The sequence below is a fragment of the Strongylocentrotus purpuratus genome, unplaced genomic scaffold, assembly GCF_000002235.5.
Source record: "Strongylocentrotus purpuratus isolate Spur 01 unplaced genomic scaffold, Spur_5.0 spur5_scaffold_1, whole genome shotgun sequence".
Classification (NCBI taxonomy): domain Eukaryota; kingdom Metazoa; phylum Echinodermata; class Echinoidea; order Camarodonta; family Strongylocentrotidae; genus Strongylocentrotus; species Strongylocentrotus purpuratus.
In genome coordinates this window covers 42,000,479-42,072,567 of record NW_022145594.1, presented here as the reverse complement: position 1 = coordinate 42,072,567, position 72,089 = coordinate 42,000,479, and the positions used below count along the sequence as shown (strand labels likewise).

The 72,089-nt window shown below is 38.0% G+C and overlaps 1 protein-coding gene across 1 annotated transcript; it reads left to right on the top strand.

Moving 5' to 3' along the window:
* The first annotated feature begins 38,230 nt into the window (after window positions 1-38,230).
* Window positions 38,231-70,311, top strand: LOC115921133 (roundabout homolog 2-like). Its single transcript, XM_030978252.1, has 3 exons — window positions 38,231-40,963; window positions 60,226-60,362; window positions 70,078-70,311. The coding sequence occupies exons 1-3, from the start codon at window positions 40,855-40,857 to the stop codon at window positions 70,279-70,281; spliced, it is 450 nt and encodes a 149-aa protein (XP_030834112.1). The 5' UTR covers window positions 38,231-40,854; the 3' UTR covers window positions 70,282-70,311.
* Window positions 70,312-72,089: the final 1,778 nt, after the last annotated feature.

Here is a 72,089-nt window from a genome sequence, read left to right as displayed (position 1 = left end):
GGACAAAATATATTTTATGACGACAGAATAAAATGCAAATATAAGACATGTAGCACATCCCCTGGTTATCAGATGCTAAGATCTACGAGCCGAGACGCTTAAGAGACGATCGGGGTCGTGACTCAGCCCCTCAGCCCGTAGAAGTAGCGCAATCTATGTCTTCAATCACGATTTAGCGCTAGGGATTAAAAAACTACGACCCAGGAAGAGGGCGTTTGGGAAATTCTCCCGGGTTTTAAGGGGTGGATGTTGCAACCCATTTCTAGCACTCTATCTATCTTTAGATATGATGTGTACTTTATAGAGCGCTACATTGCGTCTTCTAATTGTGTAGAACATAATTTTGAACATTTATTATATTTGTTGGAACATTTGGTTTGACGCAGCAAGGGTCTCATGTACAAGTACAAGTTGCTTCTTGGAGGTCCTGGGGGAAATGAGATGCTCAATCACTATTGAATATCAGAAAAAACTTTGGGCATCATATCTGGCACTTCATATACAAGTCGTTCGTAAAGTCATGCGTAACTTTACAAACAGCTTTATGAAACACCCCCAGGCTTAAAGGGATCCGGTAACTTTGTCTCAGATTTTGAAAACACATTCTGGATTTAGCTCATGATGCAATGATAATTATAAACCTTTAGGTCAGTCAGGAACCCCGTGACTTTTACAAGCCGATCGCCTGTCTGATTATCAAGATATTTATGATTGGAATTACAAATTTTGAAAACCGTTCGCCTGACGGTTTTCATAACACTACAGTCTATTGGGGAAAACGAGTATGGTAAAACCGGTCACTCAAAGGTTTTTACTTTTTTGAGGCACTTCTTGATCATTTTGAAGCGCAATTTTTGTAGGGCTTTAATATTACATCATATCACAGACACTGATAACACGTAGGGCCGTGTATCTCAGATTTAACATTGTTAAACGATCCCTTTAATATGTATTCTGTGTTCATGATTTGTAATTTTGTTTTGAAGCCAAATAAACTGAATTGAAAACTGAATTGAGCACACTTCAAAATGGCTTATTAGAGCAACAGTATATTTGTGATTTGCCTAGGAATACTTTCTATGTACCAAAGAACCACATGGGAAAACAGACTTTATTTAGGACGAATATGAAAATGTATTTGTTTCAAGTGTAAATGCAAATATTTACCTATTTATCTGTCCAACACCCGTGAATGACGCTGATCTGCAAAATGCAGAGATATACCCTTTAACATATACAAATTTGAAAAACATTAATTGAATACAACATTACAAGATCTCACATAATCCTAACATAATTTAACCTGTTGGAGACATTTGAGTTGAGTTGAACACGCATTTTTCTCTAGACTTAAAGGCCCACTGCACTACTTGTAGCTACTTGCGCCCTCTATATAACAAACAATGCCTAATCGGTGACCATTGGTCCCCCATGATCCTCTTTTTCTTATGTTAACTGAGAGCTGAGTTATTGAGATAACCACCTGTTCAGTGACCTTGCAGGCCGGTGTAATCCCTCTTGTAAACTATGGCAGATAAGCTTTAAGAAGTGTGGGTGTACTGAACAACCGGATAAGTATTGTTCTCTTTGACATTCTAGTATTCATATTACCTCGATCATACCATCCACTCTTTTTTTAAAGAAACATTGGTCCAAGCGACACCTTTTTTTGCACTGTGCTTGGGAGATTCCAACCCCTGTTGAACTTCAAACACAAGAGGGCAGTCATCTAGTTAACCCCATTAGGACGGTGGAATAATTCATTGGGCATTAACACCCTCTCTCCACAGCAGAGTTTAGGTCATTATGAACTAATGGCAAAAATCATTGTAAACTAATAAAACTTTGTAGCAGAGTTGGATTAATGAAATTCTCTCCCCTGACACGATTAGGGTACAAATAAAAATCATACTTTATCCCCTACCAAAAACTTGCATACCCAAATGATAATAATAAAGAGAGAAAGAAAATGCTTGAAGACAAAGCATTGTTTATTTTGAATAAATTGTCATGCAACATTAATCTTTTGATTTCTGACTAACAGAAATGATATGGTGTAGCATCTTTTGTTTGTTGTTAAGTGTGAGAATACAAGACCTATTTTAAATGTTACCTCATCATCAGTCAAAATAATTATCAATTTGCACTTCTCAAACATAGTATGTACATGGTTGGATATGATTTAGAATGATTTAGAAACATTTAAACGCATTTTAGGTTGGACCAAGAGAGCAGACACTTAGTGCAATTTTGCATCAAAATAATATAAATTAGTAGATAAACACCAACGTTAATGTACTAAAACTCTTACATTTGATGCATGAAACAATTGAAGTTCTATTTTTGTACTTTTGGCATGTATCTACACAACATTTCAGAAGACAGTTCTTCACAATCGAAAACTGGACAGATTTTTTAAAATGTGAGATCATAGCTCTAGTTAAGCTGCAAAAGAATGTGGTGTAACAGTTTGTATTAACGCTAAAATACTCTCTCTTTTTCTGTTCAATTCAAGGGACTTCTCCTTAAATGTCTTTTTTTGTCTCTGGGTCATTTTATTTTCTCTCTGGTTTGTGATACATTAGGCGCCTGTTTGTATTTTCAATTTACAATTGAAAACTGGGCAGATTTTAAAAATGTGAGATAGTAACTTTAAGCTTTTAGAATGGGTTGCAACAGTTTGTATTAATGCTAAAATACACTCTTTTTCTGTTCAATTCAAGGGACTTCTCCTTAAATGTATTTTTTTGTCTCTGGGTCATTTTATTTTCTCTCTGGTTTGTGATACATTAGGCGCCTGTTTGTATTTTCAATTTACAATTGAAAAACTGGGCAGATTTTTAAAATGTGAGATAGTAACTCTAAGCTGGAAAAGAATGTGGTGTAACAGTTTGTATTAACGCTAAAATACTCTCTCTTTTTTCTGATGAATTCAAGGGATTTCTCCTTAAATGTCTCTTTTTGTCTCCGGGTCGTTTTTATTTTCTCTCTGGGTTGTGATACATTAGGCGCCTGTTTGTATTCTCACCTGGTCCTATCAATACCTTATCCTGCATTCTAACACAGATGTAACAAGAGCCCGGTAGCGTGTGTTTCTTTCTGTCTCCGCCCGAGGATCTTTCTCAGATGCTAAAACCACGCATGGAGCCATTAGAGAGGAAAGTGAAAAGAGAGCCTGAAAGAGAGATAGGACGAGGAAGGAAGGAGGAAAGAAGAGAGAGTGAGGGTGAGAGAGGGAGAGAGAGAGATAGGGAGAGAGAAATAGAGAGAGAGAGAGAGGGAGAGAGAGAGAGATATAGGGAGAGAGAAATAGAGAGAGAGAGAGAGAAAGAGAGAGAGAGAGAGATAGAGGGAGGGGGGGGGGGGGAGAGAAAAACAAGAGGGAAAGCAGGTAAACACGAGGAATAAAATGTTGAAAGGTAGAAAAGAGAGGGAGAGGATGAGTGGAAGACAGAGAGATAGAAAGATTAATAGGACAAAAAGAAAGATAGAGAGGGGGACAGATAGAGAGAAAAAGAGAGGGAAAGGAGAGAGAAAGAAAGAAGGAGCGAAAAGAAGGGGAGAGATGCACACACACACACAGGAGAGAGAGAGAGAGAGAGATGGGGAGGGACCAGTGAGAGAGGTATAGAAGAGTTAGGATAAGAGGGTTAGAGATAGAGAGAAAGAGGTTAGAGGAAGAGAGAGAGAGAGAGAGAGAGAGAGAGAGAGAGAGAGAGAGAGAGAAAGAGGTTAGTGAAAGAGAGAGAGAGAGAGAGGAGAGAGAGAGGAGAGAGAAATGAGTCTGGAAGCGGCCCAATTTGCTTTGTTACTTTGATAAATACCACCAAATACGAAGGGGGGTGAGAACCTAATAGTCAAAATGGCCGATGGATGTTTGCGTTAAAAGCTGTTGTGATTAAACATCCAAGGAGTGGCAGTGAAATCGAGGATAGTTAACTGGAGGGGGGGGGGGGGGGGGGTCACTCACTCAAGTATTCCACTATTTTGGCAATACTGTCCTGCCTGTAGAATTTGTGTTGAGGAGACCGTCGCTGCTCGAGAGCATTTCAAAACAAAACCGACGGATCGTGCTTACAGGGGCAGTCGATCAGGGAGATGGAATTTGATTTTGAACCTGGGATTGTTTCTGGTAATGCGGGTATTATGAGAAGTTACATCGGAGCTGAATAGTACGTGCAACAGCTGTTCAAATCTTGATCATCAAAAGAAGAGTCAATGGATAATTCTGAGAAAGCCCCCGTCCCCACAAAATAAAACAGTAGAGAACATTTTTGTTTGTAATTCAAATGTTAATGTGAATGATAAACATACAAATAGATGTGTAGCTCTGTAATTCATCAGTTGCTTAGGGCTAACATGAATTTAGATACATATCAATTTTTTTTAAATGTGGGGTCCACCCCTCCCCCTTATACAAAATTGGTCCTTCTACAGTTTTCATTCAAATGCTAAATGATGCATTGTGTTTGAACATTGAACATGAATATTAAAATGCCATTGTCAGAATGTGAGAATCAATGGCTGTGATTACAAGTTTCTGTTTGGAGAAAGGAATAGTATTTACTTTTTAAGATTGTAAAATATATATATTCAGTCTAGTAGGGTAAGGAAGGATAGGAAGAAGAAAGGATTATAGTAATTATTTGTTCCTCTTTACACATTTGAGCGATGTATTTAAAAATTTGAGCACACATTCCAACATTTCACATAGTCGGTTGATCAGACAGAAAGACAGAAAGGGAAAGGAAAGTCCTAAAATTAAACCCCAGAATAGATACGGCATAGCTTTCCTTGTGACAACACTCCATGACCCGAATTAGGGAGCGTGTGTACAGTTGACACAGTGGGTGAGACGATGAAAGAGTGCCTGGTTAGTATTTGGGTCAGAGGGGCACAACGACACCCGTTAGCTCCAGGGCGGGGCTGGTCCAATTCATTGGGGGCTACTTGCCCCCATTCATTCTAGACCAAGTTACCTGGTTTGAGGCCAGCTTGCAAGGATTTAGAAAATGAATAATCCTGTGATTTAAAGTTTCTGGACTTGTTAATTATTCAAGCGAATCATTGAATTTGGGATTTGAAATTGTAAATCAAAACCATTGCTTTGATTTAACATTATAAAATGGATAATTGTTCAAGCAAATCATTGGATCTTGAAGTTTGTGAAATTGAGGATTTCGATATTAAAATTGTAAATCAAAATAACTCATTGATTAAAAGTTTAGAATATTTGAGGACAGTTCAAGATAAATGCCCCATCTGTTTGAAATCAAATCAAAAGTTTTTTTTCATTTGGTTGTATTAGCCTCCTTCCTCCATCTGTATACATGTAAATGTGACTTTCATTTCAAGTTGTATTTATTTATTAAGAAGAAATGAATCGTATTCTGAATTTTAAGTTGATAACTGCACTAGACCATCTTCCTGCTCAAATATACAACTAGAAATTACACCTTTGATATTAATATTAATATTAGTTGATGTTCATATTACTATTTTCATGTTACCTAGTAGACATGCATAATGAAAATATAATTTCCTTGGCTTTAATCAACATCGTTATGAAAAATTGTCAAAATAAAGTGAAAATATCTTGAACGTTATCTTCATCATCTTTGGAAAATAACTACACTAGAATTTTAAGTTTCTGGGTAAATGATAAATATCATTGTGACAAGTAAAGAAAAAGAAAGAAAAATTAATTTTAAACGTTGGGTTTTAATTTGCCACAAGGGTACACACGACTTTCATTCCTATTCCATTATAGGCCTGTCCTCATCAGCTCAAGTTTGCCAAATAATCCACTATTTTCAGACTCAGATATTATACCGAAGCTCGAAACTGCGTCTTTAACAGACAGATACGCTCATCACAAACTCGCTCAGACGGCCTCAAATTAGCCTGCTATATATCCCAAATAGTGGGATATTTTTGGAAACAAGACCAACATTTGTTGGGTTATTTTCTCGACCAAATATCCTGCTAATTGCAACTGCGGGCTGATGAAGGCACAAATTAGCTGGATAATTTGCGATCGGGATAGTTAAAAAATAGCAGGTTATTTGGCAAACTTGAGCTGATGAAGACGGGCCTAATTTGGGTATTTGAGGATCACTGTCTTCCCGAAGGACATCTATCACCACAGACCTATGGAGGCTTCCTTTATATCTAACAGGAACATAGACCATCCCATTTAGGACTAGAATTGATACTATATTGAACCACTTTAGGTCTTTTTGTGGTCTTATTGCTACACTCTGATTCACAGCTTACGAATCCCTTGATCCCATTTCCTTACACATAGACCTAAGAGTTCCTTGGATCGACAGCCGAAGTCCTAAAACTTTTCGTAATGTTGCGATAGGAAGATATTTTTTCTTTCTCCGAACCAAGGCCCCATGACAGTTTCGGAAAGGTGACTTAAACGGATTCAGCTTGGTGATGTCTGTTCTTTCACGGGATTCCGGTATGCATTTTAGCAAGTGGGCTGGAACGGGAATGGGTTTGGCTCACAAAGTTCCACATTAAATTTAAGGGAGATAATTGAAAAGGAAGTTTGGTGGTCGGAGCTTTGTACGTTTTCTGGAACTTTGGGGTTTCCTATTTTTGTCCGAAGCGGTGATTCAGAAGAAGAATGTTTTCTTTAATCGGCAAGGGAATAAACAGCTCCTCCCATGTAGATGAGAGAGACAGAGAGAGGGGGGAGAAGAAGGGGAGGGAAAGAGAAAAAGAAAAAGAGAGGAGGGAGGAAGAGAGAGGGGGAGGGGGAGGAATAAACAGCCCCTCCCATGTAGATGAGAGAGAGACAGAGAGGAAGAGAGAGAGAGGGGAGAGAGAGAGAGGAGGAGAAGAGGGGAGGAAGAGAGAAAGAGAGAGATAGACAGAGGGAGAGAGAGACAGAGGGAGGAGGGGGAGGAATAAATCTTTAGAATAAAATCACTATTGCCATATTCCATACATGTAATCGTCTTTAATCTCATTTGTAATATTGAGTATGAACGTGCCTGTAAGTAGCCCCCGCTGTCCACTTAAACATTTAATGAGGAAATTAGCCCAGCGGGAGGCCCGCCCGCCTTGCATGTATAGGCCCTCTGTGTTTAGAGAAGTCCCGATTGACCCCCTTGGGCTAGTCTTTTGTTGTCCTGCCCAGCCTCCTTAGTCCAGCTTGATTGACCACTAGACTGAAAATGAAGGAGTGGAGGGGGAGAGAGGGGCAGAGGCGGGGCAGAGGAGAGGCAGGGTGGGGGGGGGGGGGGGGGGGGAGGTAGGGAGTGAGGGAGGAAGAAGAGGGGGGGGGGAGAATAGAGAGAGAGAGAGAGAGAGAGAGAGATACAGAGAGAGAGGAAGAGAGAGGAGAATAGAGAGAGAGGGGAAGAGAAAGAGAGAGGAAGAGAGAAAGAGAGAGGAAGAGAGAGAGAGAGAGAGAGGGAGAGATTACAAGGAGAGGAGAGATGAGACGGAAGGGGAGGGGGTGGAGAGAAGGAGATTGAGAGGGATATTAGAGAGTGATGGAAATCAAAATTTGATGTCTTATTTCTATCTAGGTTCTCCATATTTCTTACAGACACCATGAAAAGAACAACAATTTAATTCTACTTTCCCTTAGCTGCAGAACTAACATTTCCCTTGCGATAGGTTTACACTATCATATCATCTAAGTGGCAAAGAGCGTCCTTTCATCAGGCTTACCCTCTTTTAATAATGACTAATTATGTTTCAACACTGGGACGCCAGCTTTGCACCTCGTCAAGATGACACCGAGCAAACAAAAAGCGTGTCATTATAAGTGTGTAAACATTGCTCAGGTTTGTCAGCATGGAAAGTGTGATGTAATGAATATTGTGTCATTAGGTAGTCTGGACATTCAAACCCCTTTCACAAGTGACAATTATCAGGGATAAGCAATTGATGTTATTAGTACAAATGTTCGGAACTTGCAATTACAGAAAGAATGGTAGAGCTGGATGTTAGTTTGATTTCTTTTTAATTCTAAGAAATCTTAAATTGAATTTGAAAAAATCATTAGGCCCAAAAAGACAAGGATATTTTCCTCTTTATCATCAACACCATGCGTGATAATATTAGTAGGCCCCTACTGTTATTTTATTTTGAATAAAAGCAAATAATAAATTGTTTTAGAGTGTATTTCATTAAGAGGAATGCGATTCACTTAGAGTCAAATTAGTTATTTTGATCTGATGGTTTGTTTTACCTGACTGCTAACGAAACATGTGTATGCGCGTAAGTAAGCAACCAGGGGACCTACGGCCTTCAGTCCTGTCTGAGGGACTGTTATCCTTACAGCCTATGTAGACCAAATATTGCCAATTTCACCTGCCATTACTTTCAAAATTAAAATGTTTGGTCTGAGCTCCAAGACTATCCTCCCACTTATCATACAGCGCAAACAGTTTGGTAATATTTCTCTTTGCTCTCCAAAATGAGATGTTGGTTAGTGGATGGTGATTCATTTAAATGCAAACAGATGCAAACAGACAACAATGTTGCATAATAATTTGGCGAAGGCTACTTGTCTCAGCTGAAAAGGGCAAACAATGGACGTGGCGTAGCCAATATGTCGTCCCGTAAGCGGGCTTTTATTGTACAATATTTCTCCTTTCCTTTTAGTATGCTTAGAGGGCATGCGCTAGTGGATGTAAAATTTGCCACTTTGACAAGATTGTTTGGATGGTGTGTGCAATGGGTTTTTTGGTCGAGAAAGAGAATAGTTTTCCTGAGGCGGTGAAAATTGGAGCCATTAGGATACATAGCTGGAAGGGGGGTACTTGTTTTAAAGTAGATATTGATGGTTTTGTCTCCAACTCCACTTCCAATACATACATCGCTCTATTTAAATCTTTTATACTTTTATAGTTTGTTTGTCTCTTGGTCTGTTCATACCCTCTGAATCTTGCTCTATATATTCTTTTGTCTCATTTGTTTTTTTGTCTCAATTTTGTTCTCTACAGTGATGCTAATGTCAGTTAATTTATACATGGAGATGTAATCTTTCTTTTTGTGTAGTTGAAGTATGTCTATCTATCTGTCTGTCTGTTCATATAGCCCATTGATTCTTGGTATGCATTTTTGTTCTCGCACTTCAATAAATTCAGTAAATTTATACAGAAGATGATGGGCACATTGCCGTTATTCTTTATAAACACTCTCGTTTCCAGGCTCATGTCTTCTTCTTTTATACATTGTACTTGACTATTTTAAGAAGTTCTAGAATTATTTTCTTCACTGTCTTTTCATTTTCTTCCCTATAAGCTTCCCCTCCCTTTTTTGTATTCTTCTCTTTTTTAGCACCTCTGTTTATTTCTGTTTATTGTCCACTCTCACTCCCTTTCCTTTCACATCCATCTTTAACTGTCTTAATATACCTGCCTGTTATACCAAGGAGTTATTACACTCAATATGTCTTTTCTCCCTATGCCTCCTTTATGTTTATCTCTTCTACATTGTATTACCCCCTTCCCCTTACATGTTTTTCCTCTCTCATGTATTATATCTTAAGCACTTAAATGATTAAAAAGCATTGTCCTGGCCAGCCGTAAGGCACCTCCCCAAATCTTAGCGTCCTTTGTTCATTTTCTACTCCTACTCATTCATCTTTCTATTTCAAAAACTCCTCCAAGCCCCCCCCCCCCCTCCCCCATCCCAATTTCTGACAGCTTACTGCATGGGTGGCCAAAGCAGATACTAAAAATACCCCAAATTAACATTTAAAATGACACCCTAACGCTGTAGCATTAACGGGGAAGCTTGTCATGAATTGTGTTCTTGCTTGTATATCACCCAATTTCCTTTGTGTTTTGCCTAATTCTGTACGAGCAGACTGGGCCATTTTTATTCATCACTCACTACTGTCTTGTCATGATTGGTAGCAGACTTGAAAACTATTTCACTTTTTCTACTTTTTAAAGTACGATTTATTATAGGCCTCCATACTTTCATCGGACTCAATTCCTCCAAAATTCATTCAAATTTAAATTTGTACCCAAAAAGGGTTAAAGGAAAAACACCGATACATTCATTGTTTTAACAAAATCCCCAAAAGGGTTAGAGGAAAAACACAAATACATTCATTGTTTTAACAAAATATCAATTTCTTGAACTATATATTATAAGATTATTTATAGTTTTGAATTGATAATTATTTTTGTGTTATGTCTTGTACTTGTTTTATGCTTTATCTTGGTGATGCTGGAAACCTTCTGTTGTAGCAGTATGGTTGTATGTATTTTCAAGCCATGGTACTTAAATATTTTGAACTCCCATGAATGAAGTATCAAACTTGTCCCAAGCGATACAAAGGATCCCTGACACCCGTGCTCTATAGAGGTCTGTTACAGGGGTAATACCTGCACCCATTGTGTACCCCCATTAAGCACCCCTCACCCCTGTTTACCCTCCTTTCAAGCCCCCTGCACCGATAGTCCCCATGCAGAGGGCTTACGGAAAGACTTGCCTCTGGGTTAGCTTATGAGGGGAGATGGGAGGGGGGAGGGGGGGGGGAGGTAAGGGGTTGTGTGGGATGGAGAGAAATGGTATGGGAGGGGTAGAAAGAGGGAGGGAGAGGAGTTGGGATGGACGGGAGGGGTATAGAGGAGGGAGGGGGTATGGAGGAGGGAGATGGAGAGAGAAGAAAGAGATGGCAGAAGAGGGGAGGGGAGGGAAGATAGAAGAATGAGGAATAGGAAAGAGGGATGGGGAGGGGAAAAAATTAGATTAAATATTAGGAGCAGAAAGGAGATATGAGGGACAAAGTTTGAAAAAATGTTAAATTTCTTATTTCACCACAGAAGGTTGTGACCTTTTCCCCATTAAAATTAAGTGAACAATTTTCTGCCTGTTACTCTTAGCAGACAATATTCCCAGGTTGAATTAATAATCAAGATATCGAAGATTCTGATCTTGGAATAAACTTATTGTCCCTTCATAGTTCTTACACGACACGGAGTAGATAAAATCAATGATGCAAAGATGGGCAAGGGGGAGATGCAACAAACCACTTGTTTTCTTCGTAACCGAAACTTTCCAACTGTTTAGGGGTCTTAATGCTTTGTGTTCCTACTTAGAGCCAGACGGGGGTGTGATTCGGACCCCTAGGGGGTATAGGAAAGGTGAGTATGCCACCATTGAGACTCCTAACATGCCCCCTCGCTTACCCCCTTCTTTAATGAGCTTAAAAACTGGGGTTCGTTGAAAGGGTGTGTTATTGGTTCACAGAGTTTCAAAACAACACGAGGCGAAGCGACCGTGTTGGGTATACATACAGGAGTGATATGTACTGATCAACGTGCATTGATCAAGCTGTCCACACTAATAGAATAATATGATGAACTAGATAAAAACAGTGAGAAATGAAATTACAGTGAAACCTGTATAAAGACCGCTCAAGTGGACAAGTAAAGTGGTCGTTATAAGCAGGTGGTCTTTATATACAGGTTGCCACTAAAGCAGGTTTGACTGTACATCTATCGTTAACTTCTTCATCCATTCAACATACTTTTCACCAAGTTATGAAATAAATAAAGCATTTTCATCCACATTTCCACACCTGAAAGCTTAAGAAATGCCCTAAAACATGGTCGAAAGAGGGGTTGAAATTTGTTATCCTCCAGCCTGCGCCGTTACTCAATGTAACCTTTAAGACTGCTATATAAGATTGGAAGCAGATGTTTTTCACATCATCTTGAAGCTCCTCCGGAGTTTAGACTTAATGAGTCTATATTGAATCATATCTTGATGATGAGCGAGCTAATGAATTCCATGGGCTCAGGAAAGCTTGTTTACCAAGTGCAGTAATTTGGACAAATTGAGGACACCTATTAATTAGGAGCGTGGCACCTCGACGGGTGCTGGTGGTTGCGGAAATGAGGTGAGAGATAGAGTGATGAATAGATAGATAGATAGATAGTGAGAGAGAGAGAGATAGATAGAGATAGATAGGAAGATATATATATATGGAGAGAGAGAGAGAGAGAGAGAGAGAGAGAGAGAGAGAGAGAAGAGAGAGAGAGAGAGAGAGAAAAAAAAAGATAGACAGATAGAGAGAGAGGAAGAGAGAGTGAGGGAGAGATATATATATTGATAGATAGATAGATAGATAGAGAGGAAGAGAGAGAGAGAGAGGTAGATATATAGAGAGTGGTAGATATATATATATATAATAGAGAGAGAGAGAGAGAGAGAGAGAGAGAAAGAGAGAGAGAGAGTGAGGGAGGGAGGGGATGGTAAAAGATCAGATGGATACAAAAAATTAGCAGTTGATAGAGGCAGGGGGGATAGTTTGCAAGAGGAATAGATAAAATGTAATGAAGCAGAGAGAGAGAGAGAGAGAGAGAGATGATCATCTTCAGAAACAGTTTTGGAAATACAAATAGAGAAAGAAATATATTGCCAGGGGTTTGATATCATAAAGGCTTCTTTTGTCTTTCAACTTCCAGACGGAAGTATTTTCTTTCAAGTATATCGGTCGGATAGTCACCTTTCGGCTCGAGTGCTCCCATCCCGATCCTCCTTCTCCTCAACTCTTGTGTTTTCATTCTTAAAGAAATAACACCACCTCAAGCCCTGTCAGGAATCAAACATTATGCAGGAATTATTCAACATTTGTAAGAAAGTCGGGGGCTCAATGAACCACCGATGAAAAGGTCATGTAGTGCCATGGACCCTCCCCCTATTCCCCTAAGCCCTCCCTTCCCATTCAGCCGCTCCTGTAATGCTGAGTGTTTTTGGTGGTAAACTTGTTTCATTGATGTGGTTACAATTGACAGTACGACAGCAGGAAGTCCCACTTGTGTTTTTTTCGCTCCCATCCTCTCTCTCTCTCCCTCTCTCTCTCTCTCGCTCTCTCTCTCTCTCTCTGTCTGTCTGTCTGTCTGTCCGCCTCCGTTTGTGTGTCTTTCTGTCTCTCTTTCCTCCCTCACCCCTCTCTTTCTTCTTGCTTTTTCTTTCTTTCTCACTTTCTTTCTCCTGTCTCTCCCTACCCCCCTCTCTCCCTATCCCCTCATCTCCTCCCTCCTCCCCCCATCATCTCTGTACCCTCTTAGGGATTTTGTTTTCATCTTTGCTGTAGAAGCATCTCATAGACAAAAAAGTTCAAAAATATTTACCCCATAGCAGTATCTCATGGTGTTGGTAAAGCAGTACACAAGAATTCTGAAAATCCCATTCATTTTACGATAGCTTGTATTTCTTGAAACTCTCACATTAACACTTAATACTTCACACTTTCCAGTTATCTTCTGAAGACAGAGATATGTTAAGCCACAGGTGATTCCATTTTCAGTTTCAAATCAAAAACTTTCTAAAGAGAACATGAGAAACTTAAAGTTTAATGAGATTTTAAAGTAATGGACAGAGTCTTGATAGTCCCTTTCCTCGTGTGTATCTACCTTAGATGGAGACTTGTTGGTCTGAATTCTGCATTGGTACAACTATTGCAGATCGGAAACAAGTCCTTCTTCTTCTGAAGTATCAATTTAACTGGGTTCATGCTGATTTTCTCTTGTGTTATCTATGTTAGATGAAGACTGATTGGCCAGAAATGTCTCTACTTTCAGTTTAAAACAAAACAAGTCATTAAAACCAGTTTAAAGGAAAGAAAATCTTTCTCTTCTTTTCTGTCCACTGTGGCAGTATAATTCTATAAGTCTTATAAAGACTTACGATTGACCCAAATCAATCGTAAGTCCTCTAATCAATTGCAAGTCTCCTATCCCATATGTACATAAGTTGCGATTGATATCAACTCTTTATAAGATGGGGGCCAGGTCATACTTGTGTCATATCTTCATTCTTCCTTTCTAAGGGATATTGATTAGATGAAGATAAGGTCTGTATGTCTTTTTGTCTCTCAAGAAACAATATGGCTTCAATAGGGGATGTATTGATTCCAGTTGGATTAAAGTTGTTTCTTGTTTCTTGTACTTTTCTTTGGGATGGTTGACCTATTTCAAGCTTGGTCAGTGTTATGATAACACAGTATAAACACCCTCTTTAGCAAGATGGTGATGATGTGATGCGGTCAAAGCCAGCTGGACATTGCCTTTGACTGGTCAAGCAGTAGGTGTGTTCCTATTTGTAAATAAAATTGATTTAGGCTTGGCATATAACAATCTCTGGTATCTTTTAGTTTGCTAGATGATATGACCTCTACCTCTACATATGTAAATGCTTTTCTTATTGAGAAAATGTATTTACGAATGAATGTTGATTTGACATTTGCTCTGGAGACTTTTGCTGTTGGCTTCTGAGGTAGCGATTGGAATGAAGGTCTCAGGATGGTTTAGAACTAGGTTTGGTGTCGGTCAAGATTTTAAGTTCGTAATTCTATTAGTGTAAGAACTTCACTGCAAGGTAGTTGTCGCTGAATTTTTGAAAAGCGCAGTTCACATTTTTGAAACTTACTGTCTGCTTTCATATCTTTGAAATTTATTATATTCCTGTAAATCAATATGTCTTCTGTTATTAGATATTTGTGAGAAGTGCAAATGCATCCAATATGCAGTGTAATGTTCAAATGATATCGAAGTACATTAGTTGTATTTTTGTGAGTGTGAACATGGGTTTCCTGTGTTGTAACCTTGGGCATTTCTCTGGTTGTAAATGGCAAGGTGGACAGACAGACAGACAGACAGACACGTAAATATTCTTCACTTTGATTGGACTGGTCAGCATCAGGTTATTGAATGGTCAGAATTCTTGACCTTTGGATTGGGTGGTCAGTCTGTTGTAAAGTTTCAGTTCATATTGTCCGATGAGTCGGGTTAAAAAACCATGTACCTGCTAATCGTATTTAATCACTATGCATTTAAGTGGACTTTTCATGATCAAAGGGGATTGAACATATCATAATGGAATAAAAGTGTTTGAGTTGCTAAATTAAAATCTCATCTAAAATGTTTGAAAGAGAAATAGAATAAAATATAAAAAAAGAATTATCAGATGAATTATTAGACAAAAACCTTTGTATCTGAGAAATATGAATTTCTTCCTGAAAATATTTCTATTTGTATTCACAAACATTGTGAAACATTGTTTTTATTGTTTTAACTTTAATTATCTAAAATGTACTTTTTAAAGGGGAGGGTATTGACTTGAATTTCTGAATATTTGAAGTTGAATAGAAGCCGAAGGAGGCCTTTTTTTGGTAACTGTTAAAAATCAGTAGCAATGTATTTGTTGTCAAAAATACAGCTCGTTGTTAGACTATTGGGCCTACACGGTACTAAAAAATCCCCCTTTTTTCTGTGAAATTTGCAAGTAAACTTTTCTTCCCACAATCGGCTTTCATCCACTACCCTCACTTCACCCCCAACTGTTATATGCAAAGCTGTGCTATTGTAATAGACATGACCTTTTGTACCCTGCCTCTTTGAGTGTAATTACCACTTAAGTGCTATTAAAACCCCCTTACCTGTCTATTATCTATCGCATGTATTACACTTCACTAACTTCTGTTGCAGTCAAAGCTAGTATGCAGAGGAGATCTAGCCCAGGATACATGTACCGAATTCTCTGCTAGGAGTCTTTTTTAAAGTCTTTTTTTAATTCAAAAGGGACTTTAGTAGATTTCATATAGAATTTAAGTTGTATTTGTAATCTACTTGATTGAGAAAAAAATATTCAAAGTGCAAAAGTGTTTGTTTTTAAATTGATCCTATTGTTACATAGTGACTGTTTCATCAGAAAGGGGCCCAGATGGGTTTCTAGAAAGTGCCACTCTTATCCACAGTAGATATTTCGTAGTATTGTTTTCTTTTTATCTTTATATTGTCAAGGTTACACGCCTTTCATCCCATGGATTGTAATCAGCACGGACAATTGGTTACTATTCATTATATAATTGCACTGTGCATTGTTGGAAAACCACCATGGTAATTTTCATTACCAATAACAGACAAAACCTCTGCTTTGTCATGACCAGGCCTATCATTTATCATTTCATCAGCTTACCATAAGAGCCAGAAGGACGTTCATTCCATGTTAAATTATGTTGTATTAATGTCTCTCTCGCTCTGATAAATTGGTATGGAGTAGCCGTACAAGAGCAAGCTCTGTCACAATGTATAAGCTAAAAAAATTGTGTTCAGGTATTTTCGTGGATGAAGACAAAGATACAGTTGTGATGATGGTAGGGTCACAGATATTTTGCATGTTGTTAAATTCATGACCCTGCAACAATTTGTGAAACTCATGAAAATATAGACCCATACAGCATCTGACAAGTCCTTCTGTAAATTTCATTTTAAGAAAATTCAAAAACATAAATTTTGAGAGTAGTGCTGAAGATATGAAATTCTGCATTTGCACTTATAGGCAGCCTGAAGTTTTGAAATCAAAGCTACATGCATTTAATGAATGGCATCACCATTATTACTTAAAAATCTAGAATGCAACAAAAAAAATAACAAAATTAATTTGTTGCCTTTTTAACCGTAATCAGAGCATGTACATTAGAGTATGTTAATGGAAACCATAGCAACAGTAATCACGTTCAAACCATGTATATACTTATTATAAAATTATAATCTGTATTATTTTTCAATTCAATTAATCTCTCTTTTGGTCTCTGACCTTGCCTCCTCCATTTTCATTAGACTGCAATCCCTCAAATTCATCCCTTCACCTCCTCTCCTACAAATTAATTAGCTTGAACTTAATTGACTGAGTTAATCGTTAGAACAGCCGCAGATATTTTTGAATATGATGTGCTAAGATGCAGAAGGCCGTTGACTCTATGTAGAGTACTGGTTTTAATGCCATTATGGCTCTCACTGGGTGATGAGATGTTTTTCCTAGTTTTAGGCCCTGCAGAAAAAGTTAACTTGAACAGCAAGCTGAGAACATGATCTTGTATTCTAATAATGTTATGTCTGTTGTATTTTCCTATGTATATTTATCTACTACTCCACTCCCCTCCCACTCCCTCTTCCGCTATCTCCCCTTCTCTCTCTCTCTCTTTCTCTTTCCCTCCCTCTCTTTCTCTTTCCCTCCCCCTCTTTCTCTTTCCCTCTCCCTCTCTCTCTCTCTTTCTTCCTATTTCTCTCTCCGTATTTCTCTCTCTCTCTCCCCCCTCTCTCTCTCTCTCCTCTCTCTCTCTCTCTCTCCATATTTCTCTCTCCCTCCCTCTTCCTGTCTCTTCCCCATACCATGGAGTCTGTTGTAACATATTTTCTTTCTTTACCCTTCCCTTCTCTCTACATTTTTATACCTCTTTTTCCTTTCATCTCTCGATCACTCTCTCTCTCTCTCTCCCCCTCTGTCTCTGTTTCTCTCTCTGTCTATCTCTGTGTGTCTCTGTTTCTCTCTGTGTCTCTCTCTCTTTCTATTTTTCTCTCTCTTCCACTTCCACATTCCTTTGTCCATCTATTAACTCCCTCGGTCTCTCTCCTCTCATGCTCACTCTCCTTCTCAGCCTCTCCCTCATTTTTACATTTGTTGTCTTTCAATCCTCTCTTCAATTGATTATTTTATGTATCTGTCCAAGCAGAAATTCATCTGCAGTTCCATTTTAGATAAAAATCTTTTAAAGAGAGACGAAATAAAAGAACTTTTTAAAATTGTATATTTCATCAATTTTGCCAGATTTTGCCTAAACAATAAGAAATCCATTATGCTTAGTTGCACTGCTAGAGGTATTCATCCCTAATTTCTTTCTTCTCAGATTGTTTCAACAAAGAAAACTAAAATAGAGCCTGTTGCATAGCTTTCAAAATTCATCAAATATACCAAGGAAATCAATGATTGTGATAAAAAATATATATATCAATTCATCCGATTACAGAGAGTACTTTTATGTATTGTTTTCATCCGCCCATACATTATGTATTGGATTCCTTGCAAATGATATGATATAAAACTATGCCATTGTGAAGTATTCAATAGCCCATGATTTTCTGTTCCTCTTTGGGTATAATATAAACCTATATTATATAGTATCTTTTACAGAAATCGATACATAGAAAGCACTGAAACTTTTTTAAAGAGTTGTGTGTTCATTTTCATTATGTTTGTGTATATGCACTTTCAAGAAAATAGAAGTTTTATTTACCTTCATAAATGGATGCACATCTTAGCTGAACTGCTATGTTTTTACCTAAAAAGATGACTGTCGATCAGTGTTGCATACATTTCAATTAGCATTAGTTTTCTATGAATAACAAACATATATTATAATTATTATACCTTGAAAGGTATTGAAAAGTATTGAAGAGTAAAAAAGCGCAACTTATACATTTCCAATGGCATGTAGTAAGTTTCAGTGTACCGGTAGCTGGGATTCTTCTCTTGAAATATCTCATATCGTCTGTTTAGAGCAAGAAGAAGGGAAGTTATCTTTATATTAAAGTATGATTTAATAAATTTATTTTGCTTTCTAAAATGTATTGAAAGATTGCGCAACTTTGAATATACACAATGTCATCCCACATAGTAAATTTCATTTTAGTTGAGATCCCTTTCTTGAAATAACTTATGTAAACCTTGAAATTGATATAAGTTTGTGTCTGCTGAGGTAAATGAAGTGACATTTGACTGTTGAGAGCCAGTAGGGTGTTAACTCTTCTTAGAAGTACATGTATTAATGCCCTTCTGTCACTCAGAGTTTGCTGCAATGTTCTTAGATTGAATCCAGGGTAGGGTCATACATATTTTCATATCTTTTTTTCCAATTTACAAAGCATCAATTTCATCCTCGACATCCATCCTGACATAACACGAAAAAAAATATGTCGCCAGAAAACATGATTGTTTGCCGGACGTCACAACCGATCATATCTTCTCCTCAAACTCAACTCAAGAGTGGAAAATAGGGTGAAGAAAATGTGAAGACATGAAGTGAGTGATGATGGGAGGAGCGTTGATGCTCCGTGGAGCATCAACATTACTGAGCATTACTGAGCACCGTGGCTCGATGAGGAGAGACATTCGCGTATCCCTAAATTGCACGCTAGTTTCCCGGCCGGACGCTGTGCGATTACATCACGGGAAGTTTCACTGCGTGACAAGCGTACATTGATTTAGATGTCATAAGCAATACAGGTATTAAATATGGTTCTTTGGAGGATGGATAAAAGTGGGGGAATGCATTGATTTGTTATGGATTTGGTCAGATTTGTTAAGTCCCAGATAGTGGATATCATGTCTTGTTTTGGAAAAGGTTTAAACACTCTTTTACATTACTTATTGCTCATTAACATGCAAGGGAACAAATAGATAAATAAATGAATATATAAATAGATAAATACAAAAGTATATAAATAATGAATAAATATGGCATGTATATTACCACAGTGAGTCAGTAATTAGATAAAGGTCTTTGTTATGTGTATACGAAAGATGATAAAAATTCACATATACTGCTAATCATTTAGAAAAGTACATGTATATTAAATTACTGTGCACAAAGTAATTGTGGTTTTCATCTTGCTCATTTACTGAAGTAGAGATTCAGATATTTTCTCGACTATGCCTTATTCATTTTTAATTGCTAATACATGTATGAACCTACAAAATTTATATTGTAGTTGAGAGAAGGATTGCCAACACCACAAGAATGACCACATATTAAAAAAGGACCCTGAATTGGATTGTGGTTTTCATCATTTTACCTAGCACACAATATGATATGCATGTGCATGTATATAGATGCCCAAATTATTCTCTTTACCAAAATTGCTAATACGAACTTACAAAATTAACATTCAAATTGGAAGAAAGAATGCCGACATCGCCAGAATGACCAAACACAGATCTTTATCTGTAAAATAAAAAGTAGAAATAAACTTAAACAAGCTGTTAGTAAAGAAATGTAATTGTATCTGATAATGGATATATTAAAGTAAGATGGAAAGGACAGTTTATTTGAAATACTAAAGACCATAAAGAAGAAAGAAAGGTATGAATCTAGTCAAATTTGAGGTTTTGGACATAATACAAGGTACCCATACAATTTAATTGAAAATTTCCTATTTTAAACAAGGCATATGCTTTGAGGCAAACCTCAAAATGTCCAATAATTTGTCCAGCAAAACTGGACATGGTCGGCAGAAGAATAAACAAGATCAGGCATTTCTTGCTCTGATTTTCTTAATATCTAAAAATAGAGCACTTTAATGAACTCTTTGTCCTTACATCACATAATTTACCCATAAAGTACGCGATTGTGTGGTTTAAGGATCCAGAATGGGGTCAACAACATGGAATATTTCCCCCTCTCCTCTCCTATTCATTTCCGATTTACACGATGAAATCTGGCAAAGTTTTTTGCTTGCGGCCTCCAGGCAATATTAGGAAAAAGTGACCCGGGATCGACCCTCTACCATTACAGCTAGTGGCTACAGACGGAAATCAAATTATGTCTAAATGAAACGAAGAGCCGATATTGGTATTGCCAGCTAATTGTACTATTTCCCCCTCTGAGCGGCTTACCAATGCCGGCTGGCTGGCTGGCTAGTCAGGGAGGCAGGCGCAAGAAAGAGTGACCGCTCACTTGGAACACACTCCACCGATAATTGTTAGGGATATGCCCTAGCCTAATGATGCAAGAATCAGACAGGGGAGTTTTCAGTGGATTTCTCTCTCAGGGTTTTGTTCAAAGCGGTTGCTGCGACAAATAAGGATGCATTTCATTAGCCTGAAGAATGAGTGGTCTAGGGACACCTTCCGTTATGATTTGAATGATTAATAACTCAATGTATGGGTAAGGGCCAGTATGATACATGAATGTTCTGAACCAAGAGGGGGGCTGGATTAATCGTACAGTGGATTATGGGGTTCTGGGTTCTGGGTTCAGTTTCATGAGAGGAAAAGTTCCAGCCCATAGGCTACAAGAAGTTGGTGGGTTCAGTAATAAAAAGGTTCAGAAAATAGCACAAGTGTTGACAGAAGAACCAGTATACATACACGTAGATATTAATGAACCATCGCATGGTTTGAGAAGGAATAGATATGTAAAGCATTGGATGCAGATTTGTGTGTGGCTTGTATTGGAGGAAAAATTCAGAACTGTGTTTGTACCACATTCTCAATGAATATTATTTTTTGTGGTAGGTATAAAAAACTAGTGTTAAATGTTCCACGAAATGTGAGTCCTTGCTAAAGAGAGAGAGAGGAGAGAGAGAGAGAAAGAGAGAGAGAGAGCGAAAGAAAGAAAGAGGGAGAGAGAGAGAGCCTAGAGAGAGAGCCTAGAGAGAGAGAAAGAAAGAAAGAGAGAAAGGGGGAGAGATCGAGAGAGTAAGTCGGGGTGTTGGGGAATGGACTTGTAGTATGCTTTGTAGAGGGGAATAGGCTCTGGTTTTGGCGTGGCTTTGCTGGAAGAAAAAAGTCCAAACCGGGGTTGCGAAATGCTTTCCATCACGGTCCCCTGGGTCCGAAACATAGGATGGGAGATGACTGAAGATGAAGATAAAGAGTATGTCATCTGCTAAGAGACAGAAGGATGTTACCTCATTCATTCTAACACAGTGCTAACACCCTTTTGGCGTTCAACGGAACATGTGAACGAAGACATGACGAGGCAAGAATTTTTAGTAACCATCCCCGTCTTTTTTGTGTTGTGTGACTCATAATACAAGATGATTTCCGCTTGTTAATTACGCCTGGTTAGTGCGCGCCGCCCCTAATTGCTCATCGCCACGGCGATACCACTATACCAGTCCAACCCACCTCATGATTAAAAGTGGTCCAAGAAAGGAACTCTGCAGAAGAAGGATGCCAGAAACCCACCATTCCTCCCCGTTTCTGCACAGCCTTACCACTCGCCATTAATTGAAGGCATAAATTTGCATGTCATTTTGGCACGCCTGGCGCTAACGCCCAGCGTGGGGTCCGTAATCTAGTGCTAGGCAAATCTTGAGACCATATTTTGGCCAATGTTTAGGTAAGAAATCATGCTTAATCAACCATTCTACGATCCATGGCTATAAACCTCATGAAAAGACGAAGAAGAAAGACCATCTGAATGGGATATGGGGGCATACAATTGCAATATTAATGTGGTTGCACTGCATTCACGCTATATATGTACCTAAAAGCATTCAACATTGCAATTGGATGTGGTTTTTGCATATTAGCATACAGGTGGACTTATATATGTATATATGTAGAGTGTTTCCTCCCCTGAAACCGTCTCTATTACATTTCTTAATATTTCATTATTCTTCTTATTCTTCTTAATCTTATCATTTTACACATGTACACTGATTTCCAGCATATAAGTTTGATTATTTTGTTCTAAATGGCTCAGGATTCAGTGATTATATATAGAGCTATGTGTTTTTCCTTGTGTCCTTCATTTCTCTATCTCTCTTGTGTCTTCCACAATCTTTCTTTTTCTTTCATCTTCTCTACTTTACTTCATCTCTATCTTTATCTTACTATCTTCCCTTTCTCATAATATCCTTTTCTCTCTCTTTCACTTGCTATCTCCTAATTTTTCTTTCTTTCTCTTCTCTCTCTTGCTTTCCCTTGTTTTATTCACTATACTCCCCCTTTTACATGTCTGTTCCCCATCTATCTATCGGTCAAAATCTTTCTCTTTTTCTCTGTATTAACATTTTTGTATCCATATCCATGATACCCTATTTGCCATCTGCTTTGTTTTTCCACATCATTTCATTATGACAATAGAATATCATAGCAATCTTTTCTAAATTCATCCTACTTCTTTTCCATTGAAATTATAGCCCGAGTGTGATTCCCTGTAGAAAGATTAAACTAAGATTCCTAGAAATTTGCTGATAAAATTTTGAGTGCTATATAATTCTTTCATGAGATAGGGATGCTGGGTGTTAGGATGTGGGCGAAAGTAGGAGAAGAGGAAAATGAAAGGGAGAAGACAGTGAGTAGAAAAAAGGGTTTAAATTTAGTGAATTTTTTTAAAACTGGAAAATAATTTGGGAGAACAAGAAAAAGAAAGGTTATCTGAGGTGTACGGGACATACAAGTAAAATGCAAGAAATAGTTATATTACAATGCATACAAAGTACAGATAAAAGTGCTACAGAGATTATAAAGAGAGAGGTAGAGAGAAGGATAGATATAGAGTTACCAAGAGAGAAAAGGACTAAGAAAGAGAGATAGACGTAGAAAGAAAGTAGAAAGTAGTGAGAGAGAAAGAGAAAGAGAGAGAGGGAGGGAGGGAGAGAGAGAGAGAGAGAGAGAGAGGGGGGGGGGGAATAGATAGATAGAGAGACAGACAGACAGAGAGGGGGAGAGAGAGAGAGAGAGAGAGAGGGGGGATAGATAGAAAGAGAGAGAGAGACAGAGAGGGGGAGAGAGAGAGAATACAGATAAAGGACTGAGAGATAAAGAAATCAGAAATAGTAGAAGGTAATTGTATGTACAATTTTAAGAAGTAGAAGAACTAAATAGGAAGAAAGATTAAATACCATAAAACAATTAACAAATGAATACAGAAAAGACAAAAGGATGTAACAACGGAGAAACATGAAGAGCCTGAAAGAGTGAACGAGAGGTCATCGCGACTCGGCCAAACGATGTCAAGGGGGATGTACGGAGGAGCGGTGTCACAGCGCATTGTCTGCGCTCGAGTGGGAAGTGCCAGCCCGGTTGTGATTCACGATTATTAAGAGGAATCGTCGAGTGTCTCGTCATCTTCACACTCATAGGTGTGTGTACTCTTCTTGTAAACACTCATGTCTTTTATGATAATATTTTCAGCACAGAATCACAAATTTGAATTTATTTAAACACAATTGCAAAGACTTTTGAGAATTCAAGCTGAGGAAATTTCAGTATCCTTGTCCATCACATTTTGATGGCTTTTAGGCTATATTTCTGTATCTCATTTTAGGGCATATAGTTACTACTTTAAATGTACAATTGTACATCTGTTTTTATACTGTTTCCTTCTTCTTTAAGGTGAAACTAACATTGAAACAGAAACGCTTGTCACCAAAATTGCCCCATTACCAGTATTGAACATGCTCTTCAACAAATGTTACGCTGGAGATCTTGGCATATAGATTCGGCATCCATGTTGGTTCTCCCAAAGGACCCTCAAACCACGGACCTACTACCATGGAGTCCTTGCTCAATGTAGATGTTGATCTCTGTCCCAGTGGGTAGGTCTGTGGTAGTAGTGCCTGCTTCTTCACTGGATACAGATTCCTCTCTGTTATTGTAACACAGATGTTCAATGGGGCAGGGGAATAAGGCCAAGGAGGGGTATTTGCACTTTGGTCAGAATTTGCCACTGAAAGGGAGAGCCAGCTTTGTGCTTCATATGGGATCACAGAATTGCAAAAAATTATAATAAAATAATAAATAAATTGAAGAAATCAAAGGTCCATTGAAAATTTTAAAAAAATGAAGAAATCATTGTAGAATAAGACCCCAAAATGGGAAGCTGTTTAATAATAAGAACAAATTGAACAGAAGTCAAACTGATAGAATAAGATTAGTTAAGAAATATTTTCACTAGCATTATTATTTTGAAGGGAATTATTTATGCCTCCAAAATAAGGCAATGAGGCATCTTGTCTAGAAACAAAATAGTTTGGACAATAAAAGTTGACTTTCAATTTGTTTCTACCCTCATCATTGTCCCTTCCTCCCATGTCACCTCTCCACCCTTCCCCTTCCTCTCTCCACCCCTCTCCACCCTCATCCCTTTGCACAATCTCATGCAGAAATCCTGTGCATTACCCCTGCCTGGGGCTGTGCAGAGCAAATTTCATCTAAACGCTGGAGGGTGAACGAAGGGGAGAGGGAGAGAAGCGTGGCCTGTGTATATGCATGGACCTACTTCGTAGATAGTAGGTCCATGATTTATGACAGGAGGTATGCTTAAAAGAGGGATTAGATAGAGCTGATGTCTTCTTCTGTCAAAAAGTTGCTTGACATTTCAAAACCAACAAATTTTCATTACTGTCATCTTTCAATCAAATGCTCTGTCAGGCATGATTTCATTGTTTAATCTTGTTCAAATTATCGTCAACTTTGCTTAGGATGTGTTAGATGATTTGAGGTTGCTTGCACTATGCAAATATCACGATTTTTGCTGAATAGAACGTTGGAAATCATATGCTTGACTTCACAAAGTGTCTCTGACATACTTTTTGACATGTCACAGTGGCAACGTCTCTGTGATAATACCACCTATCCATAGTGGCCTTTTATGTTATATTGTTTTCTTCAAGAGATAGGTGTTACAGAACCTGTCTAGAAAGGCCACCTGCCTACAGTCACCCCCAGGCTGTTTCCCTTGGGTGGCCTTTGTGGACAGAATGCTTCAGGGGGAGATGTAGTAAGAAGGATAAAGAGAGAGAGAGAGAAAGAAAGTGAGAAAGCAGAAGAGAGAGAGAGAGAGAGAGAGATGGAGAGAGAGAGAAAGAGAGATGAAGAGAGAGAGAGAGGGAGAAAGAGAGATGGAGAGTGAGAGAGAGTAACAGCAAAAGATAGAGAGATGTAATCATATGCACAGGCAGAGACAGAGAGAATGAAGAGTTAAAGTGATTCACAAATGAAGAGAGCGGGGTACAAAAGCAATGGATGCGCTACTATTCGGAGAGGACAGAAAGAGAGGGTTGAAACTCTGCTTTTGAAGGAAAATGGAAAAAGGAGATAAACTTGTGAAGAATCCCCCTGTTCAAGGTCACCCGGTCGTGTGATGACCATCACATGTGCATTGGAATGTAAACTACAACCGCCATGTGACTCATACAATAATTGACACAATCTGAGCAGAATCGTCAGATTTGTGGTTTAAAAGACCTTTTCAAAAAAATTGAAAATTCAAATTTCAAAGTGTAATCAAATTAGATATTTATTATAAAGTATGATTAAGGTAGTATAATTGATGATGTAACACTTTTGATATATTCATTTCATTCACAATTTTTGTTGTATTTAAAAAAAAAACATATCCCAACCAGGATTTTATGATTTTGTTCTTTAAGTAGTAATTATATAATTCATCCTGATAAAACAATTTTTCAAAACTTATTTTTCAAGATATTTGATTTAATTCATGAATTCCTTTTAGGTTTCAAGAAGAAAAATTAATTTGTCTCTTTTCCCAAAAATAAATTAATTTGTCTCTTTTCCCAAAAATATAAGATTCAATATCAAACAGTTCAGAATGAATAAAGCATGGAAAGATAATATAATAGACAATTATATTTTAACAAACTTAGAAGTAAATTTTACAGATAAGTAATGCAAATATTTTAATGATGTAAAAGTATTTATTTACTTGTACTCTGTAAAATTGTAATATGATAGTCAATGATTTTGATGATAAAGTGTTCAGTTTATAGGGGAAAGTAAAGAGCAAGTATGCAATAATTGGGTGAAATAGGATGATGATAATTTGCACTTTTTAATCAGCCAAGTGTGATCGGATCTGATGAGGCACATGTGATGAAACATGATCAATTTCTTGGGCAAGCCTTTTCAAATTCCACGGACTTAGGTATGAGTAATTATTTTGAAATTAAGGTGCACCACGAGGTGTCGGAACACGCTTGTCATCGTTTAAATCTCCTCACTCTCGCGTCTTACTCTCCTCCTCGATTCAACATCGACACATTTCTTGTCAATGTTGTCGGCTGGAAGTGCTGCGAGGTCTCGCCGGGCACCGTGACGCATAGCTGTCGTCGTTATCTATTTATAGATGGCCAGTCGGCGTGAGGTATTTCCTCGTACTGGAGCCAGCTGACCATTGCTAAACATGTGAGGTCATCAGAATAGTGAGAAATGAGAAAGAAAGAGAGAGAGAGAGAGAGAGAGAGATGAAGTGGGGTATATGCCAGCAAGCGCTTGGTCATTTGAGAGATTCTTGGATTTATTCATCTGTGTTAGATATTAACATGTTATTTTGCTCACTCTCCCCTCCTCTCTCTCTCTCTCTCTCTCTCTCTCACTGTCTTTGGATCTACTGTCCAAAGAAAACTCTTTGTAGCTTCAGAGATTTGCTAGCTTAAAGATGTAAATGAATAGCATTTTAAAATTGAAAACTCTCTTGATGGTGAATTTAAAAAGGAGAAAGAGTGGAAGTTGGGTTTATACTGTGATGTTATGAATCTCTCGTTAACTTCTGTTAGATGTTAACCTCTTTTCTCTCTCTCTCTTTGTCCTGGAGTCTCTTATTTAGATAAATGTCCTATATCCATTGATTTCATTTCCAATTCTAGTTTCTAGCTATGCTTACACTGATAGAGAAATATTTTTTCATAAATAAAGGAAAAAATGTCATTTGATTCCATTGACCTATTGATAAATGCGGTGAATTCTTTGTATAATGTATTCTTTCAATCACTTTACTCCAAATTCTTTGAGATCTTACAATAACACTTTTCCTTCTAATTAAGAGAGCAATAAAGTAAAATGTTAAGGAGATATTTGGCCAAAAGTAAAAAAAAATTGTTATCACTAAATGTGGAAGAAATATAAGGAATCTAACTATCCAAATTGTCTTTGTCTGAATATGGTAAATTTGGTTTTCTGCTTCTTCTAATGAATGTAACTTAACTTTCTTACAAATTAACATATTTGAGAGAGAAGGGGAAAATAATACACTTAACTTGGACTGGTTTGGTATGAAGATCTCTCAAGTCTGTTCATTCACCCACAAGCATAAGAATGGTTTTCAGACATAGTCAGAAAACAGCTGCTTTCTAGCTCTACTTTAAGATGCACAAAACATTGACTTTGCCATGGGATAATAATTAAGAACGAGGAATAATGGACTAAACCATTCACCATCCCGCATCTCTGGTCTACTCATCGCTGGAAGATGATGAGGTGCGTCCGAGATGGAGCGTTGCTTCTGACAAAGTCATAAGCAGCTGATAATTTGTGAATGAGAGTGAATTAGCACCCGCGTCCCATCATAACCCCTCTCCATTGCATGGGAATTCAGACCTCCAACGAGAAAGAGAAAAAAACTTGGGGTGGAAAGCGAAAGCAAGTCACGGCTCGCGTCGTGTTTATACACGCACCCCACGCAGAAACAATACCTCGTGAATCATCCAGAGAGAAACAGCTGCTTTTGATGCGGTTGCAACGACGCGAGAACATCTTCTGCAGACACCACCTTGTCACAAGCACTAGACAAACTTGTCAGCACGTGGGACTAAGCTGGCAGATAACTGGTTAGAGCAGATATAGATTTGGTTGAGAATTTGGTGAAGATTTATATGGCCTGTCGGTATAAAACACCAAGGAAATCACTCCAAGAGCCAAGAGGATGAGGCCCCCAGACTAATCTTGACTAGAAGATTGGTCTTTTGAAGATCTGGTATACCTTGAAGTGATAGACCATTACCCCTTTGGTTCTATAAGAATTGGTTGTGTAATTAAATTAGATGATAAGATTCATTTTGGCATCAATCTCACTTTAGCATATGATACAACAAATTGATGAATATTTTGTAATAAACTAACCCTATTTCCCATTGGAACCAAGTAATGTTAAGCTTTTGGAAATGAGAGAATTTTGTATCTAATCAGATTACATTTTTGCACTTTCTTTTTTTATATTTCCTCAAAGATGTATAACATTTATGTATAGTAAAGGCATTCAATATTTAGGCCCAGAAGTTGTCTTATGAAGTTTTATCCTGTGGAAAGTAACGACTGAGCAATTTTTCAAAGAATTAGCGAATTACAGCTCAGAGTATGATTCTAGAAGTTTCTATGTGATGCACTTCATAAGAGGTGTTGTGGTCCAGTGGGTAAGTCTCTGAACTGTAAACCACGGGGTATGGGGGTTCAAATCCCTGTCGCAGCACTAATGTATTTTGGCAAGACATTAATCTACACTTGCCACACTCTACCCAGGTGATGTAAATGGGTGCCTGGCAGGAATATTCCTTGAAATGCTCAAGCGCTGTAATGGCAGCCTGGCTAAACCCAGGGTAGTACTAATGGAGCGCCAGGAGTGCCAACGTGCGAGACATGAGCGCTATAAAAGAACTCACTATTATTATTATTTATGACTGAGTGACAGAGACAAAGAAGGTTAACCCATCGCATGCTAGACCCCAATGTTCCCTATATTAAGCCTATGGTAAAGAAAGAACTCAGTAATCCTAGGGTTTACGTTTAAATAGTACTTACTACCCCCAGGGGATAAAAATGTCATATTAATCTGTGAACATTGGTGTCTCAGAAAACCTTTGTTTCCACTGGTGATATTTGTGAACTACATTTATGTTCTCTTGTAAACTGTGTGGCAGAGATAGAAAAGGTTAGAACTTGTGCGGTAGTTACTACCCCCAAGCTAAAGATAAAAAATGTAATATTATTCTAGAACAGTGGTCTCTCAAAATACCCACCTTTCCCCTGGTGGTATTAATGAACGGTGTTCTTGGATACCAAGCCTCCTAAGCGCTCAGGTGACTGAGGAGGGTTTAATCAACCCTAAAAGATTTATGTTTCTTCCGCGGTGGCAGATGACGATGGCTTGATGAAACCATCTTGGGGGATCACCCCAACAAAGAATCACAAACTGGAGAAACCAGTCGGTGTTATTAATCACTTACTCACAAAACCTCATAGTACATTGGATCCTATCCCTTCCTTCATGGAGAGACACGTAATACCGTCCACCCCCAAAATCATAAAAACTAACCAAAAGACAGCAAAAATTTGAAGGACATCGCGATGAGACACATGGATCGCTCCTCGTCCACGCTCACACACGCACTGGCCGTGACTCACTGCCCACCAATGACAACTCAGACAAATGTTTGCATAAATTAGCATGAATTAGCATGTGATGAATGTTGAGTAGTTGTCACAGGTATACCCCTTTTTCACCTTTGATTGATTTATCCGGCGTTGAGAGCTGTGATTGTGGTTGGTAGGTGGTTTGGGGATTGAAATGGGATTGATTATTCAATGTCTGGAGGATAAAGGAGTAGCTTTCATTTCTTATTTTCTTTTTTAAACTGGAGAAATCCGCATTTTATTCATCCCTAAAGCAAACCAGTGGCGAGCGGTACTGTTTTACACCCCGTCCTACATAATCTGGAGTGTAGAAAAAGCTGAAAGTATTTAAGAGAGTAAGAACTCTGGTATTGAGTAGTTTAGCCACAAAATCAATCTCAGAATGATATCGGTTTCGGATTTGTTGGCAAGGAGGAGGGAGCAGTGCCCCCAACGGAGGGGAGGGGGAGGGGTTCAAAGGATTGCCATGAGCTCTGATTTAATCCTTTCATTACCAAAGGCAATTGTTTTATTTCTAAAGGCAATACCATGTAAGGCTTGTAGTATGATAAGGGTTAAAGACACATTTATTTAATTTTTAATAGCATTATATTGAACAAGGTATGTATTACTAGTATTGATATTAGCGATAAACTCGCATTTGTTGTTATGCCTCCGCCCAACCGTAGGTAGTGACGGAAGCATTATTCTTAACATGTAATTAGCAAAATAAATTGTTTTGCTTTGGGGTCAGATTCAACCAACATGTGCTATTAGCTTGATCCTTTACCATCATATTTTTTTCCTTTTAGTAGATATTACTTTCTATCATTTTGATGTTGGTAAATAAATCAAATCAAATCAAATCAATTTGAATTAGAAAATTTCTTGATCATCCATACACTCACTATACTCACAAAATATCTTAGTTGTAAGTGCTAAATCTTGAATTTCAGTGGCAAAGATTTGTTTGCATGAACAGGAATCCATTATAGTACATCAGATTAATGATATTCATGTTGAACATCGAAATGGCATGACCGAGTTTGATTATTACTTTTGAGGCAGAATCGTAAATCTAAACCTCTAAACACCCATTTACATGTAAATGTATGCATTCTTATAATCACATTCAATGGACAGAAGGTTCAGCATTACAAAGCACAAAACAACTTGAGAACTGTCCCGTCTTTGAGTGCCAGAAGAGCGATAGTTGTGTATGAAATGGTCTTAGCTAATGCCGTTCAGGCTCTAAACAGATCCAGCATAAAACAAGAGGAAAGTAAATCCTGAGTAAGAGTGACGTCGAGAGCCCAAGACATGGAACTTGGTCGCGTTGCCCGAGGTGCCCTGATCAAACGACGACATTTTACGAAGCACTCCCCCTTTCTGCCTCTTTACGAGCTCTGGTGCAATGAAATCAAAAGCCCCAGGCGGTGAGGATTCGGAGATGATTAATAAATCTATGGTACCTGAATGAAATGCTGTTCGTCAGACAACGATTTACATACCATAGCTCCAGGACTTGGGGTGTTCTATCTCTCACTTTTTTTTCCTTCAAATCGAGCATCTTGCTCGCGAGTTTGCCGCATCTTAATTAGGCGTTGTTAACCGGTATCAGTGGATGATTGTAGAGATGATGCGTGGATGTCGATTTTGATTTTGGGACTCACCATGAGTCTCTATCGTAAATATAGATATCAGATAAGGAATATGCAAATGAGTAAAGCAGATGGCATTGAGATTGATTAAACTCTTACTGAGCCTTTTCTTCATTTGTTCACAGACACACAATTTCCGTTTAAGAATATTTTATGAGGCACATGAAGAATTAAAGCTTTGCATTTAGACAACCCTTCTTTCATGCTCCGTAGAAAATGATTAACATGTTAATCTACAAAATCAAGAAACTATGTGAAATATGTAATCTTAAGAAAAGGATGGCTTAAATAATCAGAGAAAAGCATCTAAATCTTTGCAGTAAGATGATCCTGATCCTTTAAGTATTTTCAAGAAAGACTGAAAGATTTCAAAAGAATTGAAATAATACCCTAAAAATGGATAGCTCTTTATAAATGTTAACACCCTTCTGGCTCTCAACAGACTATATCCATCCTCACACCTTAACATTTCCTCTTACCCTAATGTTCTCATGTCTTGAAAGCCTACATGATCGCAAATTCTCTTTAACTCATCGCATTCCGCTTCAGGATTTACGATCTGTTGTTCTATCACTCAACCATAGCCAAATGTCAGTCTCCTGTAAAGATGGGAGCAATATCCTCAAGCGGTAAGAGAGCGCTTAAACAGTGAACGAAAAACACTCCTCATCCGGACTAAGGAGATAACATAGATCATTAACTTGAGATGTATTAAATCCTCCAACGCTTGTTTATCGTTCATGTTGAGGAAGGAAATATAAAGAAGGTTAAACTTTGCTTCTAGGTCTGAATAAGTTAAATGAAAATTTAAAGGAAATGGACAATTGATAATTGGAATACCTACATAGTCTTGTTTTGTGCAAGTTTCCTTAAAATATGTCAAGAACTTGAGGCACTTATAAACAAGATGGATGTGTTTCCTAGAGGAAAATGTAATGAGTAGCATCCTTTACATTTCCGGCTTTTGAAAACAAGAGAGTACTTTTTTTCATCTCACCACATGAATATTGAGGGGAAAAAAATCAGAGAATAAGTGTTAAGCAGAGATTTGGTGTCCCTGGTGTAAGGATATAGCATTAATGATGATGATATTTTGTTTTTCAAATGCACGTCACATAATAAAACAACTTTGTTGATGCCATTTTTCAAGTTCTTTGGATTTTATCCAGGTGCTTCTTGATTTCATTTCCCTGACATAAGGCCAATCCTTTCACTTTATTTCATTGGGAAAACTTCGCACATTCAGGTGATATTTAAACAGAAAACATATTACGCTTTAATTATGTACAGTTAGCATCCAACTTATTCATACCTTTGCCAAGTATTTCAATATTTGAAGTATGTAAATCAAAAGCTTACATCTATCAAAAGCTTACATCTCAAAGTATTCAACAAAGGTCCCAATTCAACCACTCCACTTATCATTCTGGAGTTAGGAAAAAAACAAAAAACATCAAATTTACAAGGGGTAAGAATAATTCAGTTGTGTGTATGTATTGCTATTTTCATTGCATGAAAATCTGTGAGGGTAGCAAATGAATACCTTGTTTTGTAAGTGCCAGAAGGTAGTTAACTCATATCCCTTTACACAGAGTTAATGCCCTTCTGGCTCCAAACAGTTGACTAGTGATGGCTGACCAGCACATAGTCTGCTTGGAGCCAATAGGGCACAAATTCTGTGCTGTGTTCAAACATGTTCAAACACGACCTGTCCAAACTTACTATACTTCCTTGTATGCCACCAATGTATTAGACAATTAAGCCAAGACAGGTGTTATTTTCTATTCATATATCCCTGAATGTACAAGAACTGACTTTTTTATGCCTTGATTAACAAGCCAGGTGTGCCTTACAAGCAAAGTCTGGCTGCAAAATAGATCAACCTATAAAACCTAAAAACACTAGATCGAAATGGGGTTCAATGGAGGTGCTTGGGGTGCTTGCATGCAGATTTTTTTCAAGTTTATTATGCAAGTAGTCAGAATTAGATGTTGACAAATTAAGATGTTCTTCAAGATCTTGATGATAAAGTGATTTCCCCCTATCCACATAAAAAGCTAGGATTCAAATCGTAATAGATCATGTGGTGAGATGACAAAAAGCACTCTACTTGTTTTCAAAAGCCTGGCAGAAATTTAAAGGATTCTACTCATTACATTTCCCTCCATCTTGGGATGAGTGCCTCAAGTTCTTGACATATTAGTATGAAAATAGTACAAAACAAGACTTTGTAGACATTTCAATTACCAGTTGTCTATTTCCTTAAATATTTTCAATGAACTTATTCAGTAAAGCTTACGTTTAGAAGCAATTTGAATAGGGTGCTGTAGAAATATTGTCTCAAATAGTCTTTAAGCCGAAATGTAGAGAGAATGTCATAATTTCCTCATGCCTTGAGCAACAAAAAAAGCAAAAAAAAAGCAGCGAAAAGAGCAATTTTAGTGACATATTCACAACATTATATGAGTAAATGCCCTTCTGGTTACAAACATACAGTTTTTGATAATTTGTTATAGATAAGTACTCAAATATTCCAGATATCCCTTTAAACATTCTTGTTATTCTACTATTGAAATGGTTGCACAGTCACTCAATATTCATTGCAATACCTTATAAGTGCAACCACTTTCAATAATAGGATGAACAATGATACACTGCAATTCCTGAACAATGCCGTCATTTTTAAATGATAGGATGGACAATGCCCATTGAGCAGTCACCACAGGATCAATTACATTCCGTAGGTTTTTGATCCATTCATCAAAGATTCTATTAGGCAGACAGTAGGATTAGACACGGTATCCTTCCATTGTACGACCACCCTTTATGTTTAATGTATCCCCATGGAATTCAACTATTGGGACGCAATTGCGAAACGTTTTGTGTCAGTTATAGGATTAGGCTCTTCACAAAGACTGTGAGGATGACTTTAATAGTTATTTTATTGAGTGTATTGCATCAGAAACGATTCAAAATGCAAACACTTTTCTTCAATAACTCACTCTCGAGTCGATAGTAGAGCAATTATTCAGGGGAATAACTTCAAAATGTCAGTTTCCTGTACTGTTTCTTTTGGAAAGAAAATTATATGTATTTCTCAGCAATCATTATGTGTGGATAGAAAATAACCTTTATAAGAAATGCTTCTAAAATGTCAGAAATACTGTGGTTTTCGTTTTGTCCATATATATATATATATGTAAAGGGACTCCTTACAAGTATTCTAAGGAAAAAACACACTTACATTGTTGATTATTGGCATTTTGGAGAAAAGTGGATTAAAAATTTGCAGGAGTTTTGAGCTAAAATATCCTCTCTCCTTCTCTCCTTCCTAGTCTGTCTGTCTGTCTGTCTCTCTCTCTCTGTCTCTCTCTCTGTCTGTCTGTCTCTCTCTCTATATATCTATCTATCTATCTATCTATCTATCTATCTTTCCCTCTCTTTCCCTGTCTCCCTCTTTTTCACTGCATCTCCTTGTCTCTTAATTAATTCCTTCTTTACCTCTCTCCTATCTCTGTTTCTATATCTAACCATCTTCTTTTTTTCTCTCTCTGCCTGCTTGTCTGTCTGTTTCTGTCTGTATTTCTCTCTCTCTCTCTCTCTCTCTCTCTCTCTCTCTCTCTCTCTCTCACTCTCTCTCACACTCTCTCTCTCTCTCACTCTCTCCCCCTCCCCATTCCCCTCTCTTTACTTATGTCTCTCTACCCGGCTTTCTTCCACTTTTACTCTCTTATCTTGCTCTCCCCTCTTCTATCTTTCCTTCTCTCTCTCTCTCTCATTTTACATGAATATTATATCACATTCATTTTCTTCTTTCTCTCTCTCTCTCTCTCTCTCTCTCTTTATCCCATTCCCTTTCCCCCACTCTTTCTCTTCATTTCTTTCTCCTATTCATATGCCATCCTTCCAGCCTTCATTTGTTTGTTTTCCCTCTCAAAGTACAACTGCTCCCGTTCCTCCCCCTCTTTAAAGAAACAGGCGGCAAACCGATATTTTTCTTTCTTTTCAGCAATGTATCTGAGCTGGAAAAAATGAACAAATCTCTGCTCTCAGCCCGCACCAGAACGATTCTTTCTTCTGGTTCTCCTTCGCCCGGCCTAGCGAGCCTTTCGGCTTCCCTTTTGCTCAAACCCATCCCGCATGCCATCGATGGTCGCACCCCTAATTCCTTATCAATAGGAATCACCCTGGGGCAGTGTAAACTGACTAATGGTATAGTGTTGGAGGAATCCTAAATAGAATTGTAACAAGGGTGTGTTCTCTTCCACCACCAAGCAACATTTCTTTATATCAAATGTGGTCTTTAAAGGTTTCAAGTATGTTAACGATGGTAGGTTTCCAGGAGAAGTGTAAACTGACTAATGATAAAGTGTTGGAGGAATCCTAAATAGAATTGTAACTTTGGTGTGTTCTCATTTAAGACCAGACAACATTTCATCAAATGTTTTCAATAAGGAAACGATAAGACTCACCCTTGGGCGGTATAAACTGACAAATGCCTGGTATAGTTTTGGAGGAATCATAAATAGAATAGAATTGTAACTTGGATGTGTTCCTACTTGCCACTTCCAATGTTTCTTTACATTATATGCTTGAATGTGGTCTTTAATGGTTTCAAGTTTGGTAACACTGGTAATTTTCCCTGGGGTGGTGTAAACTGACTAATGATATAGTGTTGCAGGACTCCTACCAGTATATAGAATTGTAACTTAGATGTGTTCCCATTTATTACCAGACAACATTTTATTATGATGTGCTGGCACATAGTTTTGAAACCTTGCCTGAAACCTTAGTCCTGAATTTCCCCCGGAATTGTTTGTTTTCTGTTTTGATTGTATATTCCGCCTATTTGCATTTTTTGGACCGTTTTGTAATTACTATATAATGACTCAAAGTTTTTGACAGTGACAAATGGCAAATTGAAGTCTGCCATAAGTTGCTTCACATTTTAGATATGTAAAGCAAACATAAGTATACATGATGTGACATAATGTATGTAGACTTTAAACTAAAAAAGACGAAAGAAAAGTGTATTAGGTAATGATATGTAGCGAAATAGAAGCTAGTAAAGGTTTAGCAATTTTTTTCTAAATCATTTACCGCCTTGGAAAAGTTTGACCCAAAATGTACAGACTCATGCTTCATCATGTTTATGTGTATCTTGCCTGCTATTAAGAAATGTTCAGTGATGAGTGAATGCACTAAAAAGTAATTTACTATGTAGTATGAACAATGTAATTGATTCTGTAATAATTGGAAAAAATGTAATTTACATTGCATTTGTATTTTAACAAAAAATGTAATTTGCATCACCAATGTGTACGTTCTGAAAGGTTTGAAATTCCTGAGTTGAATCTGACAGCCAACAATTTAATGAGCCTTTTCATGTACATTTCTGCATGAGTTAATGAAAAGAAAATATGCTCTTTATGATTGTCAGGACGCAAGAACTTCAGTAATAGCTTACTTGAATATTCTGCCCAAGTTAAAATTTAAAAGAAATGTGTTGTAAATTAATATTCTTTTCCTGAATTAGTGATTATCGGTGTAAGGTTTTAATTTTACTGATCTAAAGGATTACTTGTTTATTTTGTATCTAGCTTTCCACTCTGTTATGCTTCAGGACACTCCTGACCTACATCCATCATCTGATGTCTCTTAAGCTCTCAACTTCTATTGTTCTGTCCCTATTCATTCCTTACCATTCAACACTACCTGACATAGCACCACACATACACACACACACACTCTTTCTATCTCTTGGCTATTCAACCCAGCTCACTATAGACACATGGTACTTTATCTTTCCTTAGGCCTTCTATTGGTTACTTAATTCATGTACAATCTTGTGATTGGTTGTTACTGTTTTATGGACTGCATGTCAGCCATCTTGGCAGCCATTTTGAAGATGTAGTAAAATATAGTGCAGTGCAGCTCAAGTCAACAATCATGTTTGACTAGTTTTGTCTTGTGAGTCTTACAACTGATGACAGCGGTGGGATTCAAACACACACTATCGAAATGACTGGTGAATTTTTGTCTGTGAAGGATACATGAATTTCAATGATACTTTCTGTTGTGGTAAAAACTAATCCTTGTTGGCGGCACAAAAATCTTGTTTCAAGGAAAAACAGACCTGCGTTCGATGAGGATACAATGTCATTATTAATCTCTGTGCATTCTCGGTGTCATTGAGTGATTATTTTAGAAGGTTTGGAGTATTCCATGGCTATAATCTAGGAGGATGAAATGATATTTCATGCTTTGTGATGGGATATTAAAGGATTTTACTCCATATACGCCAAGGGTAATTTTAGATAACCTTCTGAAGAGAGAGAGAGAGAGTGAGATAAATATTGTGCTGTAATCGACCACGGAGCTACAAATAGACTGATAAAGTGAAGAGTGTTCGCTTCCGAATTGGCTAAGCGCTCAGGTAAAAAGATCTAAAACACACACTAACAGTGCATCATTATGCAGTACATTGCTAGTGCATGCATCTCTCTCTCTCCCTCTCTCTTGCTCTGTGCTCGCTTCGTAGCTCAGCGCACACACCAACAAAACTCTGCGCTGTGAGTGGCCAGGAGTGCTTGGTAAAGTCCGCCTCCTACTTGACTAGCTCTCACTTAGTCTTGGTCTGCAGGCACAAACCCTTATTAGCTGTCGTTGATAAAGTAATGTCTGAACGACGAGACTATGCTGACTACTTGGTCTACTGCACTCCATAGGCTTTGTACTTTAGCTGCTCCCGACAATATGACATGTCCAGAGACTGATAGATGTGGGCTCAGCTCAAGAGTTTATGGAATATTGTTTTGAAGTGTCGAGTTAGAGTCTGCATATGCAGACTAGCATGCACTCAGCGCAGCAAATGAGGAGAGCTCTCCGCTCAGGCTCAACGTGAAAATCCCTCTACATCCATTCATCTCAATACATACTCTCTCTATCCCATGCAGGCGCACTTATTGCATTGTATACTCCAACAGCCGAGGAGAGCTGGATAGCTTTTGATCAGCTCTTTCTTTTGTAAAGGCTCTTCTCTTTAATTTAACTAAATGAGCCGCTGTCATTCGCCGACATTCTCATGAGGCTACTTGGAAGACATCCGTATAGACAGTTCTCTTATCCGACAGCAAGACTTCCATGCAAGCCTTAATCCACCATACCATTGGATTTTCAGGGATTATGTCCTGCATTTGATTTAGAGTGACAGCTATCTATTGAAGAGGGGTAAAGTCGTCCAGAAAAGTTTTGAAGAGTCTGGAGAAGTTTCGCCGTGAAACCTTGCAAAATATCGTGGAACATTCTTACCAGCGGACGGACAGAAAAGAGGATTTTGTGACCCTTCCCGATCTTTATGTCTGCGAAAAGGAGGACTTAAAAATTGGATGCAGCGAAGCTTGTTTTTTAGAGAGAAACCTAGAAAGTGTAAAAGGATTTACTAAAGAGTGCGGGAGAAAGGTAGTTGTGGAATAAAATAAATTGAGGCAGAGCTTTGTAGACGAAATTGGCAATAACTGTTGAGGAAGTTGAAAGCAGTGTCAAAACATTTGTGGAAACCAAGTGATTATTCAATTAGCAAAGGATCTATGGAAGATAAAGTGTTTTCCATCTCATACTGCAAATCTTTGAGCTGATCCAAATTCACCAAATAACCTCCACATTGCTCTTGCCGAAGAAAGATCTGGATAAACTGGATTACTATCTATATGGAAGCATCATCTGGATATATTTATGTTGAAGAGTTTCTATAAATCAACCATAGTTATTTTAACTGCCAACTGGGTTGCGCTCTGTCTCCAGCAAAGCGTTAAATCAGAATTTTGGTTGCAGAAGTTGTTTAGGCTTTGGAGAGTTTCTTTGAGCTGTACTAAGAAGAAGAAGAGCAGAAATACAGATTGACTCTGTAAGAATGTTAATGAGGGGACGATTTGGAGAGGCAAATCGGTAACGACCGCTTGAACCAACAGTCGACAGGGCTTAACGGTGATATTTATCTCTGCGTCAAGTGGGATACGAACCGCTCGTCAAATATCATCGGGACTCGTTCGTCAGGACATTAACCCTACCAACCCCGTCCTCAAGACTCGGATCTGAGTTTTGGTTAGTAACTGTGTAGCGATTGAGCATTGCATGTTGAGCCTAAGCTTCATAAATCCCTGGATTTCTGAGGATATTCAATGTTATTTTGAGACTTACGCCGGTGACAGTGCTGGCTGCTCAGTGTCTCAATTACTGCATTGTCAAGTTTAACTGTGGTTTTGTTGATCTTCCACATTGGACGTATCAGGATTTGTGACCAGGGTACCCATTGCTTGATCACTTTCTAGAAGATTGGAGATCATAGAGAGGGCAATACTTCATCAACCAGCTTCAGAGGAATGGCATGACAGAATCAATATCATGCATCATTTTTCTCTTTCCTCCCCCAAATTGCTGTCAAAAAGTACTTGACAGTGCACTTCACGACCGACAGCGTATCGCTTACTGGCATATTTGCGATGTGTATGCATACAAGATTATACTGTAAAATGATGTCGGTATGATATGAGGAGCTGAGCTAACCGGATATACGCGAAATTGGGTTTTGAGAGGAGCGAGGAGAGCAAAGGAACTTGACACTGGTTTGGTTTCTGTTTATAAGGAGTTATTCTGGATGCCGGCTGCGACACGGTTTACTTGGGTGAAAAGTGGTGAATCTAGGAGTGGAACTGATTACCATAACAGTAGCAAGTAGGGGTCTCGAGGGAGACAGTTACAGAAGTCACTACCGAGTGGCAGAGTGCAACGATCGTCTTCCTCTCCGGAGACTCTCGAGCTTCTTAACCCCTTGCCGACCAAGCACCTTAGCATCTGCGAGGGATATCTCCGAGTCCAGTCGGGGCTTAGAGGCACGTTCCTATCCCCACCTTCCAAATCGGGCGTCACTCGTCGCCCTCATACCCTTACAGGTATACATTTACCAATACAAGGACCCCTGCCTTGGCTCCGTAGTGAACTCTCGTCCTGGCGGCGCTCTACAACGATTCGGCCAATTGACTTGCCCTTGTCCGTCAGTACGCCGCTACGATTGCAACTCCAGATGATTGGAGGTAACCGAATCTAGGTTCTGGAACTCCGTTCGCTCGCCGAAGAATTACGTTTCACGGAAATCACGGAGCTATAACCTTGTTGGGACAACTTGTGGTCGCATTTCTTAAAAATTGAGTGGATTTCAGGAGGAATTCATACCTCATCAATCAGTGAATATTTGTGCTAGTGGACGATAATAGTTTGTTGTCTTATTCGAAAAGGAAACTACTTTGATGACATATTGTCACAGCAGATTGCGAGGAAGCATTTCTTGGTAGTCAATGCAAAGAATCTTATGGATAAACACCGGCATTCTGGAGCTACAGTTGCCTGCATCATCTTGAAGATGTTCAAAGCATTTATTTAATTTGTTGGAGATAAAAAAAAAACAACTATCAAGCTACCGAGAAACAAGGATTATCCTTTCATCATGTTTGTGGAAAATTTTTCTTGTGGATATAACTCATTTTCGAAAGCAATGGCTTTCAAAAGGAAATCAGTGCCATTCTGGATATATACTTGTCTGCTGATAACATTAGGTGAGTATAAAATATGCATTGATTTGCGTCTGCACTACCCCAAGCACTTGATATAATTATGAACATATTTCAAAATACTAGCAATGTATTTCTTCCACTGCATTCTCATTTTCAATCTAGCTGAATGAAATATACTTTCATTCTTAGCATACCAATAATTTTGAGGTTTATTGCCAAACGATGCCTCAAATTAGTTGCTGGTATTTGGCCATGCCATATGTTTGTGAATACTAGCTTCATAGTTTTGTTCTTACTTATAACTCTCCAATCAGTACAAGTGCTTGTTTATTCGTTAAGGAAATCATTTCTAGTAACTTTCATTTTAAAGTAGTGCAATTTTAAAATGCTTTACTGAATTTCTGAGGGCATATGTTATGATTATAACTTTACCACTGACTAAATATTTTAGATTGGTAACACAAAGTCTTTATGCAAGATCTTTATTTTCTCTAACAAATAAGTTTGTCTTTTCCTGCAATATGCAATATCTAGCCATACAGTTTCATTTCGAGATAGATATATGTTTGAGACTGTAAAAGCAACAACAACAACAAATGTTGTCAATTTGCCCTGAAAAGGCTGATTAATTCAGATAATACCTATCCTTGATGGGTCGATGTAACTAGGCTCAAAACCATTTCCAATTCCCAGTAATGTGTTCTGCCTATGGCATGGCAATGCCTACTGCTCAATATTCAATTGAAGCACCTCAGATATTCTTATTCTACTCGCTATTATGTCTTCTGTTAGTTCTGTATATCTATATTTATGTGACATTTTCACTTTTGAAATGATTGGAGCTGTTTACACCTTTTCCAAGAGCGCGCAGGTGATACCAACGTAGCTTTTTTGTCATTCCTGCCTTTGACAAATTTTCATAACAGCGAATAAAAATCAGGAAAAAATCAATACTGTTACCAAGATACCTGACGCACAGTAGTTTGCTAGAATCATATTCTATTGGCGAGACAAGGCTTATCATTTGCAAGTACATCACATGCAATCATAATCAAATGATCGCATAATAAATCATTGAAACCTAGCAAAGAATATGAGGCATCGTTACCAAATTATTACCTTATGAATAATTCATGAGCACGCCAGTGGGAATCGATAAGTAGACAATTAATTCAAATTCGGATCAAGTAAAAAAAAAAAAAATGATTGCAATCGACAATATTTCTAACTAAAACAGAATTGATATAAGCCGATTCTTTTTAAGCATTGGTTGCCGCAATCCCGAGTATTGATTTATAGATTTGTCTCTGCAATCTTTCGACGGCTGAGCAGCAAGAATAGGGATTAGGGTTTTTGTTCCTGGTGGTGCTTTTTGCTTTTTTTTGCCAGAGAGTCGTAGTATTGTATTTGAATGGCGCAATACCAGGATGAAATTAGTTTTGGAAGCATAGATGATATTCATTTCATTTATTAGCTTTTTGCTGACTCTGGTTGGTTCTCAGCCTTCTAAATCAATCAGGTTTTGATTATTAATCGTAAATTGATATGCAGAGAAATGTAATGGGTAAACCAGAGAGCAAGGCTAACTGGCCTTGTGTCTATGGGCACCAGCTTCATTTTCATCTCTCTCTCTCTCTCACTCTCTCTCTGTCTCTCTCTCTCTCTCTCTCTTTCTCTCTTTGTGTCTGTCTAACTCTCTCCCTCTCTCTCTCTCTGTCTATTTGTCTCTCTCTCTATCTTTTCTTCCTTCTCTCTCTCTCTCTCTCTCTCTCTTTCTCTTTCTCAATATTTTACTTTTGTCTCTGTCTCTCTTTCTCTCCATGCCTTATTCTTTCTTTAACTTTGTTTCTTTGTTTCTTTCTCTTCCCTCTCACATATTCTTTTTTGTCTCTGTTTCTCCCTATCTCTCCCTCTTTCTCCCTATCTCTCCCTCTTTCTCCCTATCTCTCCCTCTTTCTCTCACTGTCTCATTCTTTCTTTCACTGTCTCTTTCTCGTTATCTCCCTCTCAGATATACTTTCTGTGCCTGTCTCTGCCTCTCTCTCTCTCTCTTTCTCACACACACACAATCTAATGTATATTATGTCTTCATCTCTTCAGTTTCACTCACACTTTCTGCGAAGCAACCCCCCCTCTCTCTATCTCGCTCTCTCTCCTCTTTCTATTTTTCTTTTTCTCTCTGTCTGTTCTTCATTTTGATCGTTCTTAGCCTACCACACCTATCTCTTTTGTGTGTAATTATTCCCTTGCAATATTTTTATCAGTGGATTCATGCACTATTATGTGCAACACACATTTTCAAACCACACCCCCCCCTATTTCAAGATCATTGCGTTTTGTTAGCTTTGTCTGAATATGACACATGACACCAATAATGCTTTATCAATCATTTACTTTTCTAAAATACTTCACTTAGTTCCAAATAATGTTCTACCTCTCATCTTGACTGTTCTTATATTATGTTTGCACAGTGTCTCATAGTTCACTGTAGGCCTGTCGTCATCAGCTTGAGATTGCCAAATAGCCCGTTATTTCTGATTTGGGAAATAATCTCAAAGTTACAATTCGCGTTCTCATCAGCTCGAGACTTGACCTCGAAACTTGAAAGTGAAACTCAAGCTCAAGAAATTAGCGCATAGTTGCAAGTCTTCGGGCTGGTGAAAACGCATCGGATATATAGCGGGATATTTTGAAAACTATCCCAAGAAATCTTGGGATGATTATCTTGACCAAATATCCCGCTAATTGCAACTTCAGGCTGATGAAGGCGCAAATTAACTGGATAATTTGCGATCAGGATAGTTCAAATAGCGGGATATTTGGAAATCTCAAGCTGATGAAAACAGGCCTATACTTCACTGTGCAAACTGTCAATCACTCTGTGCAAGAAATTAATTGGCTCCAGCTTGCAAGAGAAAATTATCATTCTGAGATGAAATATATTGTAGAGCAGTTTAGACTGTGAAGAACTCCCTTCGTCTCATTAGGGCCTGTAATCAAATTTTGAGTTAAAAGAGCAAATATTTAGGTCTAATTTGAGGACCCAACTTGAAAGTTGACCAAACTGTAATGAGTCTAGACACAGAGCAGACTGGGTCTTTGTTTGAACAGGTCTGTAACAGATTGGACTTGAAAGAGGGGGGGGGGGGGGGGGGGGGAAACGAGATATGAAAATATTGCGAAGCAGGCCTATATCTATATGAAATGGATCAATAAGTGTATCAATATTATATGAAGAAGAAGAGACTCCCATCCCTGTAATAAATAGGAGGGAAATACCCCCAAATACTGGTAACTTCAAAGAGATTGATCAGAAAGAGAGAGAGAGAGAGAGAGAGAGAGAGGAGGGGGTAGGAGAAGAGAGAGAGAGAGAGAGAGAGAAAGGGAGAGAGAGAGAGATAGAGGAGGGGTAGGAGAAGAGAGAGAGAGAGAGGAGGGGGTAGGAAAAGAGAGAGAGGGAGAGAAAGGGAGAGAGAGAGAGAGAGAGAGAGAGAGAAGAGGGGGTAGGAGAAGAGAGAGAGAGAGAGAGAGAGAGAGAGAGAGAGAGATGGCATTTTACTTTAACAGATTAATGCTGAAGGAGGGCAAAAGTGATAGAAAGAAGGAAGGAGAACAAGTGAATGAGAAGGAGAGATAGAAGAGGAAGAGAGGAAGAAACAAGAAAGGAAAGAGGGGTAAAGTGATCAGAGAAATCGTATCAGTGAAACTTGTTTGCATTAACTGAACATGACCCAAGCAGAGGGACCATTGGTATTTTAATAATGTGTACCTTTCTCATTACCAAGTGAGTCAATTTACATATAACCTGTCAAGTCTGTGTGGATGGACACACTCCAAATTGTTAGCATTGCCATCAATGTGGATTTGTGGTGAGTTACTCACAGTTATATTTTTAGAGGCATGCTCAATTTGGGCTTTTCTCTAAAACTTTTTTTCCTTCTTATCATGTGAAGGTTCTGCCCCCTCCTTCTCCCTTTAGACTCTCTCTCCCTCCCTCCCTTTCTCTCTCTCTCCCTCCCTCCCTTTCTCTCTCTCTCTCTCTCTCTCTCTCCCTCCATTCTTCTTTCTCCCCCTCCATTCGTTTTTCTCCATTCTTCTTTCTCCATTTTTATTTTCTTGATCTATGTCAGTTTCATCAATTCTAAGGATTATTAATATGTGCTCTTAATGAGAATTGTATTTCTTTCTTTAAATTCATTGATAAAGTTAAGGAAGATTTTATCATAACTCCCTTTGCTGTTGAAGAGACACAAAGAAATAGAGTACAATTTTGGAAGAAATTTTCACCTACATGTACATGTAACCATACAATAATCCTCCCCTCCCCCCTTGTAAACAAATGACCTGTATTCAATATACATATATGAATATCTTTCCTCTCTTATTAAATGGTTTAAATGAAAGAGAAATTTTCCCCTCATGTAATACATAGCAAAATGTCCAACTGCAAATGTAATTTCACATACTGATATGACCTAGAGGGAGGTGCTAATATACAAATGTCCTCGTAACGTCAGCTGCTTCGTGGAAGTCCTTCTTCTGCGGAATTAGCACCTACCAATGAAACGTTTGCAGGGACTAGTAAAACTACTGCATACCAAAGATTTAAGTAATTTTTATTCTAATCAAAAGAAATAAAATTAAGCAGAGAGGGGATAGTATGAATACCTGACTGATTAATTTATTGGTGGAAAAGGGATAAATTCGTTAGCAACATTAGTCATAAAAAATAGCTGTTGAGAGCTAAAGGGCATTTACTAATCTTGTATAGAGTGAATGCTCTTCTGGCTCCAAACAGATCTCAATACATTTAACTCTTAGAATATATTCAGCATGTATTTTCTTTTATTATATCATTCTAGTGTCACAGCTGTCTCCCCCCCTTTTTTTGGGGGGGGGGGGTGTGAAAGTAAACATCATAGATGTAACCCATTCTTTTTATATTTTGATTTTTTGCGTAAAAATCTCCATAGAGCTGTTTAGGATTTCATATTTTATTCTCTTTACTTTCAGGAAAATATAAAACTTCACTATGACCATCTTCAATCTTTATACTTTGAAAACTTGCAATGACTTTTTCAATCATTCAAAAAATTATTTAATGTGATATAAACTCAGAACAGAATGACATAACATTTAAATTACAACAGACCCCTCCACACGCATCTGCCCCACCTCACCCCCCCCCACCACCATTACCATAGTGACAGTTTTTTTTTTTTTTTGGGGGGGGGGGGCTTCATGTCTGTGGCCTGATGATTGAAAGGAATTTTCCACAAATCGAAGAAGAAATTTACACCTTTCCCCCATATCAGCATCAACAGAACAAAGAGCAATATCGAGATGACTTCAAAGTTATTCACGAGCAAATCAGGAAACATATGGGCAGGCGGCAAGAAAGTCTCATAAAATTTTACTGGATCTCTCAACAAAACCGAAGGTCTTTATCGCTGTAAAACATTCCTGGGGAATGTTGGAGTACTTACAAATCCCAGAGTCTTTCTGTTTTTATTCTCAGGGATTAAACACTTTAAAGAGGGAATGACATTTTTTTTAAAGAATTTCTAAAATGGCAAATAAATGTAGCTCTGGAATGTTGATAATGGGTTGATGGTATACTTGAAAAAGTGGATTTGCCTCTGAATTTCATACTGACTACTGTGCATCTTAAATAGGACAAATTAATCAGTAAAAGAAATTGATAATTAAAACTGTACGTTCTAGGCTTTCAAGCTTTGAAACAATTTCTGTCCATAATTTCAACTAAAATATGTACCAATATATTAAATTATAATCAGTCAGAAAATAGTTTAAAATTGATTTAATTTAAGCAATATACGGGTAGATAGATAATTGGCATAATATGACCACTGTTGAAATTTACCCTAAACTAGAGCAAATGATTTTTTAAATTGTGAGGAACTAATATGTACTGTCAATAATTCCATTTTCTTTTTCTTTCAATTTTGCAGTATTTCATATTGAGATATCTTTACAGCCCTTTAAGGACATTGACATTGCTTTCTGTAAATTATGGGGCCATATTGAAGATCTGTCTCTTGGGAGATTACAAAACCACAAAGACACTTCCTCTACACCCTCAAAAAGATGCCTTTGAACATCACCCTAGACAAGGATACCACTACCACTGGACTATCAAACATCCCCCCATTCACACCAGCAGAATTTATTGTATAGTGATGCAAAAACCTGCACAGCTATCAATATAGAAGTACTACATGTAAGGTCTCATCCATATCGTGTACAGCTATACAATATGGAATAAATATCATCTCATGTGAACATTGTATAAAGAATATAATGATAAAACATCATATAATAAAACATGTATAGGACTTGCAGAATGTATAATCAAATACTTTGTAGATCGAAGGTTTGAAAATTTTGAATGAAACATAAGAAAAAAGAAGAGAAAAGAATCAAGGTCCAATCCTCATATAATTGTCTACCATGAACCCATGCTGATATATAACCAGCTTCATAGTACTTTGAGCAATGCCCATGACACAACCTGACCCCAAAAAACATATATTGGAAGCTGACCCTACCTAAACTATTTATTCTTTTCTGTTTATAATAGACGACATTCCTAAATGTGACTCTTATTATCCCACATATTCATTATACTAGGACTCTTTATACCATATTTCTTGAATTTTGTATAAATTTCTAGTTTTGTGAATGACCAGTTGTGTGAATGACCACCCTAGCCTGTCACATAAAACACTGAACTGACCACAACAAAGGCTTAGAACCAAAGCCGTGATTCATATTTTATGGTATCGTCCGGACTTGAAATAACCTCGTGGGTATTAAAAACTGGAGAAGTATGCCCCATCCCCACACCATGCCGTAGGAAAAAAAATGTTGGAATAGATTGCGGGAGTGAGTGACAAATTGCTTTGATATTGGTTAACCCAGGGTGCCAATTACAATGTACACTTGAACTTCCAGCAGTCAAGTCTCCTTGGTATAGTCTTTGGCTCCAGACTTTGTTGATGATCATTGTCCCCTAAAAGTGGTGGTAGAATGGGTAGTCTTTCATCACTATTTTGCATTTTCAAAATTATATTCAAGCAGACATATAAGTGGTGTCACATAACATAACATAACAAAACATGAAAAGGGTGGGTTTTTTCAAGGGGTAAGTGAAATTACCTTTTTAATATACAGTTTTAAATTTCTCTAAATAAAAAAATGTACATGGTGATTAAACTGTATTACATAGAGTGTATCATATATTGAAAGCTAAAAGGGCATTGGAATCTATTTAACGTGATATGTATCGACACCCCTCAGAACAGAAGTTATAAGGAGAGGTAGATTTAAAAGAAAGATATTACTTCTCATGATAACCTATATAAGAAACATTTTCCTATCTCATGAAAAGTGGATGAAACGTAGAATAGATTTGATAATTCACAGTGGTCCTGCATTTAGGCAACTCAACATGTTGCATCATTCCTTTGTCTAAGTTCTAACCATGCATTTACTCCTAAATTAAGAAGGGAACAACGATAGGATGTAATAAACAGGATGAAATAAACAGGATACCCTTCCAAAGCTGTTGGATTTAGAATATTTGCAGTCAAGGCCCATTAGAATAATAAAAAATGCAGATTATTTTGTTTGACCACCATAATTGTATGCAAAGTCTCTAAATCCTGATGTGTAGGAATGCATGTTTTAAATACTTGATCAGGAAACTTGGGATCAAGTACAATTACCTTCATACTGCCTGCTTAGAACCAAAAGGGCATTAACTCTGTGTAAGACCTAAGGGATTGTATGTTAGTACCCTTCTTGCGCTCAGCACAGCAGATAATAGATGTACATACCAAGTCATTCTCAGTCTGTGTCGTTGAGAAAACGTGACGGAAAACAGAACAATTCTTTGACGTTTGGAACCGTTTAGCTCTAAACCGACCTGACATTATAGCAATTGTGATATGCTGTATATGCCAGTGGTACAACATGTGTTAATACATGATGGAAAACAGGAGATTTTTGGCTGTTTTATGAACCTGTTTGGCGCTATTAAACTGCTCGGGGCTGTTGCCGATTTGGGAATTGTTTTTTTCCAATTGACGGCAATGATTGTAGTTCCCCGCTGGTCGCTAAATACCCATTCTCATTCATTCCTTGTGTATTAATGTGTTTGCTTTCTATTTCTCAAGTGAATTGTGAAATTATGCTGTGATGGAAACCATAGCACATTCCATTTTATGCAACTACATCAAAAAAGGATGAAGTGACTTTTATAGACTTTTATGTAGTCCAAAATTGAAAAACGATCCTCACTTCTCGAAGACAAAAGGAGTTAAAATGCTATGAAATCATATCCAAATTGTTTAAAAACATGTTTTATTAGACTGTCTAGACATTCCATCTGATGATCTGACTTCTTTTTTTAAGAAGAAAAAAAAAAGACCAAAATAATAGAAAATGATCTTCACTTTCTCCAAGACAAAAAGATCTAAAAAGCCTAAAAACAATCTTCTTCGTATCGTCTTTATGTGTTTTCCAGCCGTATTAAATCATTTCCAAAACAGTTAAATGTATAGGAAGTATGCTCAACGCTAACAATAAAAAGTGGTCTGTACACCATTTCATGTTTTATCAGAAAAGAAAGAAGTGATTTTGCTTAGAATTATCTCAAAATTATGAAAAGTGGTCCTTGCTTCTCCAAGGAAATCACACCTAAAATGTTCAAGAAAGTGTAGTATGTAGGCACAATGCTTACAATAATAAATGTATCACTAACCCATTTCTTATAAGATAATGATGAGGTGATTTAGTAAGGAATCATTCCCAAAATTTGAAAAAATTGCTATAAAGAGTATGAAATTATTTAAATGTTTAAGGAAGTTCAGGGGATAGGCATGAAGCTAAAATGAACATAATTCTCTTTTTAGAAACCTTTTTTGGAATTCAGTTTCTAAGTTTCATGTACTAAAAGTATATGACTCTATTGAGATCAAAGAAATGGCATTCTGAATAGGAAGATAAATGACCAGGATATTACTGTAAAAGAAATGATATATTTTTTTCTAAGTTCTCTTCGTTTAAGTTTTCATCAGATGCTGATTTTCCCATACTGAACTGATAACTCACATGATATGAGTAATCAAAAGAAAACATTTTCACCATGACAAAACACTTTGGTGTTTGCGAAACAAACAGATTTTCTCCCTCCCCCAAAGACTGTCTTTAACCAACCCAATCCGTCGTCCTTGCCGGTCGTTGCATCACGCTGCTTCCCCACTGCATGTAATCACCATATAAACATCCCTGATTGGCATCATCGGCATGGGGGCCCAGCAAAAAGCGATTTCACCCAGACAGAGCATTGGGAGAAACATCTTCTTTTCTCTTTACTTCTCATCTTTTGTACCGCTTCTCACCAGCTAACCTCCACTTTGATATCAAGCGACGGTTCTTGAAATAACAAACAAGTTTTCATACTCTCCACAAAAAAGAATTCACCCCCATTTCTTCTTCTTTTTCGATGGTGGTCTACTGTGTTGATAGTCTATGGGGTACCAGTGGCATGTGTCACCCTGCGCCGACATGGTTCCACGAATATCTATTTGGACCACAGATTTTGAGAAAATAAACATAAATTTATGATACCTATTTAATGGGCTCTGTGACAGACTGATGTTGACTGAACTTTAACTCTGGTGAATGATATTTTACTTGACTTTTTGTTAAGATGAATATAAATATCTTGTCCTGAACTTGAGGATTTAATCTTCATTTTTGCAGAATATGTAGACATTCTCAGATTCTCTTGTGTTTTTTACTTTTTAAACTTTCATGTTTCTTTGTTTCCTGTAAGTTCTTTCTGCTCTTTTCTAAACTACCTCTGATTATTATTTCTCTAACTTTTATTACAATTATTGTTTCTAACCCTCCTAGTTGTACCAACTCTGTCACTTCTGGTACTGTTTTGATGGTTATTAATTACAATGAAATTTTTATGAAAACTTTTTCCAACACTGATACTTCTGCTGTAAGAATTTTGACAGCCACATTCATTAAAAAAATCAGTACATGCTCTTGGTGATGTGAAAAAATGAATTGCAAAATCATGTTAACCGTTATGTTCCAAAACATTCTGGTATAGAAGCATTTTAGGTTGATGAATAGCATGTGAACACTTTGAACATGCGTGGCACAATGCAGTCTATAGATTTCCATACCAAAGAGATCCCTTTCAGAAACACAACCAACAAAGACCTGTAAAGAGAGTCTAAACCAAAGATATACCACACTCTAAATCATCCCTTTGCAGGTCAGTCATGACAGTGGTATAAACACACCGTAAAAACTTCAGCAACTGACCATTGTATTTCACTATTAAAAGCCCATATGGTCTAAATATCCCGGATATTGAAATATAATAAGTTCACTGATTTATTAGCATGGTTGCAGCAGAGAGAATTAAATATTTGGAGCGTAAAATTTTCAGTACAAGCCTTTGCCATTCATCAAAATCTATTCATTCATTCTGCATTGTAATTCATTTTTGGTTGAAATAGTATGTGGTATTTCTTGAAAGAATAATTTGTCTGTTTGGAGCAAGAAGGGCATAAGGCCATATAATTTAACATCCTTCTGGCTCCAAACAGGTGAATTATGACATATTGTAGGCCTAGTATAAGCTGATATATAATCCAAGAGATTCTGTGCTTTTTGCTCCATCATTCTGATCATGAATTAAACTGCAAGCTCTTTGAATATGATTGATATCTTACATTTTTGTTTTGAGTACATATCCATAGTGCATTTCATTACTTGGACATTCTTGGTGATCCAAATTGACTCTGGCAACAATCCATCCAGCTTTATTTTGTCAAAATGTAAGGTTGGGTTTCAGGTTGCGATTAGATTTTAGGGTAAGGGTTAGAGTTATGGTTGATTAAGTTTTGGGTCCTAGATGAAAGTTATGCAAAAAACTGCAGTGCAATTGTCACAGGAGCAAGTGTCCTACAACCACATTTTTAGTGTACATGTACTTGTACTCTGTGCTTGTGTGTACGTGATATTACTACTTCAATATGTCATCAGCCCAATCAGACCTACAGATCTAACAAAATTAGACGATTGCCTTTTCCTCTTTTTTCTTTATCTCCTTTTCTCTCAATTACCTTATCACTAAATACCCACAATTTTGATTAAACGCCAATCAAATTTAAACTAGCTTGGTGTTTTTTCAAGGTCGTTGTGGACTGCGTTGAAAGATCATCTGAAATATTGCGTCCTATTACAGCAATCTATAAGAATGCTCTTCAGTTGTATTACCTTTTGCTGTCTTTGTTTCTCTCTTCCTCCATCTTCCTCAAATTGTCTTGTTACTTTCTCCTCTTCTTTCACTCCATCTTCTTCTCGTTTTTTGCTCCTTCTTCTTTCATATTTTTCTGTCCCTGTCTTTCTCTCTCCCTCCATTTGCTTTCCTCTGTCCACCATCTCTCCTCTTTCTGTTTCTTTCAATTGTATGATCTTGTAATAACTTGTCATCATACCTTCTCTCTTTTTCTTCTTTTCTCCTTTCATCTCCCTTCTCTTTCTGTCCCTCTCTCACTCTTGTTCTTTCCTTCCCCTCTCTCTCTTCTCTATCTTTTCTTACTCACCTTATCTCTCCCTCTCTCTCTATCTCTTGCTCTCTTTCTCTCTCGCTCTCTCTTTCTCTCACTCTCTTTCTCTCCTTCCCTCCCTCCCTCTCCCCTATTTCTCTCATTCCCCCAACCACTCTTCCCTCTTCACATCTTTCTGCTCTTTACTGCTCTCTTCTCTTCAGATACAATCCCCATCATCTAAAAGAATGTTCCATCTCTGTCTCCTTCCCTCTCTCTCTCTCTCTCTCTCTCTCTCTCCGTCCGTCTCTTCCTCCCTTCCTCTCTCTCCCTCTCCCCCTCCCTTCCTCTCTCTCCCTCTCCCCCTCTCTCCTCTTTTCCTCTCTCACCATACCACCACTGCTCTGCTCCCCTCATTGTCATACCAGGTCCCCAAGTTGCTTCGATGATGACGTACATCCTTCTTTTGTTCTCCCCCCTTATCGTGAGCGAACTTGGCGGAGTTAATTCCGCGAGTGTTTTTGTCGTTGCTGCCTAATTCACACCTCGTTAGTGCCGAGCCGTGCCCTCTCACAGTTCGCACCTAATCACGCAAAATTTCGCCAGAATTAGCGTTAATTTGAACTAGCCTTCGTTCTTGGTTATAGCACTCATCAATTCTAGCTTAAATAGTACTTTTTCTTCCAGGCTCTGCTTGAACTTGCCGGGCAGGCCTTTGTTCAGAATCTGCCCTCGGCTGAACATCTATGAATCGCTAATGAGGGCTGCGCTTATTGGTATTTTTGGTTGCATAGTTCACAAGTGTGCTGCAATTCCTTATTGTTCATTACATTCAGCATCAATCTCGTATATCTATCCACATGAACTTTTCTTCCTGATATGTACTTCTTTCAAATGGATTTGAGAGTAGTTATTTCTATTTCTGTCTCATTTCCCTTCCATTTTCAGTCTGTCTGTCTGTCCGTCTGTCTTTCCCTTTCTCTTCTGTTCTCTTTCTCTCTTTAATTGTTTCCCTCTCATTCTCTCTCTATCTTCATTTCAGTGTATTTCTCAACTGTTGCTATGTCAGGCAGGTTGTATGCTCCAAGATAAACAAATGATAATTACATGGCAAGCAATAGAATATACTTACCCCGACTGTACAGTAATTTGCTTGCTCTATATAAAATAATATTCAAAAATCTTATCAAAAGATCTTGTCTTTTTTCTCGAGTCCCGCCGCGCACTAATGTCCTTTGGCAAGACAGCTACATTTGCCACCCTCCACCCAGGTGAAGTAAATGGGTACCTGGTAGGAATTTATTCCTTAAAACGCAGCGCGCGTAACAGCTGCACTGCTAAAGCCAGGGTAATTATGCTGCATTATTGTAGAGTGCTTAGAGACTTCTGATAAAGTAAGTGTTAGGCGCTATATAAGCAAGGATAATTATTATTATTATTATTATCTTACTTCATGCAGTAAAAAGAACAAATTTGGAACTTCATATTCAGAATTTTATCACATTCCTCAAAGATAACCTGAAGAACAGATCCTCAATTTTCTTAATGAGTCAGGTTTAAATCAATACAAAGCATTGAACTTTTGCTAGTTTGGGGTGGGCTGGTGATCCTATTTCATGGGACTCCTAACTGTGACACCTACGGTGAAGAGGTGTGATGAAACCAGTGTAATGGGAGTACCAGTCTCTCTGTGGGATACCCTGGGACCCCATGGGGCCTTGTGTAGTCAGCTTACATTCACATCACTGAGGGTTTCTGCTTAACCCTTCCAATACCATATGCAAAATATTCTATATAACATTCATATTCATAATTCATTATGAATGGAATTTATCCATGCAATGAGGTTGAAATGAAACAATGACCTGTTCTTAAAAAAGTGCAATTAGCTCTTTTAGAATAATAAAGTATGTGGTAGTTATATTGGTATTTGTCTGTTAAGAGCCCAGAAGGGCATTAAACTCTATCAAACTCAATGAGTTAATACCCTTCTGCCCCCAAACTGAGGAAATAGTCCGTTTGTAATGTTTAAAAACATTTCATACATTTTTAACAGCCCTTTATATATAAGTAGGTACCATACACAGAAACACAATGTAAAATAGTTAACATTTAGTTTACCTCCCTATCAACCAGAGGCAAAAATGCCTTAAATAAAATCAACAGAATTAACCCAGAATCTATTATTGGTTTTTAATAACAAAGTATAAATTTGATAGATACATATTTGTCTTGATGGTAACACGATAAAAGGCATGGAAGAGTGATCAATTCTTTCAACATTGACAGACATGCATTTACATTGTCACCCCTCTCCCATATAAATGCTAAATTGCATACTTCCTTTCCTTAGTGCAACTAAACAAACCATCATTTCTGTAATTTCACAGCACAATTCCATAACAATACTTGCATAATGGAAGCTGACATTTGTTATTCATTGCTTGCTTTTAATAGCAAATTCATCTATCTCCATAATGAACATCTATCATTTCTTACGAAGCAGCTATGCATCTTTTATTCTATTCCTATACCAATATTGCCCACGCGGTCGGTCGACTCGCTGGTCCGGCAGCGGTCCGCTGATCGGCTCAGCATCCTGCTCATATTGCTATATAGACACATCCAATATTGTAGAGAAATAAATTGAGTAGGGGTGAGGATGATGGTAAGAGAGAGAAAACAGTTCTTTATTGCTTCCGTCCTATGTAGTTATATATACAGCTATCTTATGGGAAAGGACATAAGTGCAAAATGTCAACAGCCAGAGTTTGTATGAAATAAGACCGAGTTATTCAATAACAAGATGTCATTCTAAAGAGGGGGCTGTTTTTAGCTCTCTGAGTTATGTTATACAAGGTGGAAGCCCATGAATGCAATATTGAAAATGTGCAGCTCGGCTTAGGAACTGAAATATATTTTTGTCACAAGAGTAACATATTCAGTGGAACAAAAAGCATTATATATGAAAGGTGTGGATCACTGTGACAAACAATACATTTTAGAATTAATTTGTAGAATTTGCGGTCAAAATAACTATGGGTCATATTATATATGTGTCTTCCAATCAAAATTGTTTTAGATTTGAGTATTGTTCAGATAGGTCTCTTCTCCTGATATTTTTTTAATTTAAGGCAAAAAAACTACTTCGTCCACCAAGAGTCAAAATGGGAAAATAAGTTGTGTTTATAGCATTGTGCTTTATGTGAAAAGACCTCATACAATACAACATAACTTGTAAGATCAGAACATGATGTAAAACTATGTTGGAGCTTCAAATTCTTAGTGTGAACAAGTCCTATTCGCACCTGAATGTCTAGCGAAATAATGTTCAGCATTGCAATTCATGAATGTGAACAGACTTCAAACAATACAGCATAACTTGTGTTCTAATCACATCTATCATTATAAGATCAGAATGTGGTTTGAAACGATGATGGTGGTTTGAAACAATGATGGGGCTTTAAATTCTTGTGCATTAATCACACCTACCTATATCTTATTAAGATCAAAACGTGGTTTAAAATGATATTAGATTTGTTAATTCTTTGTGTGAACATGACAGGCTACATTGTCAGCAAACTCCAAAGGTGTGGTCCAATGCATAAATACATGCTGCTCCATTTCCCCTCGCTGGAAGTATATCACTATTGTCATATGTGATGGGGATTATATGAAGTACAGATGCTGCGCTTTTGAAGTAGATTTGATGATATATGGACAGACATATCAATACCGAGCCGCCAACGTTCCTTGTGAAACGAGCAGAATGTGTTTGCGCTGGCCTTCTATAGTGGGGCAGTTCACACCAGGCTTAAAAATTTATTTCCTTTTTGTATACTGATGAGGATAGTCCTCCTCCATGAATACAGCTGTTTGATGATGTTTATCCTTCTATTCATTCTGTACAGCACATTCAAAGGAGGACATCAAAAGACAAAACAAAATGAAATTACAAAAAAATGAAATCACCAAATACTTTGATGAATATTTTTTTTGGACTGCATAGACAATAAGTATTTGCTTATAGCTGAAGCACACTGTCCAAGGAATTGGTAATTTATTAGAAATTTATTACTAGAGTACAATCACCATCCAGGATAATTACGATTGTTTTATTCCTGAAGCTAAGATGGGTTCAGAAGAAAAGAAAAAAATCCCTGTAACGGATCAGAATCAGAGCACAGGTAGATTAAATTTAATTTAGAGTCAACGATAACCTTGGGCTCTAATTTACTTTTACCTCCAATTCTCCATGTGGTAAAGTAAAAATCCCACCACAGATCAGAATTAACTTTATTCTTGTAACAAAGTGGGATTAAGTGCATTGAGTGGTAACACACCCAGAACCTTCACACACATCTGCTTTTGAATGCAGTCCATCTGATGAGCCGTGTTTATTCTAATTTGTCGAACATTTTGTCCAGAACAATTCAGTGCATGTATGTATGTCTGTCGCCACCAGATGGTAACCTGGACGATGATTTCTCGTTCTTAAAGGAACACCGCCCCCATCCATCATCCCAGCGAGAAAATGACAAATCGTCTTTGACCCTTAACGCGCCACCAAGCTTCATGATTGTATTGGCCATGAGAAAGACGTCGCAACACATAAAGTAAAGACACAAAAGTTAAAATATGTAGTTTTATAAAGATTTTATCAGACATGTTCATCTCTGAATACTCGATAGGAACAATGGATGAATGTTTGTCTTAAAGCCCCTCCTAAGTGTTGGGAGCCTCAAATTCGCAAAAAGTTTGATGGCAAAATTTTATTTAAATGGTATCATAATGTGAAAGCGGATATCATTTAAGACACACTTCTGCAAAGATCCCCCCCCCCCTTCCCAACAAAAATGTGTTTGAAGACAAATATTGATAAAATAATACATACATTATGATACCATTTAAGTGAAATTTTGCCATCAAATTTTGAAGAAGAAAAAACTTCCAACTTTTTTCAATGATATTAGGCATTTTAAGTCAAAATGTTGGCAGTGAACACCATCTATTACATTATATGGGCCCTTTTTACTCTTCACATGACCCAAGCTGTTAACAATATTATAGATTTCTAGACATAAAACATGAAGAATAGATCCTTTTTAGGATTTTTTCTTCTTCTCACTAGTGTTCCTGAACAATCAACCTTTTCTGTTCTCATTCTTTCTGTATTCCTTATGCTTATTCAAACAAATTTATCAAGAAAGTCCACTTTGAAGAAAAAAAACCAACAAGAGGAGCTTGTTCATCAAAAATTAAGCAATTTGTATATATTTTAGTACCTGCATTGAAATATAATCCTCCCTACTTGTCACTAGTTTGCATACCAAATGTAATTCAATTCAAATTTGGATCCAAGCAAAGCCAGAACAAGCTTTATTAGGCAAAAGAATTTGTTCTACATTGAGAAGAATGTGCAAAATTCCATATAAAACAGCTATTTTATACAACTAAATTGCTTTGATACAAAGATTTCTCCAAATGTCCAAAGATTTCTCCAAAATCACTAACAAGACTCCCATTTTGTCCCCCAAATTATCAAGAACTGACTTGTGTCCGTGGCGCGGAGCCTTGAACAGCCGTCGAATTCATGCCTTTAATTGATTTAGGCGGATGAACCTTAAACAGTGACTTTAAGCCAGGGCTGCAGTGTGGCAAATCGCTTATCGCTTTGCCAATTTGAGCAATTCTTTGTACCGCTGCTGCGTCACAGGTTTGTTTTGATGCATGGTTGCGAGAGTCTGAAGGTGCTTCAGAAAAGTGCATTTTAAAGTGAAAATAGGAGGCAGAATCTGATTTTTGTTAATATAGGTGTGAGTATTTAATCTGATACTGTCATTTAACTTGATATTTTGAGGAAAGTTAATAATAGTCATAAAACAGATAATTATTTAGTGGTATATTCTTTCAGCATTAAATTGTGTTCAATAAAAATGTCAACTGAATACATTTTGTTTAGCTTATTGCTATTAAAATAATAACAAGGGAATAGTGATTCTTTTCATTGAGATTACAGAAAGACATGGCTATTACACAAATGTATCAGTCAAAATATTCATACTTTAACTCATTTTTTAGTTAAACATTAAGCTAAAAGTTAATTGCTGTACTCTTCAGTAATTTCCAATTATTTGTTAAATTGCCTAATTGTTGTTCTAGACATGACTTGCATAATTGTAATAAGTATGGTGTGTTAATATATTACACGCAATAGAGAATGGCAGCATTTCCTCAACACTTAAGCCTAGAATATATATTTAGAGCTATACCGTGTCGCTTTCTTTGTAAACTGTATAAAAATGATCATAAATGAGCGATAGTATGGACATTATGTATCATTTTGATGCTCTAATCGTGTACATTTAGAAGTGATCAAAACACATTTCCATGATTGAATCGTGAAACTGCTTAAAATGAAAGAATTTGATATTTACCCAATATTGATTTAACTAATACCATATACACGGAGCTCGATGAATGAAGGTTACATGATAAATCAGTACATTTCTTTTGAAGGCTGATGATTGTTCAAAGGTCTATTGCTCACATATCTTAAGGTTTTCTTTAAGCATGGCTAGCAGAGACTTCAAGGTTGCTATATATATATTTACAATCATCTTTATTATAATATGATTACAGGCACGTTCCTCTCACTTTGCGTGTAATCATTACCAGATATATATATAGACATATATATACAAGTTCATTGGTGATGATTTATTTATGAGATCATGAACGGATCATTACTTTTCGTGCGTCTTCAATTGGCATAGTTGCGGCAAAAGTACGTTCACCGGGAATCTCGATGATGATTGTACCTGTTATGACGGCCAAGGGATTATCACTGTTCTTACATTTCCAGCAACAGCAGAAACAGTTTAACCATTGGCGCTGTGTTTTCAGGATGTCTTGTTGAAGTGTGTATTGTTGCCTTTGGGGATTTCTCGCGACGTGTTATGCAGTTTAAAAAACTAATTTGTGTTTAATTGTTCAGTTATGGATCCTTAAGCATCTATTAGCATCATGCAATGTGTATTTTGCATTAGCATCTCCCTTCTACGTACATCCCTAATGTTGCGTTATTAAAATGCAGAGCAATGTTTGTGAAACACATAGGACATTTAAGTAATTACACCTCATGGTTTTGTGTTGACATCACCTAGGATACAATAGAACGCATGTATTTTGCTGAATAATGTACATTTATACATTCTACAAAATACTTCCATGAGACATTCAAGACTGTTTTTGTGTCAGTTGTATTCTGTTGCCCAGCCCAAATAGTTCCTGACATCGATCCTCACAACTTCATGGAAACAATAGCACATAACCTTAGTCTTGAGATAGAATACATCCCTTAAAGATTAATTCAATGCATTTGATTTAAAAAAAAATTGTATTCATTGTCATATAAAAACTACATCAAACGTTCATTCCAATAATAAATACAAAGAAAAAAAGGTAGCTGCAAAACTGCAATGTGCTTTAAAAGGTGCAACTCCCTTAAAAGCAATATATGACAAACATCATAATGGAATAAATAGTCTTGCAGAGTGATCTCTGTCTCGGCTGTGGACGTCATGTGATGATGGTGCTGGCAATGAAGATGATGTTGATGATGATGATGATGATGATGATGATGATGATGATGATGATGATGATGATTTAATGTGCTCTCTTCTTATTTCTTTCGTTGTACAGCTGTTGGGGCTGATGCAAGACGTAATGAGGAATCACCCCCAAGGATCACTGAACATCCGTCAGGCCAGTCCATCCGGAAGAACAGTCCTGCAACGCTCAACTGCAGAGCTGAAGGATTCCCTGCACCAGACCTCCATGTGAGTATCCTCCAGGAGTTCTGTAGCCATGTGTCCCATCTGTCCTAGCTTCCATCGGTCCTGCATTACATTGGTCCTGCATTCAATTGGTTCCAAGAGTACATTGTACTCTTGTCCAAGTGGTCCAAAGTGTTATTGGACATGCATCTCATAATTCCTTCATCCCTTTCGTCCTTTGTCCCATTGATCCAATATAACATCTGTCCTGGGTGTCCTTGGCAGGGCATCCTCATGGTCCAAAAAGACCCATTGGTCCAAAGACCTCTTGGTCCTAAGTCTCATTGGTTCTGTATCTCACTAGTGCTGTATTCTGTTAGCCCAATGTCTTGTCATGAAAAGCCAGTCATCATGTCAAGTGACCTGTTAAAAGTTATTTCCATTAATTTTGTAATTCTTTATACATAGTAATTTTCTAGTGTGTAAGCTCCTTTTGCTATACAATGAGTCTTTACATGACGTTTTCCTTAAAGTTTGAACAGACTATGGATATATATGCCCTATAACCTACTTCCTGAAGAGATACAGGGGACTCCACAAAGAGAATGGTGTTAACTCAAGTGTAAGTTTTACTCGAGTTAATTCTCAGCTGTCGCCTTTGGCAGTCAGAGTCCCAAATCGGAAGCTCTAACTGCAGGTGTAGTAAACTCTGAGTTGGATTAACACACAGTCTTATGTTTTATCTCTTTGGAACCAAAAGGGCATTAACATGTATACTTTAACATAGAGTTAGTGCCTTTCTGGCTCTGAACAGATAGTTTGTAGATAAAACAAAACTGGTGATTAACTTTGTCCCCACTTTAGTTGTCTAGGGAAACCCTTGTCTCATCTTCAATTTACATGTATCATATTTTTCAAACATAAAGGCAGTCTAGGGTTTCAGGCTGTATCAAAGAAAAAGAGTTTTCATCTCAAATTTACTTTACTACATTGGCCAGGAAAGATATAGCCATCTAGAAATAGCATTTCCAATTTTCCACCAAGTACAATTCCTATAAATCAATTTCAGTAAGAAAATTGAAAATGAGTATGAAATGTTTTTGTTTCAGAATTATGATATAAATTATCACATATCATAACAAATTAGTAACTGATAATTGCACCAGATTGTGGTCTCTTGTTTACTATCTCTCCGGTAAACAGAATCGTTATCTCAAATTGACAATTAGGTGTTGACATATATTTGTTGCTAAGTAAAATGTGAGGGAAGGTATTGCGTGGGGCCAAACTATCCGCCTGTGGCAGCTCCGAGGTTAAATTAGATAAAAAGAGATGAGGCGCGAAAAGTGGATTAGTGAAAGAACCAGTGGAGTATCTATCAATGGCTCTGTTTTGGTGGAAGAAATAGCGCCGGTTGGCATATCGGAGTTTGTAAACTAGTTCACCACTTTGTGATTAAACTTTGGGAGTACTAATAAACTGACATTTTGGAGGTCTTCGGGGATGTAACGTGACCGGCGAGGCTATTTCGTTTTCTGTGTTGCTATCACGTGTCCATCACCTGATCTAGCATTGACGACAAGTTTTACCTTTCGTGAACCGGGCTGTAACGCATTCCGCGATCCGAGACGTAACGCATCTCGGCAGTTCACGCGATAACGTGGAAGCGCTCGGGGATAATGTAGGGGAACGAGAGCCCAGTTAATTTTGGGATGTAAGTCATTTTAGGATAGATACTCCTGGCTGGTAATCATTATAAGTGTTGGATCAGAATGTTTCTCATCCATGTAGATTACATTGTAAGTTTCGTGTGACCTTCCTCCTGAAATGTACACACAGGATCGACCTGTATTCTAGACTGAAAAAATAGAACATTAATGGGATGTGGAGGTAAGATTATATACCAACAGTCGCTAGGTACATTTAGTTCAGTTTCTAGCTTACATCTTTCCAACATTGTTCACATTATTCATTAGCAAGCAACTAAACTGTGTTTGGGTAAAACATCGCAAATGTTAAGTTGTTAACTCTTTGTCGACTGGAACCAGGTGGCCCCTGTATTAAGCCTATGGCAATGAATGAATTCAGAAGTCAACGGGTTACGTATGAAACAGGTGAACTTTGGTGGAATGGTAGTCGCTGTGGATGTTAACACACCTGAGCATAGGTGTGAAAGAACATCTTCATTGTTTTGATATCTCTTGCTTTCTCTCTCTTTCTCTTTCTCTCTCTTGTCTTCATTATCTATATCTCTCCAATCTATCTTTATCTCTCACACTTTCCCCCTTTCTGCTCTTCTCTCTTTCTCTCTCTCTCTCTATCTCCATTCTCTATCTATCTCCATTCTCTATCTCTCCACTCTATATTCATCATCTCTCACTCTTTTATTCTCTCTGCTCTTCTCCCTCCCCCTCTCTCTCTCTCTCTCTCTCTCCCCCTCTCTCTCTCTCTCTTTATCTTCATTATATATCTCTCCACTCTATCTTTATAATTTCTCTGCTCTTTTCTCTTTTTATCTCTCCCTCTCTCCCTCTCTTATTTTCTCACCTTTGTCATCTCTCCTTCTCCCCTCCACCTTCACTCCCTCGCTCCCATTGCATAACGTCTACTGCAACGATGTTAACGCTTGGTGTTAACGCGCCTGACCCTCTGGTGTAACAGAACTCGACGTGATATGTCATCACGAGGGAATAACATCTAAACGGACCAACATGTAAACACCGGTGTAGAAAGAGTTCGGTATTTAGTGTCCCGTGTCATAGGACGCTTTGAAACAACATGCAAGCCCACAACGCCATATGTCAGCTGTTTGGGGTTGCAAAAAATGAAGTTTCGGGCAGTTCCTATGTCCTCACAAAGAATACATTTCTTTCTTTACCAACCAGAAAGTGGGCAAAATGCATCAAACAAAATCAAGTTTTGTGACCTACATGTTTTAGGAATCTAGCTCAATACATGTATGTTCATTACTTCTTTTTATGAATGATTTGAAAAGGAGGGTAATGAAATAATAATAAAGGTCCCGTTGTGCATTCTATACTGGTCCATTTTAAAATGTTATGAATTTAAGTCAATGGGAAAATGAATGGAATTGGAATGGTTTGTTTACGTATTTTGTACTTTTTCATTTTAGGGTGTTATGATTTCTTTCTATTTTATAGTAGAAGACTGACTGTGAAATTGTTTATAGAATAGAGTCAACCTAGTTAACTGGTCTGAAAGTGATTTTCTATTCCACCGAGCAGTAATATTTGTACATGAATGACTCAAACATTCAGCCCCGTCCCTCAAAAAAAAAAAGAGTAAAATGTCTCTGTTTGATAAATATGTCTGGGAAAGAGAGGTAATTGTTAATAAATTGCTGCAATTTGAAATCCAAAGCCAACTTTCTGGCTTTAATTATCAAGTCAGAAATGTTTAGCACTGGAGTCAAAATATCTGAGGGAACATGAGAGGAGACAAAATAAATCAGTCCTTAGACTCTGGAAATAGTGTGACCTATGAGGAGTAATTGAAGCCTTTTTGTAGCTATGATTATGAATCTTATGATATTCCTTGACTTTCGAAGTGTCATTTGAAGGGCATTCTTGAGTGCTTTGAATATTCAAAGGCCTTGACATTAACCAATATCTAATTTCCATTTTTTTCTGTCTGTCTGTCTGTCTGTCTCAATCTCCTTCAGTTCCTTCTTCCCTGTGTCCTTCGCTTTACAGGCCTCATAATTACCCAAATGAAATCAGTTTACTGATTTTACCCATTTTTCCTCATTTTCCCTGATTTTTCCACAATTTGTTAACTCAAAGGGGGGGGGGGGGGGTGGGGATGATGTTAGATGCCATTATTTCCTGAACCCTTTTCTTTTCTTTTTAGTGCTCACTATCACCCCTGGTTTTAACACTTTCTTTCTATCTCTGTCTCTCTCTCTCTGTCTCTCCTTTGTTTCTGTCTCTCTTTCCCCTTTTTCCTATCTCCTTCCCCTCTCCTTCCCCTCTCACCTCCTCTCTCTCTCTCTCCCCTCTCTCCCCCTCTCTCTCTCTCTCTCTCTCCCCCTCTCCCCCTCTCTCTCTCTCTCTCTCTCTCCCCCTCTCTCTCCCCCTCTCTCTCTCCCCCTCTCTCTCTCCCCTCTCTCTCTCTCCCTCCCTCTCTCTCTCTCCCTCCCTCCCTCTCTCTCTCTCCCTCCCTCTCTCTCTCTCTCCCTCCCCCTCCCCTCCTGAATCAACTTTCCTTTTAGTCACTTCTAACTTCTTTAAAACAATCCCATATTTCCAGTGTCTCTTTTTGTACGTCATTTATGCATACATCAGGGAATATTTCAAGTCGATACAAAGTGAAATAAAAAATAAATATAACCACTCGAGCTGTCTTAAGGGACTACATTGGTGAAAGAAAGAATATTTCAATAAATGTAGCCTAACAATAATTCAAATTAATTTCCCTTTCTGTACGTCCATTACCCCCTCTTGAGGGAGTCTTTAAGAAAGGATTAGCCCGAGGATTGTGCCATCATTGACGCCTCTTAACATGATTAATGGAATGTAATGACATTGGCTACGTCCAGACCAGAGATTGGAGTCCATCTTGATTTAGAGTTGATCAGACTTCATTGCTAATGACATATATTGTTAAATGGCAGGTTGTGATGATGATGATCTTTTGTAGAAGATGAAGGGAGGGTGAGGGGTAGATGGGGGAGAGGATAGAGATGTGAGGGATGGGAGGAAGAGAGAGGGAGGAATGGGGGAGAGAGGGGGAAGAGAAAGAGAGAGAGAGAGAGAGAGAGAGAGAGTGACAGAGGGACAGGGAGGGGAGAGAGAGGGAGAGGGGGCGGGAGAAAGAGAGACAGAGACACAGAGGGGGTGGGTAGAGGGGGTGGGTAGAGGGGGTGGGGTGAGGGGGTGGGGTGAGGGGACGGTTAGGCAGAGGAGGAAGAGGGGAAGTGGTGGAAAGCGATAGATAGAGCGGGGTGACAAAAGACAGAAGGGGGAGGGGGGTTGTAGACGAGAAGTATAACTTGCTAACTACAGTGAAGGTCTACATGGACATATTTTGGGGGGATGGGGAAGAAAGAGAGGGGGAGACTCAGTTCAGGATGAATCTCTCCTCTAGTCCGATATCGGCAAGCAAATTCATATATCCGAGTAGGTCAATTCTTTTGAACTTGCCTTCCACTTTAACCAAACGCATATAAAGCATCCAAAACTCCAATCTACAGGCTGATGATGTCGATGATAGACTTATAACTAACGAGAATCTGCCTAGACCGAATGATGCCCTCGACTCTCATCATGAGCAGAAACGATTATAGAGAGAGTCGGAGCCAAAAGGGCGTACACTCTCTCGAAAAGTATATGAGTTACTACCCTTGTGGCTTTCAGCAGAAAAATTATCAGTTGAGAGCCAGAAGGCATTAAATCTATGTAACAGTCTATTAGTTAACATCCTTCTGGCTCAGAGCAGATAAATTGGTCTGTATCTCAGTTTAGGGCCAGAAGGGCATTTACTCTGTAAACGTGTCTGAGCTAACATCTTTTTGTATATCTCAGCATTTGAATTGCCTGTTCAGGACCAGAAGAGTGTTAAGTCTATGCGAAAGTATACAAATTAACGTCTTTTTCGCTCTCAGCAGATGAGAGTTCAAAAACTCACTTCCAGCAGATGAGAGTTCAAAAACTCACTTCTCCATCTATACTCCTTAAGTTGAGGGGGTCGGTTCAGGGGGCTGACGTGTGGGCCAAACCTATCTACACTGAATCGTTTCTGTATTTTCGGGGTAAAAATCAATTGAATTTGGACTCGTTGGTCGTCAGCGACCCTGTACTGGGATAGCCAATGGCTCCGGGCTTAGTAGACTAAATTGGTTTTGAATGAGCTTTTTATAGGCCAATTTTGGTGGGGTTAACATGATCAGCAACAAACTGGCTACTATGTTGGTAAGGGGCTTTAAAGGGTGTCCTTTTTGCCCTTTAAAGGTTGATCCTATAAAGACTTGTTCACACATAGCTCGATCGGTGTACTGCATTTTTACAGTTTTCTACAAAATGTATTTCAATGGCGTAGATTCGAGCTAGACACATGTCCCACAATGCACTTCACATTTTTGTATCTTGTAATGTTCACAGATAAGTGTGTAGGACCTTTAATTGCTGCATGCAGCTAATTTCTTAAACCTCACTTGATATTCATATAGTGCACACAAACAAAACTTTTTGGAAGAAACGTTACGGTTTGCCACGGTTTGTGTGAACGAGCTTTAATTGGTGTTGTTTTTACCCTTTCATCATTTTCCTGAACAAATTTCCTGGTGTGACACAGAAAACTTATGGTACAAAAATATTTCAAGAATTATCCTCTCTTTATTCTGCACTTACATATATTGCTATTTAACGATGCATAAAGGGGCCCCAACATAAAACACTCACTCAGAGTGCTGCTCTATTAACTTAGGCAAGCTGGTGCCCTTCTGACGTATCTTTTAATTATCCTAATCAAAAGTCTTTGGCCTTTATTATGTAATTCATGGTCCCATCTCTGTATTTAATAGTAGAACATTTATAGGTTAGCCTCTTGGAATATTTGATGGTGTGAATTGTTCACGTAAATGATTGGTCAGTTGATTGACATGTCTTTTCTTTACTATTTATTCTGTAAGTAGATCATGAGATTATGCTCTTGGTGGCAATATCTCTTTTTGCTCCTCTGTGAGTTGAGGATTTGTTATGGAGTGAAGGAGATTACTACAAGCTAGGTGCTTTGTATTGAATGCTTCTTAACCTGAGATGGGGAAGATGGTAAAATCCCCATCTTTCTCATGACCTTCTGGTGAGGATATGAAGTTATCGGCTTGATTTCGAAACCTTCACACCTCGCAATGTAATTTAGCCTGCCAAATTGGACCAGATTTTACTTGTTTGAAATCGGCGGCTAGCTTCAAGCGCAGGCAGATTGGCTCGTAACATTCTGTAATGCAGCATGATATATGGCCTACCTTGCTGAAATTTTCACTCATTACGACGAAGGGGTGTTGCAGCTTATCTACTGCGGCTGCAAAGAAGGCAAAGTTGAAAGAAAGTGGTTCAATTTTGTTTCTTGCCCAGAGAGAAAATTGGATAACACATACATAGAGTCAGGGAATTGATGTGTTGCTTTGTGAAATGTACATGTCATGTGTTTTTCAAGAGCAAGTAGGTCGCCAAGTCATATACACTCACACAGAGTTACACGCCCTTCTGGCTCGCGGTAAACGATATATGGTTGAAGAAAGATAACTGGTTGATTTTGTGGATTTAAGCTTAACCAACTTCCAAGGATGCCCTAATTTGGAGCAAGCATCAGTAATACCAATCAATGGTCTTAAAGAAGAAGAAGATAACTTCATCATTTGAGTCTCATTGGACAGTATAGAGTGATCATTATACATTTAATGCCAGAAGGGCATTTACCAATAGAATTTTACCGAGAGTTAACACCCTTCTGGCTCTCTCTTGCATCTCCCCACTGTTTTGAAATGCATGACCCCACATTTTGCCGAGCGTCTTCCCACCATCTTTCTCTTTCTCTCTCTCTCTATTACTTTCTCTTGCTCTCTCTCTCTATCATTCTCTCTTGTATTACTCGCTATCACTTCCTGTCAAAGCTTTTCATCTTTCTGTACATTCAACTTTACAGTGAAATTCAAACTGTAAATAAAACAAGCCAGCAAACGGTTCTATTTCACCACTTCCCTCTATGCCTATACCTGAACATGATTTCCTTTCTATCACCAGCCTCAAAAACCTGATATTTCCTTCCGCGTTGAAAACGTTTTAAAACTATATATATTTCTCATACTAAAAGGAAGTATATGACGTCCTCAATCATAGAGGTTTGGGCCAAGTTGCACCAAAATTTGTGAATAATTCCTTAAGTTTACCATCTAATATCTGTTCTTTGGTTACATAGGATAAAAAGAAGGTCCAATAACTAGACCAGTCATAACATTGTCGTAGCCACTTCCGTTTCTAAACATCCCAACTGATCAAGTATCTGAGAGGGAAAGAGATGCACAGAAATAACAAAGAGAATGAGAGAGAGAGAGAGAGAGAGAGAGAGAGAGATACACTGAGAAAGGGAGAGAGAAAGAGAGGGAGAGAGAGAGAGAGATGAAAAAAAATCAAAGATAGAGAGAATTATTAAGAGGGGTGTAGAGAGGGGAAGATAGAGTGAAAAATAGAGAGATTTTGTTAAAGGGCGCGTTCATGCTTGATTTTGACGGCCAGAATAAGGCATCTGTTACGCGTTTAGTTTAAAACACGATTGCGTTCATGCTCACTTTTGTAGAATCACCGAAAAAACGGCGATCACGATCGCCGATCGTAAACTCACAAAAAGATGCGTTTACAATTTGTAAACGCGTTTAAATGGGGTCAACGCACTGACCTCTAGTGGTTCTATGTAGCATGCACAGTGAAGGTTTGCGAATCCAGCTGGAAGACCAATTAAGGCCACACACGGAGAATTGCCTGGGGGAGCCAGAGAAGTAAGCATGAACAGTACATCGTGGAACTGCGATCACAATGAGCGTTTATGATGAGCGTTTCAGATCGCTCATTCTGCCTTCAAAATTTAAGCATGAACGCAGCCTATAGCGGGAAAAAGAGACGTATAAAGAGAGAGAGAGAGAGAAATAGGAGAAAAAGAGATGAGCAAGGAAAGCGGACATGGCAATGATGTCAGCAGAGGTGCGAAAGACATGACAAAGACCATGCCCCGAGCTGTCCAGCTCAACCCTGTCACGAAAAAGGTGTGCGATTGTTTTTCGGCGTTTGATTTCTCTGGGGCACGCACTCCTCTCGTCTCCCTCTCACCCTGAACATCTCTTTTCTCTCATTTCATCATCTCTTCACCCCCATCTCTCCCCCCTTTGGTATGTTTCTCTTTCACCCCTGTCGGTCGCCGCTTCTTAGATTAGAAGGTGTGAAGTGGAGGGCTTAGAGATGGGGAGAGGGGTAATGAAAGGTGTGTGGTGACAAGCCGGTATCTCACTTGGTACTGGTCTTGATAGTTTCCGTTGTCATAAGAACGGGTAAATTTTGGTTAACCTCTCATCAGCTTTTGTCATGGACTGGGGCATTACCAGTTTCGAAAGTGGGGTCATGGCATGTGCCCCTAGGTTCCAGGTCAACGTATGTAGCAGCATTAGTTTAGAGTGACAAAACAGAATAAAGAGGGTAAGCAGAGTGGGTCAGAATGAACTAACCCTGCCCCCCTCTCCATAAAATGTGATGTTTTATGTTTTGCATGTATATCTGTTCGTTACTACTTAACCCCCACAATAGTAAATGATTTGAAAAGGAACAAGGTAACTCTAAACCCCAACATATCCAAAATATTTAAATTTTATGAATTGTGAACTACAGAAAGTTTTGCAAAAACGTTCTTGAATTATAAAAAATTCAGTGCCATGCCCATTAGAATTTCCGTTTCGGTTCAATAAAATTTGGAGTGGACTTTTAGGCTATTATTTTATTATTATCATTATTATGATCCAGTCATTTAGTGCCATGGCATTAGCTTATAAGCACTCATAAAATTTGCAAACATTTCATAAACGCAAAAGTTTCTTGTTAAACAGATGTCATGTGGGATGCAATACCTAAATTCTTTCTAGCTCATGATCTATGGAACCCTTCATAGAACAATTGAAATGCATCCATTGCTTTGTTATTGCCTGCCATCGCCTGCCAGTTTTGTAAACTTATGTTGTTTTTCTCTCTCTCTTTCCGTTCGTTTTCAAATCTAGTGGCTCAAGGATGGGCAACCTTTGGAGATGAAAGGTGATGGTCACCTGACCGCCCTGAGCACGGGGGCGCTCTTCTTCCTACGGGTCATTCCGAGGGTGGACATCGGCGTGTACCAGTGCGTCGCAACCAATTCCCTAGGAGTCGCGTACAGCAAGAATGCAAGTCTGGACATTGCATGTAAGTTCTTGAATGTTTTTAAATGATTTTAGTCCTCTGTATTTTGTGTGTGCTTAATTAATGATTATGATATGTGAAAAATTCTGATGAGAAAGATAAGAGTGTGTGTACCAGTGCGTCGCAACCAATTCGCTAGGAGTCGCATATATCAAAAATGCAAGTCTGGACATTGCATGTTCTTGAATGTTTTTAATGATTTTAGCCCTCTGTATTTGTGTGTGCTGAATTAATCATTGTGATATGCGGAACAGTCTGATGGGAGAGAGATAAGAGTGAGTGAGAAGTTAGGAATAGAAAGGTGAGATATCAGAATTAGGATAAAGTAAGATCATTAACATAACAATTTGACAATCAGAAACAAAAGGGAATAGAAAGAATTGGAAAAGGAAGAGAGAAATAGGTATTAAAGAGAGAGATAGAAGGCGTATCTGATAGAACGCAACTCTTTCAAATAGAAAAGATACCAAAAGATAAAAGATAAAAAGCAGTAGAAACGTTAAAGGGCTGCACGCCGGAAGAACAAAATGGAAAAGACAGACAGACAAACCAAGAGTGAATGTGGAAACGGATGATGCGTACGAAAATGGTTAAGAGAATGAGATAGAGGATGAAAAAGAACATTATTTAACAAACATCAAAGTATCATATGTACACTTTTTGTTGTTGCTTTCTAGACTATTCAACTGTTTGCTTTTGCACCAAAGAAAATTAATTCAACAGGCATAGCTTGGCTTAGAGATATCTATCTATTTTACACAGAAAATATTATCGTTTATAGTTACTTTCGTATCCATCAATTATAAAAGTGGTCTAGGAATTTTCAGGTATGACTTAATTTGTTATTCATGCAATGTGACAATTTAACCGCCTTCTTAGGAAATGGCGTGCATGTTTAAAACAGCTTCATTCGTATACTTCTCAGTTTGCCTTCCCTTGCCCCTCCATCATTTGATTAAATGTTAGACGCCTTGAAATTCAAATGATCGTGAGTTTCATTCACAAGTTTGTCACCATCTTTTGCACACCGAAACTCTGCGTTAGAAAATTGTAATATATAGGGAGGGGGATATGCAAATGCTCATTTCCTCTTTCGAGGATTTGATTGGTCAAAGTGCGCCGCTGCTTTAAACCTTACAGACGATGTTTGATCCTTCCAATTTTCTGTTTCGACGGTGATCCGTCAGATGAATAAGGATTGATTTTGGCTCGATCGAAGTTGGACGTTGTAAAATGTGTAGGAGTCGCTGCCCCAGTTCCTATTTTCTTTCAAATAAGGTAGGATTTGGGGGGTAATTCTGTTTAGAGTGAGATACTAGATAAAGGGAGATAGTTTGAAAGAGAATGAGAGGATAATAGCATGAAAGAGATAGAAATATTTAAAGGAAAATTTTAGAAAATGGAGATGTTGAAACAATTGTGTGCAGATAGAAGGGATATAAAAGAGATGGCTCAGGAGAAAACCAGAAAAGGGGCATTTGAAGAGAATCATAAGAGAAAAGGAGAGAGAGAGAGAGGGGGGGTGGGGGGGGGGGGAGAGGGAGGGAGGGAGGGAGGGAGGGAGGTAGGGAGAAATAGGGGGTAGGTGGATACAGATACAAATACAGTTATGAAGGATAAAGATCATAGACTTTTGTGTTCATCTCTCTCTCTCCCTCTCTCTCTCTCTCTCTCTCTCTCTCTCTCTCTCTCTCTCGCACTCCTACTTCTAGATAGAGACTTTTTAGAAGTAGGAGTGAAAGATACTGAGAGAGAGATGAACACAAAAATAGCATAGATAGATAGCATACTTACAGTGAACAAGGGAGAAATAAAGAGGGGATAAACTAATAAAATA

Excerpts from the sequence above, each read along its gene's own strand:
- LOC115921133 (XM_030978252.1), top strand. The coding sequence starts at position 40,855 with ATGTTTGTGGAAAATTTTTCTTGTGGATATAACTCATTTTCGAAAGCA. Across the intron at positions 40,964-60,225 it reads TTGTCTGCTGATAACATTAG|CTGTTGGGGCTGATGCAAGA; the intron begins GTGAGTATAAAA and ends TTCGTTGTACAG. Across the intron at positions 60,363-70,077 it reads TCCCTGCACCAGACCTCCAT|TGGCTCAAGGATGGGCAACC; the intron begins GTGAGTATCCTC and ends TTTCAAATCTAG.